Genomic DNA, 72,089 nt, shown 5'->3' with positions numbered 1-72,089 from the left:
CCTTCCTACTTTTTTCCTTTGCATATTTGTCACACTTGTATAGGTGGAATTTCACCTAAACACTTTATGAGGAAAAGACAAATTGGCCTTTTTGATTAAAAACAATGCAATTTATGCTATCATAAGGAAAATATCAATTTCTTTCATTTCAAGGATTAAAAACAGTAACAATGTCAACTTTAGAATCTAGAATCCAAAAGATAAAATTTGCACAAATTTAAAAAGATTCAAGAGGTTTTTAAAGTGTGGAGAGGTCCATTACAGTTCCTCTGAATGTATAGTTGAGAACAGCTGATTCACACTTGGGGAGAATGAATAATTTGCATTTGAATGTTGTCTAGCATTGTAAAGCACACACACTAAAAGAACAACAACCCAGGATTAATAGGAATAGGAGGCACTAAAGAGGAGGATTTTATTTATAAAAAAAAAATAACTTGCGTCTATTTTTAGGCGTGCCAGGTGCCACTTTTTAGTTAGAAGTTTTCAGTACAAATCTTATAATGCCCACATGACATCAAACATTCGCCTTGTTAATATTTTAACTATTACCATCCGTGCGAAATTCCGCGGCCCCGCTGCCCCGCATATCTAAAGGGGAGGCCGCCTAACTAGTGAGCGAGGAGGGATATTGATTTGGGCGCACGCCGTGACAGGCTGAAAAAACTATTGTCCTCAAAAATGTAACAGATAAGGACTCAGATTAATGTACAAAAACTATATAATAAAACTATATAAGACTACATGCCTTTATAAGACTCAACTTTTATTTAAGTGCACTCACAATAACGAAAAAACGTTGTGATTTTGTAAATGTTTGAAAGCAAATAAGGTGCGCTGCTCTGTATTGTTTTTGGTGAACTTGAGCGCGTCAGAAAATGAACGCAAACGTTTTTTTAAATGGTCAGAGTCAGTCTGCTTGCTGTTTTTCCGACGCGTTCATAATCATTAGTCTGCCGGTGCTCTCTGAAAAACTTTATGCTCTGATTAAAACTATGGAGTAAGTCCTGAGCCCAAACCTTATTTAAATTAAATATATTATTATATTTTAATTATATTAAATAAATATATAAATATTATAAGTAAAAAAAAAACAATAGCCCATGTTTAGAAACCGTTTATAAATCCTTTTGACATGAGTTGGCCCGGTGTTATGCGCAGAGCGCCGGGAGATTTCCTGAAGCTCCGAAATCACTGGGGCATTTTTCTAAATAGATGCTATCTTTAATAACTGATGGAGGTTTTGAGCTGTATACACACGCATTTTTGAGGGGTTTAAAAAGATTTAGTTCGAGCAGACCTACATGAAAGGTGAGAAGTGAGTAACTGCGCGCGCTGTCGCGGTGTATATACTGTACAACACACGTTTATCAACCTTTTAATAAAAACGCTGCCTTTTGTAAAGTGAAAGTACTTTACAAAAGACAAACAGCTTTATTTCAGTCATGAATTCACAATCACATCACATTCCAGCTATTATTTCCAGCCGTGGTTAAATAATGGATAAAATAATTATTCAATGCTGGACACAAAACAGCAAATATGATGATTATTATAAAAAACCAGAAGAACTTCGTGTTCATAAAATAATATTTACTTACTATGATAATATATATATTATTTATTCATGTCTTCTGATGATGTCGACACATTTTTCGTTTTAAATAAGATGTGTTGGCATATTCACGAATCAGGACATTCGCAGTTAACACTATCAGATAGCCTACTATCAGGAAATTAAATTAATTTCAACACCATTTAAACCAAGGCATTGCCATGTCTTTCACTGTTTTGTCTCTGTTAAGACATTACAAAAACTATATAAGAAACTTTTAAAGCACGAATTTGGGCATCTCATTTCATCATTGTGAAAATAATATGAAGCACATTTACACACATTCATCATGAAAGATCTGTTGTAAAACAAAATAAAATTCATGTTTTCTTCAGCATTGGGAACAATATTGTTTTAGACTAAGTAATTATATACAATTCTTTGTTGTATAGTACTTGGTCTGGCTTTTAGATAAAGTCCTTCCATGTGCCATCTGGCGGATATTCAGTGAAGCACAACACATTTATTTAAATTCCCGAATGTTGCTTACGGCAAGTCGCGGCACGCCGCGCGCTAAATTGCGGCATCTCGCAGGAAAACACACGCAGTCTTAATGGCCACATCTGTATATATTTTTACGTTTCTCCCCCACCACACCACTCCTCCGCTCCCTGCACTGGCTTCCTGTAGCTGCCCGCATCAAATTCAAAACACTGATGCTTGCCTACAAAGCTAAAAATGGCCTAGCACCCACTTACCTCCCTGCGCTAATTACACCATGCACTGCACCACGTTCCCTCCGATCCTCCAGCACTGCTCGCCTCATCCCACCATCTCTCAGGGATCAAGGGCGGCATTCATCCAGGCTCTTTTCTGTTCTGGCACCTAGGTTGTGGAATGAACTTCCTCTAGATGTCCGTACAGCAGAGACTTTGACTTTCTTTAAACGGCGACTCAAGACGCATCTGTTTTTCCAGTACCTGGAGCCCCCCCCTCAAAAAACAAAACAAAAACCACAACCTCTTACGTGTTGTGTTGGACTAATGGCACTTAGTTATTAACCTAGTTAACCCAGTGTTAGTATGTATCCAATGATGTAAACCTTAAAGCACTTTTTGTAAGTCGCTCTGGATAAGAGCGTCTGCCGAATGCCTAAATGTAAATGTAAAGTGCATAAACACAAGGATGATGTTCTTTGACTTCTCCAGTGCCTTCAACACCATCCAACCGGCAGTACTGGGGGAGAAACTAATGAACATAAACATTGACACCCGCTTGGTTTCCTGGATCATGGACTATCTGACCTGCCGTCCCCAGTATGTCCGACTACAGAACTGTGTGTCCGAGACTTTGATCTGCAGCACTGGAGCTCCCCAGGGGACTGTACTGTCTCCGTTTCCTTTCACCCTATATACATCTGACTTTAGATATAACTCAGAGTCATGCCACCTGCAGAAGTTCTCTGACGACCCTGTGGTTGTTGGGTGTGTAAAGGAGGGTGACTCCTCTGAGTACCAGTCTGTGGTGGATGACTTCGTTTCCTGGTGTGAGCGTAACCACCTACGACCAAACATTAGGAAAACAACGGAGATGGTTATAGACTTTAGGAGAAGCAAGACCCCTGTGACTCCTATATCTGTAAAGGGAGAGATAGTGGACATGGTCTCTGAATACAAATATCTCGGAGTCCATCTGGACAACAAACTTGACTTGTCACTCAACACAACGGCACTCTACAAGAAAGGACAGAGTCGGTTGTATTTTCTTCGAAGGCTCAGGTCTTTTAACGTCTGTAACACCATTCTGCGGATGTTCTATGAAAATGTTGTGGCGAGTGTCATTTTTTTATGCTGTGGTCTGTTGGGGGTGGTAACATTAAGGTGTCTGATAAGAACAAACTGGAAAAGTCAATTAAAAAGGCCGGATCTGTGCTAGGCATGGAGCTTGACTCTGTGGATGTAGTATTTGTGTATCAAGTATTCCACAGAGCGCCACAGAAGATCCTTTCTCCCAACGGCCATAAAAATTTACAACTCTTCCCTGTAACTCATACACACATGTATGTGGATTTTTCACTAATTGTTACACAACAGGACATTATCACCTACCATATTTATAATATAATTACTGCAATACTACTTCCCAATAAAATATGTAATATATGATTACATACAATAATACAATACTACATAAACAATACTAGATTACTGTGCAATACTTACAAGTGGCCCTGAGTCATATTCTTATGGTACTTACTGTTTTAGGAACTTTTTTTTTTTTCTTTTTAAGATTATTATTATTATTATTATTATTATTCTTTATTACCTTTCTTAGTTAACAACTGTGAGCACCTGTAACCGAGCATAAGCAATTTCCCTCTGGGATTAATAAAGTTATTTGAATCTTGAATCTTGAATCACTGGCAGCTCAGGAGCGACATGTATAGCTCGACAAAGACAAGGAGAGTTAAAAAGAGAGAAGGAGAGAAAGAGAGGGAGAGAGAGAGAGAGCAGAAGAAAATGAGAGATAACAGTTAGAAATCATCAGGGTCACACAATGTACAGTATAAGGCAAATATATATTTAGTGCAGAGTGCAAGCAGGGACTCCTCGGCAGGACTAACTATGACAGCATAACTAAAAGCGAGAGCCAGAAGAAAACACAGACATGAGGGCTCCCTGAGATGCAAATTGACCAATCACCTCACCGTTAATAAACCTGAGTGATCAATGAGAGTGGGAACGACAGCATCTAAACACACTAGTTCACATAATACTCTACGTCCATGAGTCCCCCAGATCTCCTAAGGCAAATCTATTTACAAAAATGCTTGGCTAAATAAATAGGTTTTTAGCCTGGACTTAAACACTGAGACTGTGTCTGAGTACCAAACATTAATTGGAACTCTGTTCCATAACTTGGGGGCTCTGTAAGTAAAAGCTCTGCCACCTGCCGTAATTTTCATAATACGTGGTACTGACAAGCAGCCTGCATCCTTTAACACTAGAAGTCCCAGAGAGCAGCCATTTGGCTTATCTACCTATAAAACCCGCCGGACAGCCGATGGGCTGGAAGGCTTTTAGCTAATATCCTTAATCACCTGTGAACAGATGCTTTTGTTATGTAAACAAGGTGTGGCCATGCTGAGCCACTTCAAGGAAACTTGTGTTTCACTTTGCCATCTTAGGGAGAAATCAGCACACATGGGTTTTTTTCCTTTGTTGCTGAGATTTATTGATTAAAAACAGTGCAAAATAAAATAAAAAACAAACCAACCATTTCTTCACATATTTACAAATAATAATAAAAAGTGAGTGAGTAAATTTAAGCAGTCACTCACAATCCAAAAATCACAATCACTTTTCAAAAAGATGGCGCCGAAGATAACTTCTTAGTATTATTTATTTGTTCGTTTACATCTCAACTTCCTGGAAGATCACCTTGGCCCCATCTGTTGTATCAGCTTGAACGGAGATGATGCTCTGTGGGTTTGATGGTATAAACAAGGCCTTCTTTAGAGTGATCCTGACGCATTTCCCTTCCACGTCCAGCAGTAGCACCTCTGCGTCGCCCCGCTTTAATGCCACGTTGTTCATCCTGGCTCCATCCGCTAGCTCCATATAGTGTGATTTTGGGTCGAAACTCTCGTCAAAATTTCGTGAAATCGTTCTTCTCTGTTAAGATGTGGGATGTTGCTCCACAGTCTACCATTAGTCCATTTTTTGTAATATTGTCTGGAAGAAATGTTTGACTGACTTTGAACACAAATGTTTGTTCTTTCTCATGCTCCTCTTGTTTTTCTGCAGCCTGTTTTGCTTCATCTTTGTGTCCGTCCTTTCTCCGGCGGCATGTCTCATAACTATGTGTTGAACTTCTATGGTAGTTGCACCACTTAGGTACGCCTTTTTGGTGGCAATCGCGCGCAATATGACCGCGGTTTCCACATCCGTAGCAGGTCACGGATGCTATGTGCACTTTCATCACATTGTCAGATTTGGGTTTATCATCAAATTTTTCTGTCTCTTCATAGCTTCTTAGTTTGCTTTTGAACTGGGTAAAAGTCAATTCTTCACTACTCTGTGTAGTATGGATAGCGAAAGGTTTGTAGGAATCTGGCAGGCCCTTTAGGATCATAGCTATTATCAGACCGTCACTTATTACTTCTTTTGCGTTTCTTAGCGAAGTCACCGCTTTCTCAGCTCGGATAATGTAGTCTGTTATCGTCTCGTCAGATTCCTTCTTTAACGAAGTTAGTTCAGTGTATAGGGCGATAATTCTAGGCTTACCCTGACTAGCGTAGTGATTTCGAAGTATTTGCAGAGCTTTTCTGCCGTCATCAGTCGCCTCTCGCATCACCAGTGACAAGCTTTTATCATCGAGAAATTGAATTAGTTCAGCGTAGCACTCCTCATTTGTTTCCTCGTCTATGTCCCCGGTAGACAGTATTGTTTCTTTTAAACCCATTATTCTCAGATGGCCAAGAAATTTTACTTCCCATAGTTCGTAGTTGTTTTCGTCTCCGTCGAAAACTAGCCTCTGCCATCTTCCTCCTGTAGCATTGGCGCGCCTGGGCCCATAACCTGTTAAAGTTTCATTTCTATCCGTCATGTCTATGTGCAATATGTTGTTGTCATCCATCCATTTAATAATAATCCAGATATAACTTCTTAGTATTATTTATTTGTTCGTTTACATCTCAACTGGTATAACATCAGAGCTCGAGGAAGAAGCAATCACACACAAAAAACGAAGTACACAGCACTAAGTTCAACATTCACAACTAGAGTCTAAATAAAAGTCCCGTTTGTTAACACTTGCGCACAACGAACTCTCGCACATTTTTTGGCATACAACAGTCAGTAGTATAATCTAAAAAAAAATAAATACATAAAACATAATGTAGCGTTTTTACGCCGGGAAGAATGCTGGAGAGACGAGTGAGCTTATTTGCTGCCCAATGCAATGGCTGGGAGTACTTTATTTAGCACACAGCAGGTATGGCATGAGCAGCACCTTCACTCAGGAGCCTACATCCAATTCAGCACTAGCTTGAACTGGAGCACATTTCACACGTCACACCCCCCTCACACACAACAGGGCCAAAGCCACTGACCAAAACACCTTTCCCCAACATGGTGAACACACCGACATCCCCGCAAGGCATGCTGGTCGTCAGCCGCCGCCCCGCCCACGCCACAATAAATTTATATGATTAATGAGAACATATAACTCAACAAGTACATTAGTTATGATAAAGACACTCTTGTTTCTATTGGTACACAATGTACTCACATTAGACGTTTTTAACTCCGGATCCGAGCTGGCCGAGTGAGATCCTGAGGGAGAACAATGGACGCGACGCGAAGCGGCGGCCTCGAGGGAAACGAGCCGGCGTCAGGAACAGGCTGAGAGCCCGTGCACACCGCACACCTCTGCCTAGCATCCTGCTCACCAACGTCCAGTCACTGGAGAACAAGCTCGATGACCTCGGGGCCAGGATAAAGTTTCAGAGAGACATTCGGGACTGCAATCTCCTCTGCTTCACCGAGACATGGCTGAACCCAGCGGTGCCGGATCACGCCATCCAGCAGTTGTGCACTCGATCTACAGCAAGCGGTGCTTGACCAAGGCCAGGAAGATCGTGAAGGACCTCAGCCACCCCAACAATGGACTGTTTACTCTGTTGCGGTCTAGGAATCGATTCCGCTCCCTGAAGGCCAACATAGAGAGACTGAGGAGGAGCTTCTTCCCGCAGGCGATAAGGTCTCTTAACCACTCCACTATGCAGAACTAACAATTTTTTCACAATCGATCAACCAATCAATCTTTTTACATCCATTGACACTATGGACAATTCCACGCACACCTACCTTCATATCTACACTACATGTCTACGTTTACATCCTGGACCATTGCACAAAGACACTTTAATAACTTTGCACACTTACCTTCACATCTACACTACATGTTTACGTTTACATTCTGGACTATTGCACAAAGACACTTTAATAACCTTTGCACAAAGACACTTTGTTCTATGCATATTTGCACACCATCTTTCTTACAAAATATCAACATTTCTCAATTTCTTAAATGTTCTTGTACAGTACAGTATATTTCAATTTGTACAGTATATTTCTATTTTTATGTACAGCATATTTCTATTTTTAGTTCTATTTTTCCTAGTTCAATTTAATTTTTCTATCGTATTTCTTTTATTCATATTTATTTCTTATTATAAGCTTTAATTCTCTTTTAAGGTCACTGGCAGTCGTATAAGCATTTCACTACATTTCGTACTGTGTATGACTGTGTATGTGACAAATAAAATTTGAATTTGAATTTGGTGCATGCTTGATACAGCACATGTGCATTCATTGCTTCCATGTCGGTCATGATGTAAAACACGGCAACTGGCCAGCACCGTGTTCCTGTGCGGACAGTGTACTCCTCCATCTGGTCTATCACATCCACGCCACACTTTGTGGTGTTGTAAAGGATGACAGTGTTTGGCTTCCTTTTGGTGGTATTATCAGTCTGAACCACGCTGTGCATGCTGCTAAGAATATAAACGGTCTTCTTCTTTCGTTTGGCCGCATATGCCGTCAGCGTGGCAGCAGTGGTTGAAAACACCTAAGAAATAAGATAAATTATTTTCATAGAACTTTTACACACAGTGACACACTTGGAGGTGTTGATTCTAAAAATTTGAAACACAAACATAGAACCACAAAAGACCTGCAACATACCAGAGTGGTGAATTCATTGCGATCTGTGTGTCTAGCAGATTGAGGAATTTCCCGGCGAATCTTGTTGACTGTGCCGAGGATGGTGGTTTTCCGTCTAAGAAGTTTTTGCGCAAGTGACAGCGATGTAAAGCAATTATCCATGGTAAACATTTCTGCCCTTGTCTAGGAATGGTTCCATCAGCCTCATCACTACATTTTCAGACAGTCTCTCCCCACTGGGACGATTGGGGTCCTTGCCAAGATATTGGAGGACATTGCAAATGTACTTGGATTTTATTTTGCAAGCCACCCAAAACTTGATCCCAAACTTGTCAGGTTTAGTTGCAATATACTGCAGGAAACAGCACGCGGGTGGACCTGTCATCAAAGCGTAGGTGTCGCATGATTTCTTGGAAGCGGTTTCGTGGCATAGTTCCAATGATCTGTGGGTTTCCCATGTTTGCTGACCAGCAGTCACGTAGTGATGGAACCTTAGTAAGCCCCCGCAAGATGACAATTGCAATAAATGCCATTAGTTCAGGGAGGTCTATAAACCAATGAACATGCTCCGTTTGCTGTGCATGTTGAATATTCCAGTCTTAAATGCTATGAAGCTATGAAGTGATGAAACACAGGAAGCTCTGAAGGCGACTCGAGATACTTTTCCTGGCCTTTGACTCTCCATCTGCAGCGTACACTTCTATTGGAGAGAAAGGGAGACGGGTTTAAATGAAATCACAAATGCATGCATAGATACTACTTATAATTCCAGTATCTCCTTCTCTGTTTTGGAATAATGTCTAAAATATCTTACTTACTATATCCACTTACTTGTTTAAAATGAAATAGGAAATAATATGAAATAACATATCTTCCTAAATAAAATTTATACAATTAGGGTTAGGGTTACTAGCTAACTCTAACCCTGCACACACAAAAAGTGGAAACTGTAAAAAAGGTAGAGTAGATATTTCTGTCACTCTGCTCTGCTTTTTTAGTATTTTCCACTTACTTGTTTGAAATGAAATAGGAACTAATATGAAATGAAACGTCTCGGGTTACTCTGCTGTAACCCTGTTCCCTGAAAAGGCGGGAACGAGATGCTGCGTGAAAACGCTATGGAAACATCTTTTTGTGTTGCCGGTTGTGAAGCATGTGTGTGCCAAACACGCCAAATTTTTGGCATATATAACCTCGGTCAGGTGACGTCATCTGATGAAGCGCACCTGCAGGTTATAAATAGGAGTGAACCGGAAACATTCCTCAGATCAATTTTGTCTGAAAAGGACGTCCAGTCACGCAGGCAGTGCGGCATTGGAGCGCAGCATCTCGTTCCCACCTTTTCAGGGAACAGGGTTACAGCAAAGTAACCCGAGACGTTCCCTTTCAAAGGCTACACTCGATGCTGCGTGAAAACGCTATGGAAACGAGAATACCAATGCCGCCGCACTGCAAGTGTCTGGACCCCAAGGTTGTGGAGCGTGTGGTCTCAGAACGATCTCTGGGAGGCTAACTCAAGAACCTGTGAGCCCGGAGTAGCATGAACATCCAGACTATAGAATCTCACAAATGTGTGCATAAAGGACCAACCTGCCGCAGGAAAAACCCTCTAGCCAGCGCAATAGATGAGGCAATCCCCTGATTGGATGAGCCCTGATTCCTCGAGGCGAAAGTGAGACCACGTGCCTCGTAGGCTAGGGCAATAGCATCTTTTCCTGATGTGATGAAAAAAGGCTGCTTTGACTTACACCACTAGCTAGTGCGGTGGACGTAAATCTGAAGAGTGCATACTGAAAATCGTAGGTGAAACCTATCCTGCTCCGGAGCTGTAAAGGCGGAGGACAAAAGGCTTCGAGGAAACTGGGTGCATTGTCAAGAATAAAAATAGTTCGGGTGAGGATGCTGAATAGCTCTGACTAGCCCAGGGGCAAAGTCTAGGTAGGAAGGAAAGCCTGCAGATCTCCCAAAGTGATTATAAGAAAAACCATCTTGAGGGTCAGAAGCCAGACAGGCGCTGACTCTAGTGGTTTGGGAGGGGTGTCAGCCAGTCTCCATCCGTCAGAACATGACAAGCCGAAATAGCGGCTACGTACATTCCGAGGGTACTAGGGCATAAGCCCGAGTAACTTCTTGCAGAACTCCAGCACTGAAACAATTCGGCAGTGGACTGGGTCTACATGTTACGCCATGCACCACTTTCCAATACCCTCTCCTTGAGGACATACGTTCTTCTAGTGCGTTGAAGGTACCAGGGCTCCCAACTCCATACTGTATGCCCTGAACCGCCTTGAGGGCCAGAAACTCATCCTGTGCCCAAAGCAGAAACTGGTGCGCTAGCTTATTGAAGCAGCGCAGCACAGTGCGCTTTGGCGATCATGGGCCAAAATGTACATCACCTTGAGGGACAGGGACCCGCCCTGTGCCCAAAGCAGAACTGGTGCGCTAGCTTATTCAAGCGGCACGAGCACAGTTTGCCCCGTTGATTATGTACGAGACTACCCTAGTGTCGTCCACTCGCACTAGGGCATGATAGCCTTTTAACTGCTGGAGGAGGTGTTTCAGGGCCAAAATAAAGCCATCAGTTCGGGGCAATTGATGTGCCACGCGAGAAGATGGCCTCTCCAGCTCCCTTGGGCTGGACGGCCATCTAAGACCGCACCCCAGCCCGTGAGGGAAGCGTCTGTCGTTAGCATCTGCGACAACAAAAGGACGCACGTAGAGTGGGACCCAAAGTCAGAAACCGGGGTCTGAACCACATAGAAAGGGTATGAAGCGACCTGGTGCTTAACCCATATTTGTCTCCGGGGATTGGCCCTTGAGTAATCCCCTGGCTTTTAGCTATAATGTACATTGCCCTGCGGGACAGGCACTTGTCCTGTGCCCCCAAGGGGAACCTGGTGAGCTAGCTATTCAAGCGACGCTAGCACAGTCCGCCCTGGCGATTATGTACGAGACTACCGTAGTGTTGTCCACCCGCACTAGGACATGGTAGCCTCAACTGCTGGAGGAGGTGTTTCAGGGCCCTTGACTCCGCAGAGTGTTCCGAATGGTGAAGTTTTGTCGAGGGAAGTTTCCTTCATCGACATTCACTGCAAATGGAGCAGGAAGTACTGAGCACCCAGTGAAGTACACTTTGGAATGGAACCCAGCTCAGGGCTCGAAAAGCTCAATAAATCACATGTCGGCGGGTGTCGCACAATGGCGGTTGTGATGTATATTTTGAGTGACCAAAAACTTATGTTACTTATGTCTTATTTTAATGTTACCAGATCACTATAATCTTTACATTTTAAATTACAGCTAATTAACTAAAATAAAATACATTTAAATTAAATACTCATTATTTTTCAATGTCACAGGAAGTAGGGAGATGAAAGAGCCACATGCGGCTCTGGAACCACACGCTGCCGATCTCTGGCTTGGAAAAATGCTGCCTGTCACCTGCTTTAGCACACGCCCCACTGTCTCTATCTGCTCCGTGCCACCTGGTCAGCACCGCTTGTCTTACCTGCTCCTGGTACCACCTGTGTGGTACTGATGACCTTGCATCTACTGAGCTTCGACCCACAGAATCATGAAACAAGTAATTTCAATAAGACTGCATTCTTTCTATTTGACTGCTTAAGAAGTGCATATTAATGTACAGTATATACCTGTTGTTGCAACTTTGAAGGCATCACAAGCTTCCCATGTGTTCTGTCTGTGTGCCAGACCTGTTACAACGTTGTTGCAAACAGTGCAGTTAGTAAAATTGCAGCCCAAAAAAGTTCAGGACACATGGCGATAGTGATAGTCATTTATGGCGGTGAGGTAGGATATCTGCCTTTAATAGAGGATTACAAAGTTCTGTGAACAGATGACTAGACAGTGATACCCTGAAACAACTAACCTAAGTCAATAAAAGAATCCCAGACCCCAAAAAGAAAGTCAAGAAGGCAATTTCATGTGTGAGGATGATTTCTCTTGCTTCATTTACGATTGTTTCACACTTTAAGTCCTAGAATATGGCCATGCCATTAGGACAGAAAAAAGCATACTCTGTAAATGTCATAATTTGGTAATTCAATACATTTAGGTAGGCGCCTGACTCCATTTTATTATCACATAATGTTGCTGAGCCTAGACTTGACCAACTGAAACACCCTAGATCATAACACTGCCTCCAAAGGTTTGTACAGTGGCCACTATGCATGATGGGTGCTTCTTGCATTTCACTTTTTACACTGACGTGCCCATCATTCTGAAATAGTTTCAATATGAGACATTTTTTTTGCATTTCTTTAAAATTTAATCTTTATGCTCCTTACATCTATATACTTTGTTGTCACATATTGTCAAACAAATCTGGCATTTCAAAATTTAAAATGTATATAAAAGAAATGAAAAATTAAATGACTGGTTATACTGTCATTCATCTCCTCCTACTCCTCCTAGACCTATTCAAATCTGCCTTAGTTTGTACCTCCTCTCAAACACAGTACATATACCAACAGGTGGCTATATTGACTCAGAGAGAGATAGCTCTGCTGAACGATACAGAGATATTTCCTGGACAATTTCTGACTCAATCTCTCTTTGCTATGCTACTGAATTAATATTTCAGGATTTAGACACACATAATCCAAATCAGGTAGGTTCAGTCTCAAACTTTAAGTTTTAGTCTGTGTATTTACAAATCTCAGTTCCACACAATTTCATGTTTCCTTTTTTTCTACTTATTTTATGTTTCTCTTTTATGTTTGTCACAAAATATTTCATTTTTGATCACTGTAGCAAATAATTAAATTACTATAAAAAAATGTAAACAACAGATTTCAAATATGAAAAATGTTCCTGTTAATGCAGAATTGTTGGGCCACCCTGTAAGGGAGAGCCAAGATTGGATTATATGGTACTGTAGATAGCTGTTTTAAAAGGTCTAAAAATGAATAACCACTAAGATGAGCCAATTTCTATTGTACAAAGATTATGAAAAAGGAACATTTTTATGTGTGGTCCCACTTTGTGTTCATGTGTGTGTGTTGTGTTCACTTGATTTTAGTTTTAGTTTGTGTCTAAATAGTCTTGTTTTCAGTGTAGATGTGCGTAGCATTGAGCTCTCTCCTTTTTATTTCCTTAACACACACCGCTTGTAACTTCCTGTTTGTTTCTTTTTTATCTACCCACAAATGCCCTGGGACCTTATATATCACTTATTGTAAACAGCTAGTAAGGGGCGACAAACAATATATATATATATATATATATATATATATATATATATATATATATATATATATATATATATATAAACATGCCTAGGTTTAATATATAATAATATATAATATATTAATAGTTAAAACTGAATTAGCAATAATAGGTTTAACAGTTGCAGGTTTTTAAAAACAGTTTTAACAGTTAACATTGATATATAACATTGTTATAATATTTAATTATATAGATTTTTTTTTCTTAACAGACAAATGAAACAGAGCTTGGGGATAAAGTCAGAGAGACCAGGTTGAGGTGGTTTGGACATGTTTAGAGGAGAGATTGTTAATATATCGGTAGAAGGATGCTGAGGTTGGAACTGCCAGGCAGGAGGTCTAGAGGAAGACCAAAGAGGAGATTTATGGATGCAGTGAGAGAGGACATGAAGTTAGTTGGTGTAAGAGAAGAGGATGCAGAGGATAGGGTTAGATGGAAGCAGATGATTCGCTGTGGCGACCCCTGAAAGGGAACAGCCGAAAGACAAAGAAGAAGAAGAAGAAATGAAATAGAGCTATTGAAATATAAGTTATGAGCTTATGTAGTGTAGTCATTGTATAGGGAATTGGGATTCCATACCCTTCCTGAGCAGGTGACGACCACGGGTGCTTTGTGCACCTGTTCTGTTTGCGGCTGCTCAACATTTTGCTGGGGCTCTGGTAGAGGTTCATTGTTGGTGTTGAGTGTGACCTGTGCCGTTGCAGGGGTGTATTGCTCAGGTGTATGTTGGAGATGGCACCTGTTCCTCACATACGTGGCATCTCCAGCCTGAACCTGGTAGCTGTTTGGCTGTGGTGCTCTTCCTATTATCGTTGCCAATCTAACATATCCCCTGTCCGTCTGTATTCTCACTTTCTGCCCTGCATGCAATGGGGCCAGGGGCCTGGCGGACCTGTCATAATGTGTCTTTCCTCTCTGTCTGTTCTGTGTTATAGCCACCTGGACCTGTGTTTCCACCTTTGGCACATACATGGCTTTGATCATGGAAATAAAAGTCTTGGTGCGCCAAGAAAACAGGCCCTGGGCTGGTGAAGGCAGCCCATCTCTTGGTGGTATATATATATATTTACTGGGGCAAAGCAAGCGTGTTTGCGGACGGCCTAAACCCGCCTTCAACATCCGCACTGTTGCTGGGGGCTACGTGAAGGTATGGGCGTGTCGCACGGTGCGAGTCCAGGTGGGTGGTCGGACTTATGCACACGAGTTCGTAGTCGGGAGTGTCGAGGAGGACTGCATTTTGGGGTTGGACATTTTGGAGAGATGGGGTGCGGTGCTCAATTTGGCTAACGGGACTCTGCGTGGTAACTTCGGGGTAGCCAGGTTGCTAGGACCCAAACCACAGCCGGACAGGTTAGTAGCACGCACCCGGGGAGGCGGAACTTCCGGAAGCAGACCGAGGGGGAAACCTACGCGCTAACGCCGGTGCTTTACCTCGCCGGCCGGGCAGCAAAGCGCGTGGTCGGTACTGCGAGCGAGTTGAGCGCTGTGGCGATGTAGAACCCTCGACGCCGAACATTCTCCCCATGCAGTCCTCCAGGCTCTGCGGCGGTGATCAGCCGTCCAAGCCAGCGTGCGGCCGAGTTAGTGCATTACCCAGAGCGTCACCTGCAGTCGCTTCGCCAGCGCCGATCGCCTCCACGCCTCCAAAACAAAGTTCGTCATGGTGACCAGGGACGCTACAATATGTTAAAATTGACCAGATAGTCCCTGCAGGATGAGGTCACATCTACAAGTAGATATGTTTAATAGTCAAAGTAAGGGCATTGTGGTTTGTGAAAAAGTGGTTAAACACTGAAAAATAATCAACACTGCTGTGTATGCATGTAATAAAGGCAATAAAATTTGTTTAGCGCTTTTACCAATTATCATTGTTGCAAAGCAGCTTTACATAATCAAAAGAATTATTTAGGTCCGTATGGAATGTGAATGTGTATAAATCAAAATGGTCACACTGATGAGCAAGCCGAGGGCAAGGAAAAACTCCCTGAGATGGCAATAGGAAGAAACTTTGAGAGGAACCAGACTCAACAGGGAACCCATCCTCATTTGGGTGAAGCAGAAAGCAGGAATTGATTTGCATTTATACTGTGTGTTAAGTGGCAGGCAGTTCTGCATCAGCGTTGATGTTAATTGATGTTAATATGGAGTCCAGGTAGTTATTGAAGGCTTAGGTAGACTTGTAGAAAATTCCAGTCCTGAAAGTCAAGTCAAGTCCTCAGAGAAACATCAGTCGAGGCCAGAACCGTCTTAATGGTAGAGTAAAATCATCCCCAGACACCAGACGCATCCCAAAGAGACACACGGAGCATCCATGTGACTAGACCTCCAACCAGAAGTGGGGCACCAGGATGAGTCAGACAGGTTAATTAATTGGCAGTGTTCTTTAAAAATATGTTGTCTATCATTGATAATATACAACCAGGGTTCCAGGGTGTGTAAAACGTGCAAATGTATGTTAATATGTAGTGTATAATGTTCATCATAATGAGTATTGAGATTGTTATTGTGTGCAATGCAGATGAGAGTGTTTAGTCATATGTAGTGTTATGACTGACAGCTTGTATAGCCCGCAGCTCTTCAGTCCCTTTCATGGCCTTTAGAAGGGGGAATCGCTTTCCTGACCACTACTGAAAAAACAGACCATTGCTGGGGTGGCTGAGGTCCTTCACAATGTTCCTGGTCCAGAACCATTTGCTGTAAATTAAATGCATGTCAGGGAGCTTGATGCGGATGATGCACTGAGCTGATCACACCACCCTCTGTAGAGCTCGTCTGGCCTGCATGGTGCTGTTCCTGAACCAGGTGGTAATGTTTCGTGTCAGGATGCTCTCGATTGGGCAGGAGTAAAAGTTCCTAGGCTCATTGGCAGACAGTCTGTAGTCTCACAAGCATCTCGGTTGGTACAGACTCTGCCGGGCCTTTTTCACCACAGTGTTGATGTGACAGAACGATGACAGGTCCTGCATGATGTAAACACAGAGGTATCTGAAGCTGTCCACTCTTTCTATTGGGCTTCTGTTGATGACAGGTCGGGTAGTTCTTCTTCTGCGTTGTACTGAAGCCTATTTTACTTTAGTATTAGTATTTTGACTAAAATGCACATGTTCTAAATAACTCCTGGAGGGTGCTTTGCACCTGTGGACTATTGTGTATGTGGACTTTGGCTAGGACTTCCCAGGGTGCAATTGTGTCACATGGTTGTTTAGCCATAGTCATATAAATAGACTTTGGGTTTAGTTTTGTCTTACATCTAATATCTAATAATACTAATATTGTTACCTAGGTATTGTTAACTTTTTTTTGTTACATTTATTTTCATTTTGATATACAGTGAAACTTTGGATTACAATTAACACGGGTTGCAATTGTTCCGCAAGACGAGCAAAGATTTTTAATAAATTTTGATTTGGAAAATGAGCAAGTCTTTGTTTTATGAGCATCGAGTATCACGTATCACGCATGCGCTTCTTGGTTTGATGCCGAGCGTCACGTGATCACAACTGAGCCAACGGTTTTTCTCTCTCTTGCGCTGATGAATTGTGGTTAAATCGTGTCCACTGCTGGGTCTTAGTGCCCGTCTCCTACTGGTATGATCAACATCCATGCACATATGTACTGTTTACTATAATACTGTGACCATGTGTGTGTGTAAAACATACTTTATTTTGTGTTTGTAAGCGCGTGTGTACAGCGCGCATGCACTGTTTTTTTTATAACACACGTGTGTGTGCGCGTGTAAAGCAAAAGAAAATCTCATTAGAGGTTAAAAATCCATTTTCTTTCTCCCTCTCTGTTTTAGCCTATGTGTGTGTACGCGCGCGTAATTTGACACTGGGTCGGGGGGGTGGGGGGGGTTCACACACACTTTTTCTCTCTGCTTTTCACAGAAACACTGCTCTGTCACTGCTCTGCTCTTTTCAAAGGTAAAGTGCAGGTTCATTAGTTTGTTTGTTTTACTTTACAGCGATGATTTTGTTAGTATGCGCTCACACAAGTGTCTTTAGCAATGTTCCCTACAAATTTTTCCGACAAAACAGTCTTTCCGTTAATGTGTGTTTATGTGAAATTTATAGTCTCATTGGAAGGTTAAAAATCCATTTTCTCCCTCAGCCTGTCTTATGTGTGTGCGCTTGCGCATAATTTAACACTGTGGCGGTTCATACACTCTCTGTTGAGGGGCTTTACATACACACACACACACACACACACACACAGCGTGAAACACTTCAAAGGAAACACTACGCCCGCTTCCGGTAACAGCACTGACAAGGGGTGGTTCCAGACCATTTTCAGTATGTGTGTGTGTGTGTGTGTGTCATTCATTTTTTTTTCTCCTTTTATATGTCACCAGAACATGGTCAACAAAGAATACAATTAGTCAAGGCTTTTTTGATACTCCAAATCACAGATCATAAAAAGAAAATATAAAACATATTTCAAGGTTTTATTAAAAGTTTCCCCTAAAAAAGGGGCACATAAATTCATCTCTGACATATAAATTATGCTCAGAAATAGCATTTACAGTGTGAAAACCTCAAAACACATTACTAAACAAAGAGAAAATAAATATTTATTTTTGCTCTTTTACTTTTACAGTAAGTGAACTGATGGACGAGCAGTGCAAGAAACATTGACAACAGAAATGATGAAGGTAAGATTAAAATACTCATTTAAGGAACAGTATGAAGCCAACAGGGCTGAACCATGTAGCATGGGGTGTAAAGACTGCATTACCCATCAAAACATGTTGTGCTTTTACATACTAGTGGTATGTATTGTTTATCTTATCCAATGATCAACCACAACATTAAAATGCAGCTTCTAATATAGTCTAGGTCCCACTTGTGCCACCGAATCAGACCTGACCCACTAAGGCAGTGGTTCTCAAAGTGTGGGGCGCGCCCCACTAGTGGGGAATACAGATATGACAGGTGGGGCGCAATAAACGGTATGGGAATTAGTGGAAAATAATACGAAAGTATGATTTTCTTCATTGATTTATTTAATCTTTATTTTCTTTATCGGACACTCGAAACTAAATAATGACACAGAAAGAAATGGATCATTAATTGTTAGGTTTTAAATGAAGATGTAGTGTGTCCGAGCTAAGTTTTAAGCTAAGAGAAGAAGAGTTTTAGCTTGTTGTGTCCGCTGCACCTTGATACACTTACCGGTCTGGGCCCGATCGACCGGGAGAGACAAACACACACACACGCAGGCATGATGTCTGAAGATCTCTGTTTATTCTCAGCAAAGAGAGCACATTTAAAAGGTGCTACGTCCCGAACATCAAAAGAACCATCATTAACATGTCAGTCATAGAGGAATCCGGAGACAGACAGGTGAGAGGAGATACATTTACATTCTTCTGATTAAACAAAAGGATTCTAGCAGACAGGAGCCATTTGGATGTCTCCTCGTCTGGATACAGGATATAGAAGGTGTTACCACAGAAGACATGAGGAAACACAGTGAGGGGTCTGTTCTCAGAGCACAGGAATCTTCTCATTAGATTACATTGTCTTACTACTTTATAAAACCTTACATTAATACAAGTAAATTAAAATAACATCAGAGAAAAAGTGGAACCATAGTGCAACAATAACGGTTTAACGTCGGCATGTTGATTGCAGAGAAACAATATATAAGGAAACATTCGGTATTATATATGTAATTTCATTTATTCCAATGTGTATGCTGATGTTTTGTATTTTTGTTAAAAATTAATATTTTATCAGGCACTACTAGTCTGGCATTTCTAGTTTCCAGTGTGGCAACAAAGTTGCTTTTTGATCCTTCAGGCGCTGAACAGAAGGGAAGATCAATATCGTTCTACGCTTTTTGTTGGTGTGCGGCATTTTGTGATGATCCCTAAATCATTCGTTGCGCCGTAGAGAATAATGGTGTTTATGCTTTTAAACATGTATAATTAAAGGCAGATGTAGCTTAAAGACAATGTAGAGAGGAAATATATCTGTGTATCTTATTCGCGGGTTTATTTACGCAGCTATTGAATTCGGAGATGCGAATATAAAACTAACTTTACCGCGGACACAAACACGTGTTATGCGCTAAAGTGCCCCCCTGCCACTGATTGCCCAAACCCCCCCCCCCTCCCCCAACACATACACACGTAATCTCTATCAAATATTATATAAGGACATACATTCAAAGGTTTATTATTATCGAATATATTATTACTATTATAATTCACCCTAGGCACGTGACAGCCGTCGAGACGGTTAATACAAAGCCCCCAAAGTGATTATTTTATGGCACATTTATTTTGCAGGGGTTTGTCAATGTACAAATAACAAATTATTTATCACAAATTACACTAAATAAATATTGTTTGTGAAAAATTATAGGAAACGATTTTTATTATAAAATAAGCAATATAAAAATATACATGTGGTATATATATTAAAAAAAAAAAAAAAAAAAAAAAAATATATATATATATATATATATATATATTATTTTTTTTTCCCCTATACAACCTTTTTTTTTTAAATATATTGCATAATAACATTAATGGATACATGGACCACAAATAAGCAGGTGATTCAGCCCTATCAGCCTAATCAACCAAAAATCCAGCCGAAAGGAAAACATGATGAAGCCTATGTTGCGCTTGGATTCATGGTGGGGATGGGGGCAGAGGAGAGACCTCTGTGTGTTTTGTGTCTTAAACCGCTGGCAGCAGACAGCATGAGACAAAGCAGGAAGACACTTATCGACAACACACCCCACCTTAATAAGCCACTTAACTTCTTTGAAAGAAAGCTCTAGATAAGTGACAAAGTAAGCCTGTTATAACAATTGCACGTGTATTTTATCTGTTTTGAACTTTGTGTTATTTGATCTTACTGGTTTAGAAATAGATTTTTCAATAAATAGTACACTTGGCGGTTTTCGTTATCATTTTGTTGACAAGTGGGGCTTGAAAATTCGCCTACCACCTTAAGTGGGGAATGACAGAAAATGTTTGAGAACCACTGCACTAAGGCATGCACTCCACAAGATCTCTGAAGATATGCTGTGTATATGGCACCAGGATGTGTGCGGATTTTTTAAATAATGAGTTGTAAGTGGTGCCTTCATAGATCCGAGATTGATATCTGTGAAATTCTGAAGTCAAGTGAACACCTTGAACTCTTTGTCTTGCTCCTCAAACTATTCCTGAACATTGTTTTGCTGTGGGGCAGGACACATTATACACTGGAAACTTGGATTGCGAGTAACTTGTTTTGCGAGCGTTTTGCAAGACCAGCAATTTAAAAAAAATAAATTTTAACTTGATAAACAAGCGAGGTCCTGAAATACAAGTACTGTAGTACGTATATGTTTATCTGCCGAGCGTCACATGATCACAACTAAGCCAATGGTTCTTCTTTCACTTGTGCTGTGGGATTTTGAGTCCGTGTGCGCGTCTTTAGTTAAGCCTTTAATATTTGTCACATATAAGCACAGTGAAATTCTTTCTTCGTATATCCCAGCATAACTGGGGTCAGAGGGCATGGTACAGCACGTCTGGAGCATATAAAATTATTGAGTTAAACGCCTTGCTCAGTGTAAACCTGTTGGAACTGGGGATCGGACCAGCAATCTTCTGATCAGTAACTCAGTGCCTTAGCCCTCTAAGCTACCACCAATATTGTGACCGTGTGTGTGTGTGTGTGTGCATAGAATTTTTAATATTTTCTGTCCAAATGTAGTGACTGTTCTTTAGTAACTGTACTGCAACAAGGGCCCCCGTTAAAAATAAATAAATTAAAAGCCTGTAGCAGACAATGCAATATCACATTTCTGTGAAGTAGAGAGGTTCCTTGTTAAAGATTCAATTTTGCCTACAGAGACTCCCTGCAGTGAGCCGAGATTAAGTTAGTGTGCATGCGTGTGTGTAAAAAAAGTCATCCTATACAGTAGTCCCCCTCCTTCTCTGGTCCCACACAAGTCACTATTCTTTTCAAAGGTAAAGCGCAGATTAATTTTTTTTCTTTTTATTTCATATTTTTCATTGATCATTATATATTATTATTGGCTTGTGGAACATCTGAGTTTCCATTATTTCTTAAGGGGAAATTTGCTTTGGATTACAAGCATGCTTCCAAAACACATTATGCTCACAATCCCCTGTCATTAAAGAATATTGCTGCAATAAAGGACTGTAATGCACTGTGTGTTCTGACTCCTTCCCATCCCAGCCAGCATTAACTTTTGCAGCAATTTCTGGTATAACATCTATCTTGTGGGATTGGACCAGACAGTCTAGCTCACTATGCACATCAACGAGCCTTGAGCCCCAAAGACCCTGTTGATTGTTCAGCAGTTGTCCCTCCTTGGACCCCTTTTGGTTCTAACCACTGTTTACTGGGAATAGCCCTGAAGAATGGCTGTTTTGGAAATGCTCTCATCAAGTTGTCCAGCTTTCAAAATTTTGCTCATATCAAAGTTGTTCAGATCCTTACACCTGCCCATTTTTACAGCTTCCAACATCTGAATTTCAAGAACTGACTGTTTACTTTCTGCCTTATACATTCTACTCATTGACAAATGCCACTGTAAAGAGCTAATCAATGTTCTTCACCTCATCTGTCAGTAGTTTTATGTAAAGGCTGATCAATGTACATCATTAAAATATTCTATTGTAAATAAGATAAATAATAAATTGAAACTACATGTTCCATGAGGAACTACATCAAGAATTTCACTGAACATTAGTACATTTGTAACAGTAACACATGAACTGAGATTTGGTATTAGACAATAATTATTGAATAATGAGCTTAAAATTGTTATCGTAGTCACATGTACACTTTATAACTATGAACTTTGTTAAAGGCTAAATTAAAAAATCATTTTATTCTATTAATGTTTTCAGACCAAATTTCCTGGAAGTATTAGATGTCGTTGTTCTCTTCTTCAAGTTGGCTTCCTCACACTTCTTACATCGGCTGTGTTACTTTTGTACTACGTAAAATTAATAGAAGTATCAAAAATTTGGTCTGAGATGGATCGGATAATGAAGAAAACTACATTCACCACAGAGACAGCAGCTTTAAATGGCTACCTCGGCGCATCAGGTCTACAATGGACACCTTCTGCGTTACCAGGTAAACCATGTCAACCTGAAACTACATACCTCGTGGCATATCCCTGTAAATATCATTACATTTTAAATGAATTAGAGAGGTGTCAGAATGAGAAGCCCTTCTTGGTCTTGATGGTACCTGTGACACCAAACAACAGGGAAGCTCGGGATGCCGTCCGTACCACCTGGGGATCTGAGAAGATGGTTATGGACAAAGTGGTGAGCCTTTTCTTTCTGCTTGGACAGCCTGGACATGAAGGGAGAGAGGAGATGCAGCAGAAGATCTTGCAGGAGAGTGAGGAACACCATGACATCATTCAAAGTGATTTCCTGGACAGTTATAAAAATCTTACCATCAAGACTATGGTGATTATGGAATGGCTGGCAACTTACTGCCAAAATGCCACCTATGCCATGAAGATCGACTCTGATATGTTCCTAAATGTGAACAGTTTAATAAACATGCTTCTTCAGGCACCAAGGAAGAACTTTATCACGGGGCTTGTGGCCATAGGGGCTGCTGTTTCCAGAGACCCCAGCTCTAAATGGTATCTGCCAAAAGATGTGTTTCCTGCTGATTTTTATCCACCTTACGCACTGGGATTGGGCTATGTGATCTCCCTGGACCTTCCAAACAAACTGATTGAAGGAGCAAAGCATGTCAAAGCTGTCTATATTGAAGATGTATTTTTAGGACTGTGCATGTGGTATCTTAGAATACCTTTGACCAACCAGACTGATCAGAGCCTCTTCAACTACTTCACTGTTCCTTACAACCGGTGTCGCTACTCAAAACTCATTGCTACAACCACACACAGCCTACAGGATCAAGTTAACTTTTGGAAAGAACTTAAGAAACCAGGACCACATTGTCAACCTTGAATGAGTGCCAAAAATTAGAGTCTGGTACATACAAATTAAGGATGAATTATACAATGAAACCTGTGTGCCGAACAGCCACCTTAATCTAAAGTAGATACAAGCAACATCTTAAGGGTTTGTGCCAGAAAGGAAGTAAGTGATGCTTTTGCCACCAGACTTTCATTGTAGATTGACCTTCTAAATTCTGCAATTCACAAAGAAATTATAACCTCATACTTTTGCACGCATGTGAGAATAAAAATGATGCAGAGAAATGAATATGCAAAGTTTTATTATGTTTATTGTTGTGTTTGCTGAGTGTTAATTGGCACATGCAAAAAATAAATGCCTTTACAATGAAGAAAGCCAATATATGTACTGTAAAACAGTGGTTGTTACAAAAGATCTGCGATAAAGAGGACTTTTTTTAAAAACTTGACTGCTGACCATTAGACTGCAGTTGATGCTTTTAGTTATATTATTTTCGGCTACATGCTGGGACTTATCTATAATCGGGTCCATAAATCTTGAAACAAAGGTACATTCTTGGTCTTGTACACCACACATTGAGCAATGTCAGCTTTAATTCAAGGTGTTCGAAAAAAAAAGTGGCTTACCCATTCAGGAATTACAGCCATTTTTGTATCCACACATTTTTATTAATTAATTAATATATATTTAAAGGGGATCTTAAAGAACATATGTACTGTAAGCAACAACAACAACACACAAATGGCCATTGTTTATCTAATTAATTTCTTTTATCTAATCTGACTCAGAAATAAAGTTTTTTCAACTCCAACTAACTAGTCCCAACAACAAACTTCTTCCTTGGTTGTCTTAACAACCATAACAGCATAAAGGTTTTTTTTTGTTGTAAACAAAACAGTGAACATGTGCATTACAGTATCTGCTGGGTTTATAAGGATAAGCCACATGAGCAGGGAATGTGGACGATAGTTACTAACAAAAATATGGTGATTATGGATTGGCTGACAACCCACTGTCAAAATTCCATCTATAGCATGAAGATTGACTTTGATACATTTTTAAATGTGAACACTTTAATGAATATGCTTCTCCAGGAACCAAGGGAGAACTATATGACAGGGCTTTTAGTCAAAGGGGCTACATTCTCACTTTGGACCTTCCAAACAAACTGATAAAAGGAGCAAAGCATGTAAAAGCTTTCTATATTGAAGACGTATTTTTAGGACTGTGCATGTTGTACAGTATCTTAAAATACCTTTCACCAGTTACGCTGATCAGAGCCTCTTTAACAGCTTCCCTGTTCCTTGCAAACGATTTTGCTACTCAAAAGTTATTGCTACAACAACATATAGACTACAAGATCAAGTTAATGTTTGAAAAGACCTTAAGAAACTACGACCACCTTCTTAACATTGATTGAGTATACAAATTTATTTGGCTGTACAAATTAAGGATGGATTGTACAGAGATGGATGTGTGCAGAACAGCCACCTCTATCTAAAGCAAAGAAAAGAAATAAGTGATGCCTTTGCCACCAGACTTTTGTTGTCCTTAGTGTCTCCAAATTCTTCAATTTGCCGTTATCACCTCACACTTTTGAGACTGGTCATACAAGCACCCACATTTTGGGCACTCATAAATGATGTAACACATGGCTGACAAGCAGTTGCATGACCAGGTGTGGTCTGTTCCCTCAATACTCCATAACTTATCCAGAGGATAAAAGGCCTGAATGTGGGTCTGAGTGTTATAATTACATTTGGTTGGTTTACTTGAACTCTTAACATGAGCTCCATGAAGATGTACAGTGGGAACTTGGATTGCAAGCATAATTTGTTACGGAAATGTGCTTGTATATTAAAACACTCCTGTTAATGCACAATCCTATAGTCCTCTTGTAATACAGCGGCCGGCAAGAAAATCTTCTTACTCGTCACAAGATCCGTAACCAAGTGTGAGTTTAATAACATTACAAAAAAAACAATTACAAACAAAATCCAGATGGTCCTTATGTCCTTTGATATACAGTTATTAACCCTTTAACTTGTATTTCCTTTAAACGCTTAAACACAAGTTTTCCTTAAAGACAGAAAGACGGTAAGAAAACTGTTTCTCTTTACTTCTCCGGCCGTGTCAATTCAACCTAATGTCTCAGCATGACGTGGTCGTTAAAGAGACAGCGCCAAAGTACACATCAGAAATAATAGTGTTATTAAAGCATACATAAAAATATCAATATTGCTTTTACTAAACAGAAATAACATTATGAGCAACATAATACAAATTACTGACATATAAGAAATTGGCTCCTACACACCAGCCCTTAATTGTATTTGTGTTACACAAAACAATTATCAACCTATTTACATCAAAGAGCCAAACAAATTTCTTAAAGATAATGTATTTTCTACAAATGAAACGCAAGAAATACAACAAAACCCAATCTTTCAATGATTTCAGTTTAAATTTAGGTAATAAAACTGTAACCTTTCACTAGGACTGTGAAAAGAAACTATAAGTCAGCCTCTAAGAGTAGACAGAGTTTGGTAACAGGCTGCAAGTGAAACATCCTTGCCAACTCAGCCCGGGAGGGTAAGATCTGGGTCACCGGATTACTGAGCCGCTCCTTTGTCTCCCCCTAGTGTGTCTGTGTGTATATGTCGCCCTGGTTTGTGATGAGCACCAAATTATGATTACCTGTCCATCCTTACGTGTCTCTATTTATAGCCCAGCCGAACTCTCTTCACGTTGTCTGTTCACTGACGTGCACCTCTGTCTGTCGTGGTTAAATATCTTATGTGTGTATGTGTTTTCCCAGGACTGAGCGAAGTCTGCAGGGAGGGGTCAAGGCCGAGGTTTTCTAGCTGCCGCCGTCACGGTCAAGGTCAAGGCTGAGTGACTCTCAGTACGCCGGGGTTTTTGGCCTCGCCACTGCGGCTTGATTTGTTTGTTATGTTTTTTGTTCGTTTCTACTTTCAACCCGACCCACCTGCAGACCCCCAGTTTTCCAAGTTGCCGTTGTTGCGATTCTTGTTTTGCATATAGTGTACTGAGTAATAATCTCAGAGAAAAAAAAAGAAGAATAAAACTTGTCACGAACTAATCCTGCTTTTTGCGTCCACTTACTTCACCAGAAGACATGACAGATGAACAGACCCTCCCGGACGCAGCAGGAATACCGCTGCCGGATGAGACCGCCCCAGCACTCGACTACATAATCCGGCAGCAGGGACAAATTAACGGCTTGGCACGAGCCGTCAATGATATGGCCACCAGCCTAGAAAGGCTGGCGTTTAAATGGGCCCAATCCCCACCTCCTAGGCCCCGCTCTGCACACTCACCCCCACGAGCCGCCCCACCAGAACGCTATGCGGGGAATCCTGAGGGCTGCAAAAGGTTTCTTCTGGCCTGTGAGCTGTACCTGGCGGAATATCCTGAACTGACGGATGCCAAGAAAGTCAGCTTCATAACGCAGCAGCTCACGGGTCCTGCTATGGACTGGGCGGCGGCGGTGTGGAGCAACGACGGGACAGTGACGACCGACTATGACATCTTTCTCAGAGACTTTCGCGCGGTGTTCGACCACCCAGATCACGGGAAATCGGGGGAACAACAGCTGCTGAGGCTAAAACAGGGGAGTCAGACCGTCTCGGAGTACGCGGTGAAATTCCGCATTCTAGCCGCGGAGAGTGGCTGGTGCGATAAAAGCTTGCTGGCCAGGTTCCGTGACGGCCTCCAACCCGAACTACAACTCGAACTAGCATGTCGTGATGCCGGGCTGTCACTGGACGACAGTATCAACCTGGCCATCAAGTTGGATCAGCACCTCCGCGGCCAGCGCCGGCACCACCCACCTCGAAGCGCAGCAGGAAGGTCCGAGCAAAGCCACCGCTATAGCCTCAGCAAACCCCCCACCGAACCGCGAGAAAGCAATCAACCTGAGCCGATGGAGATCGGCACGTCCCACCTTTCGGCCCAGGAGCGCCGACGACGCCTAACGGCGGGGTTATGTTTGTACTGTGGGGGGGGATCCCATCGAGTAAACACCTGTCCGCTGTTAAAAGTAACCACTTACACCCCACCTCGTACTCATCACTCTTTTTGTTTACAGGCTACTTTGTCTTACAATAATCACACTGTGTCTGTCTTTCCCCTTATAGATTCGGGTTCGGCTGGGAATTTTGTCTCCTCTACTCTTCTTTCCAAGCTCCGAGCTCCCGTGTCGAAGCTTCCCTACCCGATCCCAGTAAAGGCTCTAGATGGTCAACATCTAAAACAATCGCCCCTTGAACATCTTTCCGTGCCACTTCGATTAACTTTCCCAGGTCACACCGAGGAGCTAAACTTCTTTGTGCTCCCGCAGGCGGATCAGTCGGTCGTGCTAGGTCTCCCATGGCTTAGCTATTACAACCCGAATTTTAATTGGGCACAGTCTCGTATCATATCCTGGGCCCCAAGATGCGCGAAATTTTGTAAACCATCCTCATTGATGGTCCAAACCACAACCATTGAAAGTCCTCGCGCCCAACTATCAACCACTGTGCCATCTGAGTACCGAGCATTTCAAGATGTGTTTAGTGTTAAGGCTGCCGCACGACTTCCCCCCCATCGTCCGTGGGACTGCGCGATTGAGCTCCTGCCGGGGAAAACACCGCCTTGCGCGCGCATTTATCCATTGTCTGTGGTGGAAACACAGGCCATGGAGGAATACGTGAGTGAGGCTCTCCAGCAGGGGCTCATCAGCAGGTCCACGTCCCCAGCGTCGGCGGGATTTTTTTTTATTGAAAAAAAAGGCGGGGGTCTTAGACTATCGTAGATTATCGTGGTCTAAACGCTATTACAGTAAAGTATAAGCACCCACTGCCCCTGGTGCCGGCCGCGATCGACCAACTCCAAGGCGCTTCTATCTTTACTAAACTCGATCTCCGTAGCGCATACAATCTGGTACGTGTTCGCGAGGGCGATGAATGGAAAACGGCGTTTAGCACCACATCCGGACATTACCAGTATAACGTGATGGCGTATGGGCTGGTAAACGCACCTGCGGTGTTTCAGGGGTTCATGAACGACGTGTTTCGACATATGTTAAACCGTTATGTTATAGTATACTTAGATGATATTCTGGTGTACTCGCGGTCATATGCGGAACACGTCGTGCATGTAACCGGAGTCTTTCGTCGTCTACGCGAGCATGGACTCTATGCGAAGGCAGAGAAATGCAACTTTCATCAAAAGGAAATAGCATTTCTCTGTTATCGCATAGGACCCCAGGGAGTCGAGATGGAAGCGACCAAGGTCGAGGCGGTACAACAATGGCCGGAACCCAAGTCAGTTAAGGCGCTACAGAGCTTCCTTGGGTTTGGCAATTTCTATAGGCGATTTATTCGGGGCTTCAGTACAGTGGCGGCACCGCTCACAAGTTTATTAAGGGGCAAACCACAGCGCCTGCGCGAGTTCTCGCTGGAAGCGCGCGCAGCTTTCCAGCGACTCAAACATGCTTTCACTTCTGCGCCCATTCTTAAACTGCCGGACCCGGAGAAGCCATTCATAGTTGAGGTCGATGCGTCGGAAGTGGGGCGGGGGCGGTGCTGTCACAACGCCATGGCAACCCAGCGAAACTCCACCCTTGTGCTTTCTTTTCACGAAAACTAAGTCCTGCCGAACGCAACTATGATATTGGTAATAGAGAACTGCTAGCAGTAAAAGCGGCGTTAGAGGAGTGGCGACACTGGCTGGAGGGAGCTAAACATCCTTTTACTGTACTCACCGACCATCGGAATCTTGAGTACATCCAACAAGCAAAAAGATTGAACTCTCGCCAAGCCCGATGGGCGCTGTTCTTCACGCGTTTCCATTTTATTATCACGTATCGACCGGGCTCTCGCAATAAAAAAGCAGACGCGCTATCTCGATTTTATCCGGCGCCGGATCACAACAACGATCCGAAATCCATCTTGCCATCGTCACTCGTGGTGGCTCCGATCGTGTGGGACATCGATTTGGAGATAGCCCAGCTGGCGCGGTCCCACCCCGCGCCCAAGGGCTGTCCTCCGAATCGAACGTACGTTCCGGAGCCTCTACGCGAACGAGTGACGATCGCGGCGCATACAAGCCTCGCATCAGGTCACCCCGGCGTGTCACGAACCATCCACCTATTAGAACCTAAGTTCTGGTGGCCAAAATTGCGGGAAACCGTGAGAACAGTCGTTTTATCTTGTGCAACATGTGCCGCAACCAAAAACCCCCGTAGGTTGCCAGTTGGTAAATTAATGCCCCTACCTACACCTAACAGACCGTGGTCCCATATCGCCGTGGACTTTGTCACGGATCTGCCGGTGTCAAAGGGGTACACAACTATTCTTGTGGTGGTGGATCGATTCTCGAAGGGAAGTCGTTTCCTTCCGTTTAGTTCTCTCCCGTCAGCCTTCCAGGTAGCAGAAAGCTTATTCGATTCCGTGTTTCGTTACTACGGTATCCTGGAGGATATTGTTTCGGATCGTGGTCCCCAATTCATCGCACGGGTCTGGAAAGCTTTTTTCCAGAAATTGGGAACCACAGTTAGCCTGACGTCAGGCTACCACCCTGAGTCAAATGGACAAGCAGAGCGGACTGTCCAAGAACTCGGAAGGTTCCTCCGATCATATTGTAGTAGTCGACAACATGAATGGGCAGACTGTTTAATCTGGGCGGAATATGCGCAGAATTCGTTACGTCACTCCTCGACCGGCATGACACCGTTTCAGTGTGTGCTAGGGCATCAACCACCGCTCTGTCCCTGGGATGCCACTCCCACCAATATCCCTATGGTGGATCAGTGGTTTCAACGAGCGGAAAAAGTATGGGAGGAAGCACACACCAAGATCTCCCAAGCAGTTCATAGATTTAAAAGAAATGCTGATAGACGGCGGAGGGAAAGTCCGCCGCTCCAGGTAGGGGATCGAGTATGGCTCTCCACACGGGACCTCCACCTGCACCTCCCATGTCGAAAACTCACTCCCAGATACATCGGTCCATTTCCCATCCTTGCACAAGTAAACCCGGTCACCTTTAAGTTACAGCTACCTCACCACATGAGAATTCACCCTGTGTTTCACATTTCTCTTCTCAGGCCAGTGATTCCGGGACCCCTAGACGGAGGCGTCGCAGAGCCTTCGATCCCCGGGGCTGTGGAAATAGCGGGCGCCCCGGCGTATCGAGTAAAAGAGTTGTTGGACTCTCGGAGGAGAGGGGGCTCCCTTCAGTATTTGGTGGATTGGGAGGGGTACGGCCCGGAGGAAAGGAGCTGGGTCCCGGCCCGGGACATTATGAGTAGAGAACTCATAACCGATTTCCATCAAGCCCGGCCGGATCGCCCAGCACCACGACCCCCGGGTCGACCCGCCCGCCGGCAATTCCATCAGGCCGGTAGGTCCTCACTCCCTCCGATCACACGGAAAGGGCGCTCGCACCCCCCTGGGAATGCCGGTCCTAAGGGGGGGGGTACTGTAACATCCTTGCCAACTCAGCCCGGGAGGGTAAGATCTGGGTCACCGGATTACTGAGCCGCTCCTTTGTCTCCCCCTAGTGTGTCTGTGTGTATATGTCGCCCTGGTTTGTGATGAGCACCAAATTATGATTACCTGTCCATCCTTACGTGTCTCTATTTATAGCCCAGCCGAACTCTCTTCACGTTGTCTGTTCACTGACGTGCACCTCTGTCTGTCGTGGTTAAATATCTTATGTGTGTATGTGTTTTCCCAGGACTGAGCGAAGTCTGCAGGGAGGGGTCAAGGCCGAGGTTTTCTAGCTGCCGCCGTCACGGTCAAGGTCAAGGCTGAGTGACTCTCAGTACGCCGGGGTTTTTGGCCTCGCCACTGCGGCTTGATTTGTTTGTTATGTTTTTTGTTCGTTTCTACTTTCAACCCGACCCACCTGCAGACCCCCAGTTTTCCAAGTTGCCGTTGTTGCGATTCTTGTTTTGCATATAGTGTACTGAGTAATAATCTCAGAGAAAAGAAAAGAAGAATAAAACTTGTCACGAACTAATCCTGCTTTTTGCGTCCACTTACTTCACCAGAAGACATGACAGCAAGAGTGTATTTGTTTTGGTTTTCACTTGGGCTTGCCTCACAAGACCTTTGTTGTCTGTGAATGTTTGTAGCACTCGTCCCATTACCCAAGAGTTTCGTGGCGCAGAATCATCAGCAATCAACACAATGTCCCCAGGCTTTAGATTTTTCACTAGGGTTTGCCATTTTTGTCTCTCTTGCAAGTCAGGTAGGTACTCTTTGACCCAACGCTTCCAAAATAGGTCAGCTATATACTGAACTTGGCGCCACCTACGTCTGGAATATAGATCTGCTTTATCAAAAACTCCAGGAGGCACAGACGGTTTTACTTTAAGCAGCAGCAAGTGATTCGGAGTGAGGGCCTCTAAGTCGTTTGGGTCATTTGACACTTTAGTGATGGGACGACTATTAATTATTGCCTCCAATTCACATAAGAGCGTTTGAAGACTTTCTTCATCAAGAGACTGCTGCTTTACAGTGGAGTTGAGAATTTTTCGGATGGTCCGTATTTGCCGTTCCCAGACTCCTTCGTGGTGGGATGCAGTTGGGGGGTTGAAAATCCACTTGTACACCCTTTGCAAGTAATGTGGTTTGAATCTGGTCATTATCCAAACCTTGTATGGCTCTTTGCAACTCCCTTTCTGCCCCAATGAAATTTGTTCCATTGTCTGACCTGATTGTTTGGACTTGGCCTCTCCTAGATATGAATCTCCTTAGCGCATTGATGCACGAGTCAGTATCTAAAGAGCTAGCAATCTCAACGTGGACAGCTCTTAATGTCAGGCAAGTAAAGATAACCCCATATCTTTTGATCAATGATCTCCCTCTTTTTATATCAAATGGACCAAAATAATCAATGCCCACATTCGTGAATGGGGGTTCATCAGGCAAAAGTCTGTCACGGGGAAGGTCGGCCATGAATTGTTTACTTGTAATGCTGCACTGGCGTTTACAAACGGTGCACTGAGACAGAATTTTTCTGATGGCGGTTTGAGCTTTTGGAATCCAGTATTTCTCTCTCAACTTTGACAACATATGATTACGGCCACCATGACCTACATCTACATGAATTGATCGTAAGATCAGATGCGAAACATGGTGGTCCTTTGCCAAAATTGCAGGATGCTTGGATTCCTCAGGCATTGCAGATTTGCTTAGTCTGCCACCTACTTTTAGGATTTTATCTTGTAAAACTGGAGACAACCTGTAGAGAGAGCTACTGCGTTTCACAGTTTTATGCTGTTGGAGGGCTTTGATTTCCACTGGAAACATGATTGTTTGGCTGTAGCGAATTATCTCTTTCCCAGCATTTTCAATGTCACTTACTGATAATGTAACACCTGACAGTGAAACTTTGAAGTTTTCCATTTCTTTTTCAAGTTCAGAATGCACTGTAGTGTATCCTAAAGTGTGGCACAGCTCCTTCCTTTTTTCCATCAGTGTCTTCAAAATGTTTTTTAATTTTAGGAACCATGCAATTGCTCTTCTCAAACGGTACCAATCTGAATAGTGTGAAAAGAGCTGAGAAGTATAGTCACTAATTTCAGCGCCCACTGCATTAATTGAGACTTCCTTTACTTCAAGATCATTGTCAGATATCTTAAGAGTGTGACTTGGTATTTTTGGCCACTCTGATTCTGGCTTTGTCAGAAAGAATGGACCTGTGAGCCATGAATTTGCTTTAAGGAAAGCATCCACAGTAAGCCCTCTTGAGGCAATGTCAGCTGGGTTGGAAGAAGAAGTGACATACCTCTATTGTGACGCCTTTGAGAGCTCTCTGATCGTAGTTACCCTGTTGGCCACAAATGTACGGAAGCGTGCGCTTTCATTGTTAAGATACTTCAGAACTGAAGTACTGTCTGTCCAAAACACAGATTCCTGCAGAATCAGGTCCAATTCAGATTTCAGCATGTTGTCCATTCTTGCAGCCATTGTAGCTGCAGTGAGCTCAAGACGTGGCACAGTAACTGTTTTAACTGGAGCAACCCTTGCTTTACCCATAACAAAGGCACAATGTTGGTTACCTCTGTTGTTCTCCATGAGCAAGTACGATACTGTGCCATAACCCAGCTCACTGGCATCTGCAAAATGATGCAGCTGTGCAAAAGTGACTTCACCAAAGTTAAGTGGCTTCATGCATCTCTTAACCTGAAAGTCATTTAAGTTCTGAAGACTATGAAACCACAAGTTCCACTGATGTCTGAGAGTTTCTGGAATACTGTCATCCCACTCATATTTTGTTCTACAAAGCTCTTGCAGTATTTGTTTTGCAGGGAGAATGACCGGAGAAAGTATTCCAAGTGGATTATAAATGGAGCTGACCATGGACAAAATACCTCTCCTTGTAAGAGGCCTTTCCTGCAGGGTTACTTTGAACTGCAAAGTATCAGTCTCTATACACCACTGAACTCCCTAAATTAGAAAGAATTTCCTAAGTACCGTTTGAATCACCTCTGATCTGTGATGTGCAGTTTTATCCTTTGCACAGCTTTGCAGCGCATAGATTGCACAACTTGGAGAGGATGTGGCACCAAATAAGTGAACAGTCATTCCATACTCCTCCATGTCTTGGGCAGTGTCCCCTTTAGGCCACCAAAGGAATCTTAACAGATCTTTGTCTTTAGCAGGAACTCTGACCTGATGAAACATCCCTTCTACATCCGCTGCAAGGGCTATAGGCTTGTGTCTGAATCTCATTAGCACACCAATGAGAGAATTATTCAAGTTGGGTCCTTGTAACAATTGAGAGTTGAGTGATTTCCCTTGGTAGGTAGCTGCGCAGTCGAACACTACTCGTAGTTTGTGTTTCTGTGGATGATACACCCTGTGATGTGGGATGTACCAAATTCTATCAGGGTTTCCTTTGATTTCCCTTGCAGGGATTTTTTCAGCATGACCTTTGAGTAACATATCCTCCATAAAACTACAGTAGTCCTTGTGGAAATCCAAATTTCTTTTGAATTTTCTTTTCAGAAATTGAGCACGCAAAGATGCTACAACATAGTTGTTGGGAAATGTTGCATCCTTTTTCTTTAATGGAAGGTCAATGTAGTAATGTCCATCAACAAGCTTTATGGACTGTGATACTGACTCCATAAACTGCTTATCCTCTCTGGACATTTCCAAATTTTCAGCTTGCTTACACTCAGGAAAATCATAACTAGTTTGTTGTTGAATTAGGTTTTCCAGGCTTACTACTGAAATCCTGTTTGCAATTACCTGTGGCCATTCTGCATCATTGTTAGCTTGGATGTTGTCTCTCTCCAAAGGTCCATTTACAATCCAACCCAGGATGGTCTTGACAGCAAAAGGTCCATCTCCTCTACTGTTGATGACTTTCCAAGGTTCAAGGATTTTTGGTACATTTGTACCTATGAGTAAGCCAATACCTGCATCAATCTAAGGAAGACGCACTTCATCAAGGTACTTCCATTTCTTAACATCCTTCTGTTGAGGAATATTTTCCCTTTTAACAGGAATCTCCTTTTGCGAGAACACCTGAGGGAGGTCCACAAAATTGTTTTCATTCAGTCCACTTATTTCAAGCTCTGTGAAAACGTGCGTAGTAACAGGTCTTTCCTGTCCCATAGTACGCAGCAGGATGTTTGTTTTCCTACCTGTTAGACTTAATTCTGTCATTAGTTGTTCCGTGCAAAATGTCGCAGAACTACCCGGGTCTAGGAATGCATAGGTCATGACCTCATGATTGCTTTTTTTGGATTTAACTCTGACTGGTAAAATGGCCAATGAGCACACCAAATTACCAGCCCCAGTACAGCCACAAGTTTCGCTGTTTACAGAACATGACTCAGTAACAGTTGTGGAGCTTTCACCATCCAGAGATGGAAGTACTGGCTTCTTTTCTGGGAGATGAAGGATGGTTGGATGCTTTAGTGAGCATTTCTGACAAGTCAATCGTTGCATACAACCTTTACTCATGTGACCTGGTAACAAGCAACCATAACAGAAGCGCTTGGATTTTAGAAATTCAAGTTTTTCTTTGTGTGGCTTGTGCTTCAGAACATCACAAACATCCAATCCATGGTCTTTATTACAGCATAAGCAGAGGGTTCCTTTGTTTGCTTTTGCTCCATCCTTTTCCTTTGCTCTTTGAATTTTGGATTGTGGAACAGGTGTCACGCTTGTAACAAATGTGGTTTTCTTTTCTTTCATTTGAAAATTACCTGATTTGTTTGGTTTGAATTTCTGATAGTCTTTTGTTATTCTGTTATCTTGTATATTACCAAACAGTGGATGTGAAACAATCTTTGCCTGTTTGTCTACAAAACTAACCAAGTCAGAGAATCTTGCTCTCAAGCCAGTCCTTTCTTGTAGCTCACAGGCAACTCCTCTCCATTTCTCCCTCATTTTGAAAGGAAGCTTGGACACAATAGCGCGCATGTTGCTTGGACTGTCCATCTCTGCAACATATTCCACACTGGCAACTGTGTTGCGACAACCAGTAAGAAAAAGGGCAAAATCTGTTAAGGCTTTATTATCCTCAGGCTTTAAAGCTGGCCAGTTCAATGCCTTTTCTGTATAGGCAGTGGCAATAGTGTACTCATTGCCAAAATGTTGGTAGAGCAGTCTTTTAGACTCATTGTAGCCCCTTTCAGATGGCATGTGTTGACAGCTGCGTACAAGTATCTTTGGTTGTCCTGTGGTGAACTGCTCTAAAAAGTACAATCTGTCTTTGTTGCTTGTTGTCTTATTCTCTACTCCGTGTTCAAATGCTCGAATAAAGAATGTGAATTCAAGCGGGTCTCCACTAAAGACTGGTATATCCATAGGGGGAAGAGAAAATAATGACTGCTGTCTTGCAAAAATCTCTGCAATGTCATTTTGACGTTGCATGATGTTGAACAAACTTCCTGTATACGTATGCTCAGGCATATCTGACCTAGGTGGCTGTAACCTATCATCATTGCCAGGTAATAACGAATGAAAATGTGATTTTGGCCGTACCACTCTTTCAGATGTGGCTTTAAGATTTTCTGCAGTTGTGGCAGCCTTTGCTGCACCACCAGATGCAACAGAAATACTCCGAGCTGGTTCATACATGGACAAAATTTTAAGTTTGGCTTCAGCCGCAGCAATTGCTGTTTGGAGCTCTAAATTTCCTTCCTTGCTTTAAGCTCAGCTTCTTCCATTTCAAGCTCTTGTTTCTGTTTCAAAGCATTTGCTCGTGCCAACAACTCTGCCTTTTTAGTTTCAATTCTCAGCCTGGATGAAGCTGTAGATGACACGCTTGAAGCCACATAACTACCAGATTTTTTCATCAAGAGGGTTTGTGAAGAAGAAATAACCATTGAGGCGCTGTCTGAGCATTTAACCTCTGCATCACATTGCTCTGCCTCTTTAGATTGGAGTTTTACTCTTTCAATCCATTCATTGACCTTGTCAACAAAACTCTTAAATGCTTGAGACTTAGGTTCAAACCAGTATAGCTGATCTAAATATGTCTCATCATCTGACATAAGTTCTCTGGTTGCATTTTTTATGTCTTGGAATGCAAGGAAAGACTGTGCAAACTCACCATTTATGCATTGATACACAGTGTCAATGTTACCATAGTCCTCAAGCAAAGTTTCAATTTCTCTCATTTGCCTTGTCAAATGTCCTAACTTGGCTTTTCTAGACCCCATCAACTAGTTAAGCCGTTCCTCTTGGGCTTTAGCAGTCATCTTAGGCACTCTTTTAGAGGCCGCACTCTTTTCCTCAGTTTCCATATTGATCAATGTTCGTATTCAAAGCGCGCGTTGCGTTCATTACGAAAGCAGATGAGATCGCCCTCTTGCGATGTTGTGTAAAGGCGCAAATACGGCGGGTCCATGACGCAGCAAAATATAACAATATCCAAAGCTTTATAATATCCCCAAAATATCCAAAAGACGGAAATGTTCACCATAGTCACATCAGATAAATCCTTAGAGTGTAATCCAAACGCCATCGCATAATTCTAGTTACGGTAGTCCATTATAATCCAAATATCGTGCCTGAAGGCGCGTGAATCACTCAACGATCCTCTCATAAAACAAAACCAAAAACATTGCACGTTTTGGACAAAAGGAGAAGTTTTCTTACTAATGTTAATGCACAATCCTATAGTCCTCTTGTAATACAGCGGCCGGCAAGAAAATCTTCTTACTCGTCACAAGATCCGTAACCAAGTTTGAGTTTAATAACATTACAAAAAAAACAATTACAAACAAAATCCAGATGGTCCTTATGTCCTTTGATATACAGTTATTAACCCTTTAACTTGTATTTCCTTTAAACGCTTAAACACAAGTTTTCCTTAAAGACAGAAAGACGGTAAGAAAACTGTTTCTCTTTACTTCTCCGGCCGTGTCAATTCAACCTAATGTCTCAGCATGACGTGGTCGTTAAAGAGACAGCGCCAAAGTACACATCAGAAATAATAGTGTTATTAAAGCATACATAAAAATATCAATATTGCTTTTACTAAACAGAAATAACATTATGAGCAACATAATACAAATTATAAGAAATTGGCTCCTACAACTCCTATGTCAAAGCGAAATTCCCCCATAATAATGGAAACTCAGACAATTCGTTCCATAACCCCAAAATATTCATAGAAAAATAACTAATACAAAATCTAAAGTAAAAAACAAAAACAAATTAACTGTACTTTACGTGGCTGTAGTGATTGAGATCAGAGAAAAGATAGGAGGAAGGTGGGGAGGGGGGCTGCTGTGTAGGACAAATTTAACACACACACGCACACACCAGTTTACCTATAGAGACTAGTGTTGAAAAGTTTTAATTATTTTAGTGACTCAGTTATTTGAATCTAGTTCATCAAAATGAACAGATCTTTTTTTTAGTCATTTAGTTAATTTCGTTCTTTTGATTAGAAATTAAATAAAATGTTACATTATTAATAAACAGACCCCCAACATGCCTTCATACAAAAACTTTGGCTATAGTTCCAATAATGAAAATATTACAATGCAGCTAAGGACATATTATGATAAACAGAATAAGGAGCTCACCTCTCATATCTTCTGGTCTGAGTTGTTTATTCTTTTGAATCTGTTGCACTGCATAGCGTCTATGGGAGTCACGTGACAAAAGAACAAACAACTAGGAGTAGAAGACTTATTAGAAGAACCATTCAATTCTGTTTTCTGTGTACTGTATGGCATATTGTCTATAGGAGTCACGAAACAAAAGAACGAATGGTTCAGACCAAACACTCAAAGGTGGTTGATTCAAGATGGCGGTATGACTAGGTGTATTTACATGGCTGCGTGAAATTAACTTTGGGTATATCTTTCTTATGTTGATATAGGAAATAAGTCACACTTATGTGCTACTTATTCTAGCATAAATTTGCGTTGTTTTAATGCAAGGTCTGCGGTTTATTTAATTCTACAGAACAACATAAGTTAACTTGTTATGGAGTTGACAGTTCCTGAAGTGATGGACGTGGAGGTCTGAAAGATGGCAGAAAAAATTATTATTGATAACACACTCCTACACTTGACGAAGCAAAAAGGTGGGTGAATGTGACTCCTTTCCTAACACACTGTCCAAAACTCACCCACCGAAGAAGCTTGCAATAGGAGATGCATCAGACGACTTGACCTTAAGTCAGGTACATAAGAGCATTATTTAATTAATCAAACAGTCCTCAGAGGAAATAAAAGTAATGGTGAAGAAAAGTTGACTTTCAACCTCTTGAAAGAAGCACTAAAAGTTGTACATTCGGAAATATTTGACATTCGTAAAGGTAATGAAGATTTGAAAAACAAAAATAAAGAGATTGTAAAGCGGGTCTCTGAATTGGAGGACAAACTGAATGATCAAGATCGATACTGTCGGAGATGGAATCATCGTTTGGAGGGGCTGACTGAATGCGCCGAGGATAATGTCAAGTCTCAGGTAATTGAGATCTGTAAAGCGGTGGTTGTCAAGGAGGAACGTAACGTGCAAGGGAAAGAAACCGAGGCCAGTAATAATTTTGCTTTCAGAACGGCTCGGGACCTTACATAGAAAGAAAATGTAAGAAAAGAAAAGGATATTATAAGAAGACTTTACGATCAAGGATAGAGTTATGTGGAATCTTCTTTGGCCTAATATTGAGCAAGCACGTAAAGAAGGCAAGAGAGCGTTCTATGTGGGAGTCATGGGAAATCAAATGGTAAATTATGCTTCCATGTCATTGGTCAAGAATCATAGTACAATCTGTTATAGTGGCATCTGCTTGTTGCAGTATACATATTTAGGATATATATATATATATATATATATATATATATATATATATATATATATATATATATTATTTTCTATTTCCAAATATGTAACATAAAGCTTACAGATGTTATTTATTGCTTATGTAACATTAGATCTAGGTAAAGATGTTATTTGAATTTGTTCTTGTGATATTTGGACTATATAACAATTCAATTCAATTCAATTTTATTTGTATAGCGCTTTTAACAATTGTCATTGTCGCAAAGCAGCTTTAAACACTCAAAATAATTATTTAAGTTTGTATGAAATGTGAATGTATATGAACCAAGCCGATCAGATAGTCCCTGATCTACGGTGGCCCAGAAGGGCAAATCATCTTTCCTGTATATATGTATGTTTTTTCCCTTATAAATGTGCTTTCTCCCTTATAAATGTGTTTTTTTCCACTTGAAAATGTCTTTTTCCCCCTTGTAAATGTGTGCTTTTTCCCGTTTGTGCGCAACTGCTTTTTCCTGTGTGAGAACTGTCTTTCTCCCGTATTTTGCAAGCTAAATGCTAATGCGCCCCCCCGCGCATTGTCCCCCTACATAATCTCTATCAAATATTATATTAGAACATAAATTCGTAGGTTTATGATTTACAAATCACAAATTACACCGAACGAATTTCCCCCTTGTAGTGTATTATTTTTCCCGTGTACAGTAACTACAGTATATTATTTTTCTCTTGTAAATGTATGCTTTTTCCCATGTACTTATATTGTTTTTCCTTTGAAAATGTGTACTTTTTCCCGTGTACGTATATTAGTTTTCCCGTGTAAGTATATTACTTTTCCCTAGAAAATGTATATTACGTATATTAGTTTTCGTATGTCACTTAATTCATTTTTGTTGCACTTAAGCAAACAAGATCTCAATATTTAAATTTGAAGTGGGACTGGTGTATAGAAAGTTGGAAATAAGAGTACCCTTTATACTCTCTCAACACTTACATTATACTGTATTCTATTTATTGTTCAATTGAGTGTTCTAATAGGGTTTTTCTATTTTTTTTATTTTTCTTTCAAGTTCTTGTCAATAAGTATTTTCTCAGTTAATGCCAGGGGTCCACGAAACATGTTTAAAAAAAACCTTGTTTTTGTTTTGCATTGCTGATTTTTGGTTCATTCAAGAAACTCATGCCTGCAAAGGTGATATGCTTTTTTGGAAGAATCAATGGGGTTCTAACATTTGTTTTTTTTTTGGTGCCTCAAATAGAACAGCAGGTGTCACCATTTTAGAAGACAAACCAAGGTAAAACTATTATAATAAATATATATGCCACCAGTAATAAAAAAACAAATTAGTTAATCTTTTATAATATTGAAGGCCATATTAATCATTTACATTCAAACTTTCCCGCTGCTGAGGTGATTTGGGGTGGTGACTTCATACAGATACTTTGATACTAAAACTAGATCGATGGCCTCCTAGAACTGACAATATGGCACGCAAATTAAAAATTGTTTGCTTACGACTGAACATGACATTAGGGCTACGTTTACACTGCAGGTCTCGATGCCCAATTCTGATTTGTTGCCTATATCAGATTTTTTTTGACCGTCTGTTTACACGTTCTTTCAACTATGACTCATATCCGATACACGTGTTTACACTTGCCATGCTATCTGAAACATCGCGCATACTTAAAGGGAGGTTCTTGCGCAACACACTAGCCAAGATAGACGGAGATGAAGTATGCTTGACACTAGCTCTGCGATATATGCAAAGTTCGCGAAACGTCACCATGCTTTTAAAACGGAGGAGGAGGGAAAAAAACAGCATAATTGCAGCCTGCGCATATGCTTCATTCACCAAATACTGATTTCTTAATGTTATTTAGCCCTAATAAGCATTAAAAAAGTGGGGTGTTGGGTGCTTTTCCTTTTTAATGTCACCTGCGATGTTATAATTCCACACGTGCTTCCACCGGAGAATAACATTACGTCATTAAACCGTGAAGAAGCCTATTTATAACCTCCAGGTGCACCTAATCGAGTGACATCACCTGACCGAGGGTATATATGTCAAAAATTTTGGCGTGTTTGACACACATGTGCTTCACAACCAGTTACGACGAAACGTTTTCCATAGCGCTTACGCGCATCTCGTTCGTGCTTTTTCAGGGAACAGGGTTACAGCAAAGTAACCAGAGACATTTCCAATGCTGAAGCAAACATGAATTTTATTTAGTTCAACAAACAGATCTTTCATGATGAATGTGTGTATATGTGCCCTTATATTATTTTCATAATGATGAAAGGAAAGGTCCAAAATTGGGCTTTGAAATTTAGAGTAAGTTACTGATTCATGAATATGCCAACATGTCTTATTTAAAATATAAAAATGTGTCATCATCAGAAGACATGAATATCTATCTATCTATCTATCTATCTATCTATCTATATATATATATATATATATATATATATATAAAGAAACGTCCCTTTTTCAGGACTGTGTATTTCAACAATAATGTTGTAAAAATCCAAATAACTTTACAGATCTTCATTTTAAAGGGTTTAAACAATGTTGTCCATGCATGTTCAATTAACCATAATCAATTAATTAACATGCACCTGTGGAATGGTCGTTAAGACCTCAACAGCTTACAGAAAGTAGGCATTTAAGGTCACAGTTTTAAAAACACAGGACACTAAAGGACACTTGTTTACCGACTGTGAAAAACACCCAAAGAAAGATGCCCAGGGTCCCTGCTCATCTGCGTGAACGTGCATTAGGCATGCTGCAGGGAGGCATGAGGACTGCTGATGTGGCTGGGGCGATAAATCGCCATGTCCGCACCGTGAGACGCCTAAGACGGCGCTACAGGGAGACAGGAAGGGCAGCTGATCATCCTCGCAGTGGAAGACCACGTGTAACAACACCCGCACAGGATCGGTACATCCGAATATCACACCTGCGTGACAGGTACAGGATGGCCACAACAACTGCCCGAGTCACACCAGGAACACACAATCCCTCCATCAGTGCTCAGACTGTCCGCAATAGGCAGTCCATGAGGAGGAGATGCACTGCAGGACTTCAAGCAGCTGGTGGCCACACCAGATACTGACTGGTACTTTTGAATTTGAGCCTCCCTTCATTCAGGGACACATTGTGAAACATTTTTAGTTTATGTCTTATGGTGTTGACTCTTTGTGTTCATACAAATATTTATGCATTAAGTTTACTGAAAGTAAAAACAGTTGAAAGTCAGAGGACGTTTCTTTTTTTGCTGAGTATGTGTATATATATATAATCATATTAAGTAAATATTCTTTTATGAACACAAAGTGCTTCTGGCTTTTTATAATAATAATCATCTTTTTTTTGTGTCCAGCATTGAATAATTATTTCATCCATTATTTAACCACATGGAAATAATAGCTGGAATGTGACTGTGAATTTATGATTGAAATAAAGCTGTTTGTCGGCGTGCGGAAACCTGCGGCTCGTACTTTCACTTTACAAAAGGCAGCATTTTTATCAAAAAGCTAATAAACGCGACAGCGCACTCAGTTACTGTAATCCCTCTTCTCATCTTTCATGTAGGTCTGCTTGGTCTTGTTAATTTATTTTAAACCCCTCAATTCTGCAAATTCCCTCATCAGCGAAACCGGTTCGATAACTTCACACCTAGCGTGAATAAAAGGTGAGAAGAGGGACGGGCATCACACGCACGGGCATCTGAACAAAAAATAATAGTGGGCTGGTAGGCACGTTTTTTTTTCATATAACTTAAACGGCTAAATTAAGTTAAATATACACAAAAAATTTATAACTGCGTTTGCTTTACATTTGAGCACTCGTGTTTAAATAGCTTTTTTATTGTATATACTACCATATCATATCTTTATGTCTAATACTGTTTTATTTATATTTTACATTACATGCAGTTGTAATTAACTTACGATTGTACTTTTAAAATGTAACCTACGTTTCTACAGTATAAGCATATTTAACTACTTCAGCAGTGAATGAGAAATTTGGCTTTTAGATAAGTCCTTTTTTGATATAATTTTATTATTTATTTAATTATCTTAATATAAATATGATTCTTATTTTATGTATTCTGGTTGAATATAGTCCTTAAGAGCAAGCATTGTGTCAGAGGGTTCTGCGGAATCTCTTCTCACCTTTCATTCACGATGGGTGTAAATTTATCAAACTATGTAAGCTGTGTAAAATAAAGTTCTCCCAGCCATTGCATTGAGCAGCAATCAAGACAACTCGTCTCTCCAACATCCTTTCCGGCAGTAAAACGCTACAATATTATTTCTCTATATATATTCTCTTATTATGACTTGAACAAATCTGCTTACATCGGAGCCGCTAGCATGTTGGAAAAGCCAGCTTTTTTTAGCAAGTAGCCTTTATATTTGTGTTTGTTTTGTTTTTAGGGGTGTGTGGGGGTGGGGCGGGGTATGTCTGCATGTCTGGATGTATCATCCTATTGATCAAAATGCTGCCTACCTTGTATCCCTTCCCTAGTGTGAATGTCTGCAACAATTACTAACCATTGAAATGTTAAGAATTTAATTGAATACAAATATATGAAATTAGATTTTCATTATACATAATATTTTTATTATATATATATATATATATATATATATATATATATATATATATATATATATATTACAGTGGTGTGAAAAAATATTTGCCCTCTTCCTGATTTCTTATTCTTTTGCATGTTTGTCACACTAAAATGTTTCTGCTCATCAAAAACCGTTAACTATTAGTCAAAGATAACATAATTGAACACAAAATGCAGTTTTTAAATGAAGGTTTACGTTATTAAGGGAGAAAAAAAAAACTCCAAATCTACATGGCCCTGTGTGAAAAAGTGATTGCCCCCCTTGTTAAAAAATAACTTAACTGTGGTTTATCACACCTGAGTTCAATTTCTGTAGTCACCCCCAGGCCTGATTACTGCCACACCTGTTTCAACCAAGAAATCACTTAAATAGGAGCTACCTGACACAGAGAAGTAGACCAAAAGCACCTCAAAAGCTAGACATCATGCCAAGATCCAAAGAAATTCAGGAACAAATGAGAACAAAAGTAATTGAGATCTATCTGGTTGTCTGGTAAAGGTTATAAAGCCATTTCTAAAGCTTTGGGACTCCAGCGAACCACAGCGAGAGCCATTATCCACAAATGGCAAAAACATGGAACAGTGGTGAACCTTCCCAGGAGTGGCCGGCCGACCAAAATTACCCCAAGAGCGCAGAGACAACTCATCCGAGAGGCCACAAAAGACCCCAGGACAACATCTAAAGAACTGCAGGCCTCACTTGCCTCAATTAAGGTCAGTGTTCACGACTCCACCATAAGAAAGAAACTGGGCAAAAACGGCCTGCATGGCAGATTTCCAAGGCACAAACCACTTTTAAGCAAAAAGAACATTAAGGCTCGTCTCAATTTAGCTAAAAAACATCTCAATGATTGCCAAGACTTTTGGGAAAATACCTTGTGGACCGACGAGACAAAAGTTGAACTTTTTGGAAGGTGCGTGTCCCGTTACATCTGGCGTAAAAGTAACACAGCATTTCAGAAAAAGAACATCATACCAACAGTAAAATATGGTGGTGGTAGTGTGATGGTCTGGGGTTGTTTTGCTGCTTCAGGACCTGGAAGGCTTGCTGTGATAGATGGAACCATGAATTCTACCGTCTACCAAAAAAATCCTGAAGGAGAATGTCCGGCCATCTGTTCGTCAACTCAAGCTGAAGCGATCTTGGGTGCTGCAGCAGGACAATGACCCAAAACACACCAGCAAATCCACCTCTGAATGGCTGAAGAAAAACAAAATGAAGACTTTGGAGTGGCCTAGTCAAAGTCCTGACCTGAATCCTATTGAGATGTTGTGGCATGACCTTAAAAAGGCGGTTCATGCTAGAAAACCCTCAAATAAAGCTGAATTACAACAATTCTGCAAAGATGAGTGGGCCAAAATTCCTCCAGAGCTCTGTAAAAGACTCGTTGCAAGTTATCGCAAACGCTTGATTGCAGTTATTGCTGCTAAGGGTGCCCCAACCAGTTATTAGGTTCAGGGGGCAATTACTTTTTCACACAGGGCCATGTAGGTTTGGATTTTTTTTCTCCCTAAATAATAAAAACCTTCATTTAAAAACTGCATTTTGTGTTCAATTATGTTATCTTTGACTAATAGTTAAATGTGTTTGATGATCAGAAACATTTTGTGTGACAAACATGCAAAAAGAATAAGAAATCAGGAAGGGGGCAAATAGTTTTTCACACCACTGTATATACTTACAGTATGTTAGCGTACTTTTACTACGCTGAAGTACCATTTAAAACTATTTATTCATTTATCTTTTATTTGGTTACTTACTTACTTAATAACTAGCGAATGCTTCAGTAAAAGGCTCTACAGCAATGGCAATATAAATGACAATGGAATATTAAACCAACATGACATGTTGTTTTTACATATTCTTTTACAATTTATTACAAATAATCTTTTATTTTTGTATTATTTTATTTTTATTTATTTTATTATTATTATATTTTTTTTTTTATTATTATTATTATTATTATTCATTATTTTATTAGATTACAATGTTATTTTATTATTTATGTGAAGCACTTTGGGGCATTCATGTTGTTAAAGTGCTATACAAATAAAGATGAGTTGAGTTGAGTTGAATATTACAGAATCTGCAAGTTGACGCCCTTGCACTAATCACTAACCATTAAAATGATGGATTTGAAATAAAATGCCACATATTCATGTTTAATTAAACTCTTAAATCATTGTGTTCCATATGTGTTTACTGCATAAACAACGGACCATAAGGTCTAGGTGGCAAACAGAGACATTTCTTTTCCGTTTTTTGCATTAAGTTTAATCATGCAGCATTTTTAGTATTCATAGCAAAAGCAACCCAACAGTGTGATTAAAGTACACGAAATAACACAGATTTTTAACCCTGCATAAACAACCCAACGATGTGTTTACAGATACCTACTAGTAGTACTACTACTAATAAATGGAGAAAGCGCAGTCAAAGCCCGGGGATTATGCGTGCTGTTGCGATGTATTCAGCAAGTAGCATATATTTTTGTGTTTGTTGCATTTCATGTCTGTAGTTTTATTGATAAATCTGCTCATATCTGTGCACGTGTTTATCAGCTTTTTGATCAAAAAGCAGCACGCGAAACTCACTTTCACTTTGCAAAAGGCAGTGTTTATTGTTGTGTATATTTAAAAGGCATAAACACAAAACAATATTGTTTTTGTTTTCTTTGTTGTACTTCGTCTTTTTGCGTTACTATAATAATAAGAATAATAACAATAATTATAATAATAAATTCAGAGTACAACTACTACTACTACTACTACTACTACTACTGATAAAATTGAATAGAGAAAGCGCAGTCAAAGAAGTATCATCACTGAAGGAGAGAAGAAAATAAAGAATAAATACAGATCAGTATTTACAGTTGAGCTCGAGACGTTTATGAGCTCTGTCTCTTGCTGTCAATGGACGCCTAAAAAAGATAACACATTTTCGGCTTCAGTAGACACACAATATTTCAGATTGAAACACGACTGCCCCCTACAGGTAATGAAGGGCATTTTCACAGCTTGCTGCTTGCAGTCGCGGCAAGTCGCGGGATTCCTTTTCTCGAAACATGCATTCTTAATGGCCAGTTCTGAAAACGTTTTGTGAAGTTTGGGTTTCAGCAAGTTAAATGCCTACAAGTAGCAATGCAACCTCGTTTTCCCCCCTTTATTTGTGTGCAACTTTGTCAAATACGTACAGTCATTAAAATGTACGAATAAAATTAATAGAAAGACTATCAAAATACAGTATACTGTATTCAAGGATTCAAGGATTCAAGGAGCTTTATTGTCATAACAGCACACTTTCATGTTCTGGTACGAAATTAGGACCCAGGTCCCGTTTAAGCCACAGAGATAGCATAGTAATATAAATATGAGGGTGTAAATATGTATATACATGAATATAAATAAGAGCAGTCAGATATATCATGCAGGAAATTAGACATAAACTATGCATAGTGTATTTTACATTTTCAGAGGCTGTATTGCACACATTGTATATTCGACTTATAGGGTTATATATATATTGCACCGTAGAGTTATATATAACACTATACTCATTTTTCTCAATCCCTATTCTGTTATTGCCTCCTCCCATATCTTCTTTTAGCTCCTTATTGTCATTGCTGCTGTTTTGCTTTATGTTATTTAATTATTAGTGTTGATGTTGTTGCTGTAATAATAATAATAATAATAATAATAATAATAATTTATTCATCTCAGTCTAAATTCAGCTGCAGTATTTAAGTTCTCTATTTTGCCTTGTAAATTTGTCTTTTGTGCCTTTAAAAAAGAAACAAAGAAAAAAAAATACAAATTTTGAGGATTTCACCAAATTTCAAACAAAACCCAAACAACTGTGAGTAGTTTTTTTTTTTTTTTTGGTTTTTCCAAGATGCATAATAATCTTATTCTTATTTTTCTAATTTCCTATTCCTTTTCCAACAGTCATGTCTCATCTGTCCTCAGATGCTCAAAGTTATTGAAATATTAATTAATGTTTATTATACTCCTTTTATGATCTCAAGATTACATGTCATATAATGATGAATTATTGAAGTTAATTATGGTTAGGATCAATATGATTAATTTTTTTCTAAGCTTGATTACATTAGATTATATTATTTTAATTATTATTGTTACTGATTATTGATCCCTTTGTTTCTTATAGCTTTAAAAAAAGAGAAGTCTGGCCATCTGAGCTCTGTGTCTGGGGAAAAACCGGAACTGAAAGTTATTTTCAGTTGCTTAACCCAGATAAGACAGAAGTTCCAGTAATAGGACCGCATACAGCTAAAAGTAAGATTCTAGATCACTCTGTAACTTTAGATGGCCTTTCTGTTCCATCAAGTGCAACAGTAAAAGACCTCGGTGTGATTATAGATTCAAGTCTTTCATTTGAAGCACATGTAGATAATATTACCAGGATAGCATTCTTTCACCTCAGAAATATTGCCAAGATAAGAAATATATTGTCGCTAAATGATGCAGAAAAACTTTTATCACCTCTGGGTTGGACTATTGTAATGCCTTACTGTCTGGTTGTTCAACTAGGTGCATAAATAAGCTTCAGCTAGTCCAGAATGCAGCAGCGAGAGTCCTCACTAGAACCAGAAGATATGAGCACATCACCCCTATCTTATCTTCACTCCATTGGCTCCCTGTGAAATTTCGCATTGATTTTAAAATACTACTTTTGACATATAAAGTATTAAATGGTCTTGCGCCGCAGTACCTGAGCGAACTGCTAGTGTCTTACGATCCGTCACGCCTACTTCGATCAGATTTGCCTTAGTTAAAGGAGCAGATCTGGGGGACTCAGAGTATTATGGACGTAGAGTATTATGTGAACTGGTATGTTTAGATGCTGTCTTCCCCATTCTCATTGATCACTCAGGTTTGCTGACGGTGAGGTTCTTCAGGAAGCCCTCATGTCTGTGTTTCCTTCTGGCTCTCCCTTTTAGTTATCCTGTTGTAGTTAGTCCTGCCGGAGTCTCTGCTTGCACTCTACAGTAAATATACATTCACATTATACATTATTTGACTGTGACCATACCTAACTGTTATCTCTCCTCTTCTGCTCTCTCTCCCGTTCCTTCTCTTCCCTTTCTCCCCCTCTCTCCTTTTCCCTCTCTCTGTCGAGCTACACATGTCGTTCCTGAGCTGCCAGTGATCCAGACTCCTTCTGCCCTCCGGACCTGTCTGACCCATCCTGGTGCCCCGCTTCTGGTTGGAGATCTCGTTGCATGGATGCCCCGTGTGTCTCTTTGGCATGCGTCTCGTGTCTGGGGATGGTTCTTGCTACCTAGAAGACGGTTCTGGCCTCGACTTACACATGAAACAGAAAGGTGTGATTAGAAAGTTGTTCTAGCTGCATGTGGTCTGAGTTCTTCTGTCTCGTCAGAATAAAGCAGAATTAATCAGCCTAACAGTGGAAACTAATATCATGCTTACTAATAATGTTTCCCAGAGAAAGCATATAGAGAGAAGATAGCAGTGGGCCTAAAACCAAACCATTTAGAAAACCAAACATTACTTTAGTACATGTACTGTACAATGGGCACCTTAAATCTACAAATTGATATTAATCAATGAGCCAGGAAAGTGCAGTTCCTTCAATTTCTATTAAATCTTTTTATATATCAAGGAGAATACTATGATCAATAGTGTCAAAAGCTTCACTAAGGTCAAGTAAGAGGCACAACCCTGATCAGAGGACAGTAGGAGATCATTTACCACTTTAACCAGCGCTGTCTCTGTGCTATGATGAGGCCTAAATCCTGATGGATACATTTCAAGATTGGTTTCCGTATGTAAATATTCAATTAAATTCACTTACTCTCTTACTCATCATCTATACTGCTTTATCCTGTATTCAGTGTCGTGGGGAACTGGAGCCTACCCCAGGAGACTAAGGGCACAATGCAGGATACACCATGGACAGGGTGCCAATCCATCATAGGGCACACACATAAACACACTTACATACTCATTTACACACTATGGGCAATTTGGGAGATCTCCAACCAGAAGCGGAACACCAGGACTAGTTAGACAGGTCCAGAGGGCAGAAGGGGTCTGGATCACTGGCAGCTCAGGAGCGACATGTATAGCTCGACAAAGACAAGAAGAGTTAAAAAGAGAGAAGGAGAGAAAAAGAGAGAGAGCAGAAGAAAATGAGAGATAACAGTTAGAAATGGTCAGAGTCACACAATGTATAAGGCGAATGTATATTTAGTGCAGAGTGCAAGCAGGGACTCCTCGGCAGGACTAACTATGACAGCATAACTAAAAGGGAGAGCCAGAAGAAAACACAGACATGAGGGCTCCTTGAGATGCAAAATGACCAATCACCTCACCGTTAACAAACCTGAGTGATCAATGAGAGTGGAGACGACAGCATCTAAACACACTAGTTCACCTAATACTCTACGTCCACGAGTCCCCCAGATCTGCTCCTTTACCTAAGGCTAATCTATTTACAAAAATGCTTGGCTAAATAAATAGGTTTTTAGCCTGGACTTAAACACTGAGACTGTGTCTAAGTCCCAAACATTAATTGGAAGACTATTCCATAACTTTGGGGCTCTGTAAGTAAAAGCTCTGCCCCCTGCCGTAATTTTCATAATATGTGGTACTGACAAGCAGCCTGCATCCTTTAATCAAATTAGGGGTGGCAGATCATAATGCTTTATATGCCAAAAGTAGTATTTTAAAATTAATGCGAAATTTTACTGGGAGCCAATGCAGTTAGGATAAGATATTAAACATTATTTGCAGCAAACCAAAAATGCTGTCTGCTTCTCAATGCCGTCATCTTTTCATCGTGTGTACTGGAGCATGCAGTCAGCTGTTAACCAAAAAAAAAAATATTATTATTATTGTCATCATATCAATATGACACTATAACTTAAACTTTAAGTCAAGAAATTGTTAATATTATATAGGCTAGCAATCTGTAAAAAAAAAAATCTTGGTACATCTTTAATCAATTATTATTATTAATAATACAGACAAAGTGACGTCAGCTCGAAAAGTTCAATAAATCACATGTCGGCGGGTGTCGCACAATGGTGGTTGTGATGTATATTTTGTGCGACCAAAAATTAAACATGTCTTATTTTAATGTTACTAGATCACCATAATCTTTACATTTTAAATTACAGCTAATGAACTTAAATAAAATACATTTAAATTAAATACTCATTATTTTTCAATGTCACAGGGAGCCAAAGCAGGGAGATGAAAGAGCCACATGCGGCTCTGGAGCCACACGCTGCCTGTCACCTGCTTTAGCACACGCCCCACTGTCTCTATCTGCTCCGTGCCACCTGCTCAGCACCGCTTGTCTTACCTGCTCCTGGTACCACCTGTGTGGTACTGATGACCTTGCATCTACTGAGCTTCGACCCACAGAATCATGAAACAAGTAATTTCGATAAGACTGCATTCTTTCTATTTGACTGCTTAAGAAGTGCATATTAATGTACAGTATATACCTGTTGTTGCAACTTTGAAGGCATCACAAGCTTCCCGTGTGTTCTGTCTGTGTGCCAGACCCGTTACAACGTTGTTGCAAACAGTGCAGTTAGTAAAATTGCAGCCCAAAAAAGTTCAGGACACTAAGCTGGACTAATAAAGAGAAAGAGAGAGAGAGAGAGAGAGAATGTAAATGGCGATATTAAAGTGATAAGTCATTTATGGCGGTGAGGTAGGATATCCGCCTTTAATAGAGGATTACAAAGTTCTGAGTCAATATAAGAATCCTAAGCCCCAAAAAGAAAGTCCCCCCCACCCAAACAAAAACAAAAACAAAAACACTAGTTATCCCTGACACAACATTTATTATATTGCAGTATAATTATTTTTCTCACTCTACGCACAGGAGTACTTTGTACTAGTCAGCTCTGTACTTTCCTTAACTGTATTGTCTTGCACTGTTTTCACATGCTCAGGCCTGTGCACTTTTTTTTAGGTTAGGGTTTCCTTGGTTTAATTCCTTTTTAGATACAGTATCTAAACACACTAGTTCACCATAATACTCTACGTCCACGAGTAGTGTGTAGTCTCGTGTACTTTTGGTTTGTTTTATGTAGGACCATGCTCCTGGAGGAACGCTTTCTTGTTTCACTATGAACTGTCCCCACTTCATATGGTCAAGATTACAATAGAAGTCACTATAATTTTTTACTTTAAAATATTCGTCTGCATGTTTGTCGCTTTCAAAAATTGCACATGTTCACCTCTTCCTGTTTTCTGTTCTGTGGTGACGTCTGTGGTCTAGTCTGTCTCACAGTTTTGTAAATGTTACATGAGATATATAAATAATGTGACTCCCTCACATAAAATAATAAAGTATACCAAATATATTAGAGTCTGAATAAGAAGTACAGTTAACTAAGATAATGATTCTAATTGTTTTTAAACAGGTAAAATATGAAATAAGGAGTAAACAAGGACAAGTCGTGTGACAGGCCAATACACAAATACAGTACAAGGTTAAGTACTGGTATTTGTCAGGAGACAGGAAGTCAGCAGCAAAGTGACCTACATGCCATAAGCCAAGACACTGCATCATTCACAACACTTTTACATACTGTATATACAGTATGATTACAGTGTGCAATGTGATGGCAATTTCATGTGTGAGGATGATTTCTCTTGCTTCATTTACCATTGATTTACACTTTATGTCCTGGAATATGGCCATGCCATTAGGACAGAAAAAAGCATACTCTGTAAATGTTATAATTTGGTAATTCAATACATTCAGGTAGGCGCCTGACTCCATTTTATTATCACATAATGTTGCCTAGATCATAACACCGCCTCCAGGTTTGTACAGGGACCACTATGCATGATGGGTGCTTCTTGCATTTCCCTTTTTACACTGACGTGCCCATCGTTCTGAATTAGTTTCAATATGAGACATCAGAACACAAGACTTTTTTTGTTGCATTTCTTTAAAAATCTTTATGCTCCTTACATCCATATACTTTGATGTCATATATTGTCATACAAATCTGGCATTTGGAAATTTAAAATGTATATAAAAGAAATGAAAAATTAAATGATTGGTTATACTGTCATTCATCTCCTCCTACTCCTCCTAGACCTATTCAAATCTGCCCCAGTTTGTACCTCCTCTCAAACACAGTACATATACCAACAGGTGGCTATATTGACTCAGAGAGAGATAGCTCTGCTGAACGATACAGAGATATTTCCTGGACAATTTCTGACACATAAATCTCTTTGCTATGCTACTGAATTAATATTTCAGGAATTTAGACACACGTAATCCAAATCAGGTAGGTTCAGTCTCAAACTTTAAGGTGTGTGTTTGTGGGGTATGTTTAAGTTTTAGTCTGTGGATTTACAAATCTCAGTTGCACACAATGTCATGTTTCTTTTTTTTCTACTTATTTTATGGATGACAAGACGTTTTTATGCTGGAGTTACGCAGAGGAAATCCAGTAGATTCTCAAACAGCATAACTGGGCACAAACTCTGTGAATTGAGCAGTACTACGTATAGCCACAAGGTTCTAAAGGCTTCACAAGGACCTCAGATCCTCACCACTCATCTACCATACAAACTACTAATTCCTGCACTCCAAGACTCCAAAGCAAAGGTAACCAAAGCCTTCCTTATGTTAGCTAGTTATTTTTTTTCTCACTGTTTTTTCTGGTCTGGCAAACCTGAAGACAAAATCTGTTTTATGTATGTCACAAAATATTTTATTTTATTTAATGTTTGTTAATGCAGAACTGTTGGGCCACCCTGTAAGGGAGAGGCAAGATTGGATTATATGGTACTGTAGATAGCTGTTTTAAAAGGGGAATTTTATATTAAAAATAAATAAAAACTATGATTAGCCGATTTCTAATGTACAGATTGTGAAAAAAGAAAATTTTTATCTGTGGTCCCACTTTGTGTGTGTGTTGTGTTCACTTGACTCTAGTTTTAGTTTGTGGCTAAATAGTCTTGTTTTCAGTGTAGTGTGTAGTTTACTGTTCTTATCTGTACTGTCACTCTGTCTCCAGATAGTTTTGATTCTGATCCTGTTGTTGTAGTTAAGAACTGTCCAAATCATTATTAAAATGTAGGAAGATAGTGCTGAACTGTTAACTTTGAATAAAAAAACGTATGGTGAGTAAAAAGTCTAGAAGGGGGGTCATGATCAGAATGCATTTAAATTCAATTCCCTTTTATTTGTATAGTGCTTTTAACAATGGTCAATGTCACAAAGCAGCTTTACTGAATCAAATAAAAATTAGGAAAATTTTGTATGAAATGTGTGAGGAAATATACCAACCTAACGGATTATTAGGAACACCTGTTTAATTTCTCATTAATGCAATTATCTAATCAACCAATCACATGGCAGTTGCTTCAATGCATTTAGGGGTGTGGTCCTGGTCAAGACATTCTCCTGAACTCCAAACTGAATGTCAGAATGGAAAAGAAAGGTGATTTAAGCAATTTTGAGCGTGGCATGGTTGTTGGTGCCAGACGGGCCGGTCTGAGTATTTCACAATCTGCTCAGTTACTGGGATTTTCACGCACAATCATTTCTAGGGTTTACAAAAAATGGTGTGAAAAGGGAAAAACATCCAGTATGCGGCAGTCCTGTGGGCAAAAATGCAGGTGGTGGTGTAATGGTGTGGGGGATGTTTTCTTGGCACACTTTAGACCCCTTAGTGCCAATTGGGCATCGTTTAAATGCCACGGGCTACCTGAGCATTGTTTCTGACCATGTCCATCCCTTTATGACCACCATGTACCCATCCTCTGATGGCTACTTCCAGCAGAATAATGCACCATGTCACAAAGCTCGAATCATTTCAAATTGGTTTCTTGAACATGACAATGAGTTCACTGTACTAAAATGGCCCCCACAGTCACCAGATCTCAACCCAATAGAGCATCTTTGGGATGTGGTGGAACGGGAGCTTCGTGCCCTGGATGTGCATCCCACAAATCTCCATCAACTGCAAGATGCTATCCTATTAATATGGGCCAACATTTTTAAAGAATGCTTTCAGCACCTTGTTGAATCAATGCCACGTAGAATTAAGGCAGTTCCGAAGGCGAAAGGGGGTCAAACACTGTATTAGTATGGTGTTCCTAATAATACTTTCAGTAAGTGTATGTCAAAATGATCAGATAGTACCTGCAGGGTGAGGTCACATCTACAAGTACAGATCACAGTTATGTTTAATTTATTTTAGAGGAGATGGAGAGCCGATGCGTGTCGCTCTCTCTCTCTCACTTGCTGGCATTTTGGGGAGACAGAGCCTGGGTCTTTGCCTCTCTCTCTTGTAAGCACAATTGTCTGTCTGTCTGTCTGTCTGTCTGTCTGTCTGTCTGTCTGTCTTTCTTTCTTTGTCATGCTTTGTCTTTGGCCCTGATACCATACTGGTGCTACCTAATTCATCGCACATCGCCTGGCAACCACGTGTCTATAAATCGCTGCACTTTTATCACCTTTATAAATTGCCCACAGGCAGAAGTCAAACACGATGGCTGTCACTTTTCTTCAGCTGGGTGGCGATCCTGACTGGGAAAGAGGCCCAAAGAAGGGGGTTATAACTTTTGAACATGACTGTACTGTAGGTAAAATTATCCCGTAAATAATTTTACCATACCAGATAACGAAGGGAAATAAAGGCATTAATAGAAGGTTTTGTCTTCAAAAATGTCATCAAGGAATATTTTTAGCCATTAACAAAATGTTGCTGCCTGATAAGTAATGAATCCTTTCAAATCACTATATGTATATTTTTTCTCTTTGTCTCTCTCCTTATATATATTATACATCCACTCACAAAAGTGAGTACACCCCTCTAATTTCAGCAACAACAAAAAAAATTCTCAAAAGGACAATTCTACAGTATAATGAAACTTGGATATATTTTACAGTAAACAATGTGCAGCTTGTATAATAGTATAGATTTACTGTTTTCTAAAAACAAAAGTTGGCAGCAAAAGTAAGTACACCCTAAGTGATAACAGCTGTACAACTTTAACCCATGCAAAGCCACATGTCTTATTAATCATGTTCATGTGTTTGTCAGTGGTCAAGTATGTTTTCAGACCTGAACCCTATTGAGCACTTGTGGTGCATCCTCAAAGAAAGGTGGCAAAGCTCTATGTGTCTAACATCCAGCAGCTGGAGGAGTGGGAGTGGATCTCAGCAACATTATGTGCAGCTCTGGTGAATACCATGCACAGAAGGATTAGGGCTGTGCTAGATAAAAATGGTGCTCACACAAAATATTGATAATTTGGACACAGTTTTGACATGGTTACTTAGGGTGTACTAATTTTCATTGCCAGTTATTTAAATCATAAAGTCTGCATGTAATGGACAGTAAACTGTTATACTGAACTATATATCACACTGTATGATGCAGATCAATCCCTGCTATCCGTCTCACCCAAATGAGGATGAGTTCACTGTTGAGACTGGTTTCTCTGAGCCTTTGAGACTGGTTTTCTTACTATTACCATCTCAGGGAGCTTTTCCCTTGCCACTGTTGCCGTCGCATTGATCAGGGACAGTCTTATCATTTTGATTCATAAACATTTACATTCCATACAAATTTAAATAATTCTTTTGAGTGTGTAAAGCTGCTCTGCAACAGTGGCAATTGTTAAAAGCGCTATACAAATAAAATTGAATTTAAATAAATTTATACTGCTACTGTATATAAGTGTCATAAACTAGGTAGTATTGCGGCTGTTGTTGCCGTGGGCAGAAAGGGTAGGCATAGGCCCTATATCGAATATAAGCCAAACTTGGAAAACGAAAGAAACAAACTAATAAACCAAGGGCTCACACTCTCAGCACAAGAATCTAGAGCTTAACTTAGACTCTTAGTATGACACAAGGTTCTTTAGTTTTTTCACATACATAAATAGACTCTCTTTGCTGTACAAAAGGAAACACAGGCTCTATGGCGAGACAAGAGGCTAAGACCTCAAACAAACTACGCGTGAAGCTGAAACAGGACAAGGCAAGACTAGAGACTTAGAGGGACTAGAGACAGGATGGGTTAGTGGTTAGTTGGATTAGTAGCTACACTGGTTATTGTAATGTTGGGTGATGACCTAACCGGGTTAGTATCTAATGGTGTTAATGGCTAACCGGGTTAGTTCCTGACCTACCACGGTAACGGAGACACAAAAGGCTAAGCACACATGAAGCTAATTCCTACTAGAAGTAAACTCCGCTAACGCCTAAACCTCTTAGCAGCTAAGCTCTCACGTGGCTAGACAGATGAATAACTAGACCTATATGAGCCTAAATATACCGGGACCTAAACAAACAAGAAGCTAAACATGCAGTGTCCTAAACATGCAGGAAGCTAAACATGCAAGGGGCTACACTAACACTAGAGAAACACCAAACTGTACTTACAAAAACTCGTGAAACGAACGCAACTCTTCACGATACCGAATCAGCTCCACTAACACAGAAACACACTGAACGTCACATTATTAATTTAAAATACATATTAAATTAAACAAAACAAAACAAAACAAAATGCCTACTAAGTGACTGTAAACATAACCAAACAATGCTCGACCCAGTTTCCCAGAATAAGTAGCTATATATAGAAGATCTAATGAACTACCTCGGTTCTGGTGAACACCCGAACAATCATTAATTAATAAATAAGTAAATAAACAAATATATATACATATAGCCTACTGAAATTTCCCTTGAGATTAATAAAGATGTTTATCTTGTTTGTGAAAAACACCCATGTACAAAAACACATCTTTATCTTTTAACAAATGGAAATTTTCTTTGTACGTTACATATAAATTATAAATATGATGTGCAAATTTACAAGCAGTTGACACACATTCAAGGACCCGCTACTACCTGTATATATTTGTGAGAGATTGCTTTTCCTTTTCCTTTTTCACTACCTTTTGTGTAAGAAACAAAAAAAAAAAGATTTTCTACAAGGTGAGCCAAGAACACTCTTCTTTTCTTAGTGGACCTTGTGCATGGCTTGTACACAGTGGTGTCAACTTTAAGTAGGTGTAAAGTATTCACATTCATTACTTGAGTAGAAGTATAGATACTAGGGTTTAAAAAGAATTCTTTAGAAGTTGAAGTATCAACTCAAGCTTTTTAAGTAAAAGTGTAAAAGTACTGGTTTCAAAACTACTTAAAGTGTAAAAGTAACGTGAGGGGGGAAAAAGCATTAAGGATAAAAGCTTAGGCTGTGCCATGGGCCTATTTACTGCACTAACACCTCATTTAAAAAAAAAAGAAAAATGTTTTTGTTTTTTTGCTGTATTCTTTACCGGCCATAGTGATTTGGGATACTGTACAGTATATGGCAATTGAAAAATAATGCATTTTAGTATAATGCAAATACATTAAAGAACCATGTATGTGTACCACTGAGCATTAACATGTTTCATGGAGAAGAAAATATGATAACTAGTTGCCTATAAGTATTTTAATTGTGCTAAAAGTCAAACTTCAGTAATGTCCTCTGACTTTCAACTGTTTTTACTTTCAGTAAACTTAATGTGTAAATATTTGTATGAACACTAAAAGAGTCAACACCATAAGACATAAACTAAAAATGTTTCACAATGTGTCCCTGAATGAAGGGAGGCTCAAAATTAAAAAGTACCAGTCAGTATCTGGTGTGGCCACCAGCTGCTTGAAGTACTGCAGTGCATCTCCTCCTCATGGACTGCCTATTGCGGACAGTCTGAGCACTGATGGAGGGATTGTGTGTTCCTGGTGTGACTCGGGCAGTTGTTGTGGCCATCCTGTACCTGTCACGCAGGTGTGATATTCGGATGTACCGATCCTGTGCAGGTGTTGTTACACGTGGTCTTCCACTGCGAGGATGATCAGCTGCCCTTCCTGTCTCCCTGTAGCGCCGTCTTAGGCGTCTCACGGTGCGGACATGGCGATTTATTGCCCTAGCCACATCAGCAGTCCTCATGCCTCCCTGCAGCATGCCTAATGCACGTTCACGCAGATGAGCAGGGACCCTGGGCATCTTTTTTTGGGTTTTTTACACAGTCGGTAGACAAGTCTCTTTAGTGTCCTGCGTTTTTAGAACTGTGACCTTAATTACCATAACTGTGACCTTAACGAGCATTCCACAGGTGCATGTTAATTAATTGATTATGGTTTATTGAACATGCATGAAAAACATTGTTTAAACCCTTTACAATGAAGATCCATAAAGGTATTTGGATTTTTACAACATTATTGTTGAAATACACAGTCCTGAAAAAGGGACGTTTCTTTTTTTGCTGAGTGTATATATATATATATATATATATATATATATATATATATATATATATATATATATACAGTATATATATATCATTCCTGTAACCTTCCTGGTGCTGTTACCTTCCTCGCTGGTGCTTGGCTGTGACATTTCGCTCAAATCTTGAGTCTCTATCACGGACATCTTCGTCTACTTATCACAACCTTATCAACCGAAAATGCTATTTTATTCAAACGTCCTTGCTGGAGTGTGTGACGTGACGTCATGTGCAGGTGTGATGGATCGCGTACCACCCAATAGGGTGTCGGAATGGTATGTTTATACTTCTTACCCAACCACAATCTAATTAGCTCCATCCGGTTGTCACGATTTATCCGGATGTTTTTGTTTTTTGTTCTTTGAATGACAAGCTGAAATAAAATCGGAGTAACGAGCCTATTTTTAAAAAGTACAGATAATTGTGTGAAAATGTAAGGAGTAGAAGTAAAAAGTTGGCTGAAAAATAATTAAAAAGTATGGATACCCAAAATTTCTACTTAAGTAAGGTAACGAAGTATTTGTACTTTGTTACTTGACACCTCTGCTTGGACAGAATGTGTACAAAATGGGTATGTGCACAGGAGCATGACTCTGCAATGTGCATAGAACACAGAGAGCAAATGTTTAGTCAAAAATACTGTACATCTGCTTATGTAAAAAAACAATGATAATTTCATATTAGAAAGACATATACATTGTTTGGAGCTCCACTTGGTGGCACTGCTATTTGCAGATATAGAACACCATTTCCTTAATTTTCTGCTGGCTTCTCTTACATGACATTATATTTTACAGTACAGCATTTGGCCTTATCCAGAGCATTTTCTTTTTATTTCATTACACATCTGTGGAGGTGATGGTTGTGGGCATTGCTCAAGGGCCCAACAGGGACAACTTGGTGGTGATGGGGCTTGATCCTGGGACCTTCCATAGTCCAATGCCTTACTCACTAAGCTACCCCTGCTCCACCCTTGCACCAGCCTTCGAATAGTTTATGTATGCATCTTTTGTATTTAAAGCCCATTTCTCATTTCCTGGAGATTTTCTTTTTTTTTTTTTATTCTGTAAAGAACTGAGCAGGTCATTATTAATAGTGTTCATTATTATTGAACACTGTAATGCTGGATGCTGATACTCCAAATCACTGATCATAAAACGAAAATATTAAACATATTTCAAGGTTTTATTAAAAGTGTCCCCTAAAAAAGGGGGGCGCAAATTCATCTCTGATAAATTATGCTATGAAATTGCATTGACAGTGTAAATCTCAAAAGACAGTGCTATACAAAGAGAAAATAAATATTTACTTTTGCTCTTTTACTTTTACAGTAAGCGAACTGATGGATGAGCAGTGCAAGAAACATTGACAACAGAAATGATGAAGGTAAGATAATGAGTTATAAGTGGTGCCTTCATGGATCCGAGTTTGAGATCTGTGAAATTCTGAAGTCAAGTGAACACCTTGAACACTTTGTCTTGCTCCTCAAACAATTCCTGAACATTGTTTTGCTGTGGGGCAGGACACATTATACACTGGAAACTTGGACTGCGAGTAACTTGTTTTGCGAGCATTTTGCAAGACAAGCAAATTTTAAAAAATAATTTGAACTTGATAAACAAGCGAGGTCTTGAAATACGAGTACTGTAGTATCTATAAGCTTTATTTGCCGAGCGTCACATGATCACAACTAAGCCAATGGTTCTTCTTTCACTCGTGCTGTGGATTTGTGGGTAATCATCCCCCATGCTCGTATGGTCAACATCCATGTGCATGTCTTAAGTTAAGTTAAGCCTTTAATATTTGTCACATACAGTATATATTACAGCACAGTGGAATTCTTTCTTTGCATATCCCAGCGTAACTGGGGTAAGCGTGCATGGTACAGCACGTCTGGAGCATATAAAATTATTGAGTTACTGTAATGGCCTTGCTTAGTGGCAACATGGTGGAACTGGGGATCAAACTGCCAATCTTCCAATCAGTACCTTAGTGCCTTAGCCCTCTAAACTACCACCAATATTGTAACCATGTGTGTGTGTGTGGAATTTTTTACATTTTGTGTCCAAACGTAGTGACTGTTCTTTAGTAACCATATTGCAACATAGGCCCCCGTGAAAAAAAAAAGTTAAAAAGGCTGTAGCAGACAATGCAATATCACATTTCTGTGAAATCCTCAAAAGCAGGTAAAAATAGTAGAGAGTGTTCCTTGTTAAAGATTCCATTTTGCCTACAGAGACTTCATGTCACTAAGCAGTGATTCAGTTAGTGTGTGTGTGTGTGTGTGTGTGTGTGTGTGTGTGTGTGAGAGAGAGAGAGAGAGAGAGAGAGAGAGAGAAAGTCATCCTGCACAGTAGCCTTCTTCACTCAGGAGCCTACATCCAATTCACCACTAGCTTGAACTGGAGCACATTTCACACGTCACACACCTCAACACACACACAACAGGGCCGAAGTCACTAACCCAAACACCTTTCCCCATCATGGTGAACACACCGACATTCCCGCAAAGCATGCTGGTCGTCAGCCGCCGCCCCGCCCACGCCACACTGCCCCCACCCGAGCTGTGACCGTCCCTGGTCACCATGAAGAACTTTGTTTCGGAAGCGTGGAGGCGGTCGGCGCTGGCGGTAGGAACGCCGGCGTCCTTTGGCAGGTGAGGGATGAATGCAAACGTAGTCCTGAGGCGGTTCGGCCTCCACAGAGTTCAATGTTTCCCCGGCGTGCGGCTGGCAAGGCGCAAGACGGTCCCGGTGGAGCAAAACTCGTGCCCGCCCCGCCAACCGCACCCGGTAGACGACATCGGAGAGCCGAGCTATTACTGTACAGGGGCCCACCCAGTGAGACACACGCCCGGCCGAGAGCCCCCTCCTTCTCCTTCCGGAGGAACACACCCACACCTGCTCGCCAGCAGCAAAATCTCGCCCCTGGCTGTGAGTGTCCACGCCCATTCGCCCCATAGGTGCCCCCACCCGAAAGTCTTGCAGCGGTGCCCGCGAGCGCTGGGTGGGGCCCTTCTGCCTGGCGATGAGCGGTTCACAGTTCAGCTGTGAGACCGGCGGAGCGACTGCGGGTGACGCTCTGGGAGACGCAGTAAGACGGCTGCACGCTGGCTCGGACGGCTGATCACCACCGGAGAGCCTGGAGGACTGCACGGGGGGAACGTCCTGCGTCGAGGGTTCTACGTCGAGACGGCGCTCCACTTGCTCGCAGTACCGGCCACGCGCTTTGCTGCCCGGCCGGCGAGGTAAAGCGCCGGTGTTAGCGCGCAGATTTCCCGCTCGGTCTGCTACCGGAAGTTCCGCCCCCCGGGTGTGTGCTGCTAACCTGTCCAGCTGTGGTTTGGGTCCGAGCAACCTGGCTACCCCGAAGTTACCACGCAGAGTTCTGCTGGACAAGTTCAGCACCGCACCCCATCTCTCCAAAATGTCCAACCCCAAAACGCAGTCCTCCTCGACATTCCCCACAACGAACCCGTGGGAATAAGTCCGTCCACCCACCTGGACTCGCACTGTGCGACACGCCCTTACCTTCACGTAGCCCCCAGCAACGGTGCAGATGCTGAAGGCAGGATCAGGCCGTCCGCAAACACGCTTGCTTTGCCCCAGTAATCCAGAGCGCAGCAGCGAAACAGTGGAGCCGGTGTCCACGAGCGCCCGCAGTAAGACGCCATCCAGCACACAGTCGATGTAGAGCCCAGCGCGGCTTACCACGCGTCCTCCCGGCGCTAGTCTAGCGGCTGCTGGTGTACGCTGTCCCGTGCCTCGGCCTCGCCGCGAAACGTCGGGGAGTTGCTCGTTGCCTAGCCGCGACGGGTAGCCCTGTCCCCGGCTAGGTTCACGAACGGAGCGCCACTGAGCTGCAGGCGGTCGCTCGGCTCTTCCGCCGTGATGTACCGCCGATATGGGCTCAGCGCGCTCGGCCTCGCGCAGCGGCAGGTCGCTTTGCCGGCTAACGGCGCACGGAGCTGTATGTTGCTCCGGCGCATGCGCAGCGCCAGCCTCCGCCCCGAGATCCAGCGCCGGGATTTTCACCTCGCCGCTCCGCGTTGGTTGCCGTGGTGTGCTCGCTTTAGCGCCGTCGGGAAAGCGCTTCTTCTTCGCGAGTAGTCGCTCCGCTACTCGGCGGCCCGCTTGGATTTTCTGAAGGTCCTCCGTTGTGCGCTCAAACCCGTGACTCTCCATCCCACTTCTGACACCAATGTAGCGTTTTTACGCCGGGAAGAATGCTGGAGAGACGAGTGAGCTTATTTGCTACCCAATGCAATGGCTGGGAGTACTTTATTAGGCACTCAGCATGTATAGCATGAGCAGCACCTTCACTCAGGAGCCTACATCCAATTCACCACTAGCTTGAACTGGAGCACATTTCACACGTCACACACCTCAACACACACACAACAGGGCCGAAGTCACTAACCCAAACACCTTTCCCCATCATGGTGAACACACCGACATTCCCGCAAAGCATGCTGGTCGTCAGCCGCCGCCCCGCCCACGCCACAATATTTTGGGGAAAAAATCTGCATTTCCATTATTTCTTAAAGCGGAAATTTGCTTGGATTATACAAGCATGCTCCCAGAACACATTATGCTTGCAATCCAAGGTTTAATTGTATTACTAAGAAAAAATGCCCCTGTCAATAAAAAATATTGCTGCCATGAAGGGCTGTAACGAACTATGTTCTGACTCCTTTCTATCACAGCCAGCATTAATTGTTGCAATCTATCCTGTGGGATTGGACCAGACAGTCTAGCTCACTATGCACATCAATGAGCCTTGAGCCCCAATGATCCTATCGATTGTTCAGCAGTTGTCCCTCCTTGGAACTCTTTTGGTTCTTACCACTGTGTACTGGGAACAGACCCTAAGACTTATTTTGGAAATGCTCTCATCAAGTTTTCCAGCTGTCACAATTTTGCCCTTATTAAAGTTGTTCAGATCCTTACACCTGCCCATTTTTACTGCTTCCAACATATCAATTTTAACTGTTTACTGTTAAAATTTATATATTTACTTTCTTTACTGTTTACCTTTTGCCTTATTCATTCTACTCATTGACAAGTGCCACTGTAAAGAGCTAACCAATGTTATTCACCTCATCTGTCAGTAGTTTAATGTAATGGCTGATCAATGTACATCATTAAAATAAACCAACTACATGTTCCATGAGGAACTACATCAACAGTTTCATTGAACATCAGTACAGTTGTAACAGTAACACATCAACTAGGGTTTAGCATTAGACCATAATTATTCAATAATGAGCTAGTGTCTGAGATTGTTATCGTAGTCACATGTATACTTTATAACTATGAACTATGTTGAAGGCTTAAATTAAACAATCATTTTAATCTATTAATGTTTTTAGACCAAAGGTCTGCGTCCTCGTCTTCAAGTTGGCTTCCTCACACTTCTAACATCGGCTGTGTTACTCTTGTACTATGTGAACTCAACAGAAGTATCAGAAATTTGGTCTGAAATAGCTCGGATAATAAAGAAAACTACATTCTCCACAGAGACAGCAGCTTCAAATGGCTATTTTATCGCATCTGGTCTAGAATGGTCATCTTCTGCGTTACCAGATAAACAATGTCAACCTGAAACTACATACCTCGTGGCATATCCCTGTAAATACCATTACATTTTAAATGAATCAGAGAGGTGTCAGAATGAGAAGCCCTTCTTGGTCTTGATGGTACCTGTGGCACCAAACAACAGGGAAGCTCGGGATGCCGTCCGTACCACCTGGGGATCTGAAAAGATGGTTATGAACAAAGTGGTGAGCCTTTTCTTTCTGCTTGGTCAGCCTGGACATGAAGAGAGAGAGGAGATGCAGCAGAAGATCTTGCAGGAGAGTGAGGAACACCACGACATCATTCAAAGTGATTTTCTGGACAGTTATAAAAATCTTACTATCAAGACTATGGTGATTATGGAATGGCTGGCAACTTACTGCCAAAATGCAGCCTATGCCATGAAGATCGACTCTGATATGTTCCTAAATGTGAACAGTTTAATAAACATGCTTCTTCAGGCACCAAGAAAGAACTATATGACGGGGCTTGTGGCCATAGGGGCTGCTGTTTCCAGAGACCCCAGCTCTAAATGGTATCTGCCAAAAGATGTGTTTCCTGCTGATTTTTATCCACCTTACGCACTGGGATTGGGCTATGTGATCTCCTCGGACCTTCCAAACAAACTGATTAAAGGAGCAAAGCATGTCAAAGCTGTTTATATTGAAGACGTATTTTTAGGACTGTGCATGTGGTATCTTGGTATACCTTTCACAAGTCAGACTGATCAGAGCCTCTTCAACGGCTTCTTTGTTCCTTACAACTGGTGTCGCTACTCAAAACTCATTGTAACAACCACACACAGCCTACAGGATCAAGTTAACTTTTGGAAAGAACTTAAGAAACCAGGACCACATTGTCAACCTTGAATGAGTGCCATAAATTATTTATTTTACTGTACAGACAATTTAAGGTTGAATTGTACAATAAAACATAGAAACCTGTGTGCCGAACAGCCATCTCAATCTAATCTTAAGGGCTTGTGCCAGAAGGGAAGTAAGTGACGCTTTTGCCACCAGCCTTTGTCTTTTGCTATTCCAAATTCTGCAATTCACAAAGAGATTATAGCCTCATACTTTTAATATATGTGCATGTAAGTTTATTTTTGTGTTAGCTTATACAAGCAAAGAAAAGAAAAAATTGATGCCTTTGTCACAAGATTTTTGTTGTCCTTAGTGTCTCCAAATTCATCAATTAGATACACCCGCATTGCGTCTATGGGGGTCACGTGACAAAAGAACGAACGGCTAGGAGTAGAAGACTCATTAAGAAGAGCCATTTAATTCTGTTTCCTGTGTACTGCATTGCATAGCGTCTATGAAAGTCACGTGATAAAAGAACAAATGATTCGGACCAAAATCTCAAAGTTGGTCGATTTAAGATGGCGGAATTACTAGGTGTATTTACATGGCTGCATAACATAAACTTCAGGTATGGCTGGGCTAATAATCGATATCATATCGAATCACGATTTATTTTATTTTAAAAACGATGATGATAAGTCCTAGACATTTTTTGCTCGATATGGATTAATCTAAGAGCCAATCACACAGCAGAACAATACTTAGAAACATACTAAGGAAAATAATAAGAAACGTGAGATACTTTGCCACTACCACCGACCTATGGTCCAGCCGCTCATCCGAGCCATATTTGAGTCTCACAATTTATTACATTGATGAGGACTGGGGTCTGCAATCAAGATGCTTGCAGACGGCATATTTTCCAGACGACCACGACCAAATGTGCATTACAACAGACAATGGCGCAAACATTGTTAAGGCTGTCTCACTTAAAAACTGGACTTGTCTGCAGTGTTTTGGTCACCGGCTGCATCTAGCCATTGGTAAGTTAAGCATCTACTAGTTAAGTTAAAGTTTATAGTGCTAAAACAGCATATGAGGATTTATAACATATCCTACAATTTTACAGCATTTAAGGCTATTACTTTTGACTGCATAGTTTAGAAAATGCTGTTGTATTCACACTGCCCTAACAAACACCAACTTGCGTGTGGTTGTTCGCTGTAAAGGCAAATATAAATAAATAAAGGATCGTCTAGACCTGCTTGACGTTATTTAATAAATATGCATATATATTAAGCATGTTACATGGTGTTAATGTTTTAAAAAGTGAGTAATGCACCTGTTTTACAATAATAATGTGATAACTCATTTTATTTTTGTTGTCATTGCATGCTTAAGCCGTTATGTTAGTTCATTGGGGCCTTTATTTAACTCCGAATTGTGGGATAAAAAGACAGCCCTAGTGTGTGTGGTCTAAATGTTGTTTTTTTATTATTGTTTAAAAATCTCAAAAAAATTTAATTTATCACAAAATATTAACCCTTTTTTTTATCACTAAGTATTTTTTTATAAAAAAATCTTTGCCTTGTAAAGATTCTGAGCATGTGCCTATACTGTTTTCTTCATCATCAGAGGGGCGTATGAGAGACCAGAGAATCCAAAGAGCCATGGGTGTGTGCAAAAAAGTGGTCAGTGCTTTTTCCTTCTCGTGGAAAAAGAAACGCAAACTAGCGGCCACTCAAGAGGAGCTCAAGCTGCCAAAGCACAAGTTGATCACAGAATCACCGACCAGGTGGGGGTCACGCCATGCAATGATAGCACGAGTGCTAGAGCAGGAGGCCATTGCAAAAGTTTTATCAGCTGATAAAAAAACAAGGCACTTGGCTTCCTCATGGCAGGATATTGAGGTTCTGGAGTCTGTGTGCAAGGCTCTAAACCCAATTTCACTGATGCCCTTTCTGGTGAAAAATATGTGAGTGTGTCATACCTGAAACCAGTACTGCATCTGTTCAATGAGGAGGTCTTGAAACCTGTAGCTGATGACTCAGAGCTCACAAAGACCATCAAGGTTTCTGTCCTCAGTTATCTGAATAAGAAATATGACAATGCTGCCACTGATAACCTTTTGAGCATAGCATCCCTTGTTGATCCTCGTTTTAAGAATTGCTACATCAAAGATGACATGCTTGAGGCAGTAAAATCTAGAGCTGTGGCTCAGATTCTGGATGAATGTCAGAGCACATCGCAAGCTACTGTACTCCTGAATTCCCATCCACTGCACTGAGAGGAGGCAAAGGTGATGGTGCTGCTGCTACACCAGCCAAACTGCAGAAGAAGACACTGGGCAGAAGTCCTATACAAAGTCTGCTGCAACATCTGGTCCCACAGAACAGCAGTCTATTGAACCTGAACTAAACAGTTACCTGCAAGCTTCTGATGCAGACAATGAGACCAACCCCCTGGTATGGTGGAAGATCAATGCAGCGACATTTAGCACAGGTGGTAATATTGTGTGCTGCAACAGGGCAGCTTTAAAGCCAGACACAGTGGACAGCCTAGTCTTTCTGGCAAAAAACCTGTAAACGTTTTACAAATTGAGTGCATTAGCTAATAATTGATTTTTATTTACCTTTTATTTAATGTACCTCTTAAAGTCATTGTTCACAGACTAGTCTTTCTGGCAAAAAAAACCCCAACAACAACAGAGTTTACAAATTGTGTGCACTTGCTAGAAGTTGAATATTTTTGTTTACACATTTAATGTACCTCTTAATGCCAGACACTGTTCACAGACTAGTTTTCCTGGCAAAAAAATTATGAATAAATAAGATAATAATGTGAAAGTTTTACAAATTGTGTTCACTAGCTAGAAGTTGTATAATTTTATGTTTTGCACATTTGACCTACCTCTTAAAGTCAGACACTGTGGTCTAATTGTTTTACAAATTATGCTTTTACAATAATTTTATGTTTACATTTTGTACATTTACTGATTTACCATAATTTGTCACAACTTTTTTTTTTCTTTTGTAAATTGTTTAAATTTTTAAGGCCAAATCTGTCATCTGTTTTTGTTCATAACCTATACTTTAAAATTTAATTTAATGAATCCTTAAATTTTTGTGGCTTCAGTCATTCTTGGAATACTCTTTTAAAGCATATTTTGAAATATACTGTATATCCTTACCATTCAATATGGGGAAAAATTATTGAGATTACATTTTTGCCATATTGCCCAGCCCTAACTTCAGGTATATCTTACTTATGTTGATATAGGAAATAACTCACACTTATGTGTTACTAAAATTCTAGCATAAATTTGCATTGTTTACTGCCAGGTCTGCGGTTTATTTAATTTTACAGCTTAAATTACAGCTTACAACTTAAATTAACTTGTTGTGGAGTTGACAGTTCCCAAAGTGATGGATTTGGAGGTCCGAAAGATGGCGGAAAAAATAATTATTGACGACACACACTCGTACACTTGCCAAAGCAAAAAGGTAGGTGAATGTGACTCCTTTCCTAACAAACTGTCCAAAACTCACCCACCAAAGAAGCTTGCAATAGGAGATGCATCAGATGACTTGACCTTAAGTCAGGTACATAACAGCATCATTCAAATAATCAAACAGTCCTCCGAGGAAATAAAAGTAATGGTGAAAGAAAACTTGACTTTTAACCTCTTAAAAGAAGCACTGGAAGTTGTACATTCGGAAATACTTGACATTCGTAAAGAAAACGAGGATTTGAAAAACAAAAATGAAGAGATTGTAAAGCGGGTCTCTGAATTGGAGGACAAACTGAACGATGAAGATCGATACTGTCGAAGATGAAATCTTCATTTGGAGGGGCTGCCTGAATGTGCCGAGGATAATGTCAAGCCTTCGGTGATTAAGATCTGTAGAGCGGTGGTTGTTGAGGAGGAACGTAACTTTGTGGGAAACAATGTAGACATTGCTCATCATGTTGAAAGACGTAGTGTGGATGGCAGCAAGGGAAAGAAAGCCAGTAATTATAGGATTTGCTTCCAGAATTGCCCGGGACCTTACATAGAAAGGAGCAAAGGGTAATGACTTTCTCAAAAAGAACAAGATGTTCTTTAAAGAAGACTTCACGGTCAAAGATTTATAGTTATACGGAATCTCCTCTGGCCTAAGATTGAGCAAAGCACGTAAAGAAGGCAAGAGAGCCTTCTATGTGGGAGTCAATGCAATAGTGGATGGTAAAGAAATCAAATGTTAAATTCTGCTTCATTATGTCATTGGTCTAGAATCATAGTACAATCTGTTATGGGGGATCTGCTTGTTGCAGTATAAATATTTAGGATTTTTTTTTTTTCGATTTCCTATGTAACGTAAAGCTTATACGGATGTTATTTATTGCTTATGTGACATTAGACCTAGGTAAGGATGTTATTTGACTTTGTTCTTGTGATAATTGGACTATATAACAATGTCACTTAATTCATTTTTGTTGCAATAAAGCAAACAGGATCTCAACATTTAAATTTGAAATGGGACTGGTGTATAAAAAGTTTTAAACAAGAGTACCCTTTATACTTCCTCAACCCTTACAATATATTCAATTCATTGTTTAATTGAGTGTTCTATTAAGGTTTTCTATTTTTCTATTTCTCTTTCAAGTTCATGTCAATAAGTATTTTCACAGTTAATGTCTGTGGTCTACGAAACATGCTAAAAAGAAAAGCTTTGTTTTTGTTTTACAAAGGAAAACAATCTGATTTAAAAAAACTCATGTCTGCAAGGATGATATGCTTTTTTGGAAGAATCAATGGGGTTCTGACATCTGGTGCTCTTTTGGTGCCTCAAATAGAGCAGGTGTTACCATTTTAAAGGACAAGTACCTTCCTACACCGTGCGCTATCTTCACACCATGAAACGGTCCTCTGGTAAGCTGATCTGTGGTGAAAAGGCTTTGGCAGGTGCCTACAGTAACATCACTTTTTTTATCACCAGGTGATAACTCTAATACACTACTATTGTATGTACTATTGATGATCAAGGTCATTGGATCGCTCTACTTATTGATATTAACCAAGTTTAAACTATTATAATAAATATATATGCCACCAGTAATAAAAAAAAAAAGTGAGTTAATCTTTTAAGATATTGAAGGCTATATTAATCATTTACATTCAAAATTTCCCGCTGCTGAGTGATTTAGGGTAGTGACTTTAATACAGATACTTTGATACTAAAACTAGATTGATAGAAAACTGTAAAACTGAAAACTGTTTGCTTACGACTGAACATAATTGAAATATGGAGATGTATAAAATCCACATTCGCTTTTGTATACATGGAGTAATAGGGACAGGTCTCAACAATCACATATTGACTTTTGGCTAATTTCCGAACATATAAAAGAGAAAGTTGAATCTGTTGCTATTTAACCATCAGTTTTAACAGATCACAAAGGCATATTTATTAAAATTAATATATAAGTTTTTCAATCAGATAGAATTAAGAAGGATAATGAAACTTAAATAATATTTTATTAAAACATGAATTGTTTAATTGACGTGAATTGTGACCGAATTAAGAATATAATTAAAAAAAGAATATGAAATCTAAATATTGAGTGAAATAATATCCATCACCTGTAAAAATAACCAAAATATGTCAAGCACTGAATTATTAAAACTTGCTACACTGCAGGATAAGATGGATGATATTTATGAAGAAAAAGCTAGGGGTGCATTTGTTAGCAGGAGAAAAAAATATTAAATATTTCTTTGGGTTAGAAAAAAGAAATAGAGAAACAGCTTTTGTAAACAAATTAATAATAAATGGACTTGCTAATGACAATCCTAAAGATATCGCATTTTGTTAATCAATTTTATAGTAAGTTGTTTAATTTAAATAATCTACTAAATGAGGCAGACTTTTGAGGCAGTGACGCAAAAATGTTTCAGCCACTATTAATAAGATTACTTTAAGAATGCATGTAATAAAGAAATAAATATTTAGGACTA

General features: G+C 40.5%; 2 protein-coding genes across 5 annotated transcripts; both read left to right on the top strand.

Moving 5' to 3' along the window:
• Positions 1 to 12,797: 12,797 nt before the first annotated feature.
• LOC128542894 (beta-1,3-galactosyltransferase 2-like) lies at positions 12,798 to 23,764 on the top strand. Of its 2 annotated transcripts, XM_053513053.1 has the most exons (3): positions 12,798 to 12,913; positions 18,127 to 18,181; positions 22,415 to 23,764. In XM_053513053.1, exons 2-3 carry the CDS (start codon positions 18,173 to 18,175, stop codon positions 23,504 to 23,506), a joined length of 1,101 nt encoding a protein of 366 aa, XP_053369028.1. In that variant the 5' UTR covers positions 12,798 to 12,913; positions 18,127 to 18,172; the 3' UTR covers positions 23,507 to 23,764. The 2 variants fall into 2 exon arrangements, with proteins under 2 accessions (XP_053369028.1, XP_053369029.1); XM_053513054.1 differs by lacking the exons at positions 12,798 to 12,913; positions 18,127 to 18,181 and having other exon boundaries at positions 22,508 to 22,646; positions 22,783 to 23,764.
• A 29,847-nt stretch (positions 23,765 to 53,611) lies between these two features.
• LOC128542655 (beta-1,3-galactosyltransferase 2-like) lies at positions 53,612 to 68,800 on the top strand. Of its 3 annotated transcripts, none has more exons than XR_008365670.1 (5): positions 53,612 to 53,699; positions 53,847 to 54,022; positions 61,044 to 61,098; positions 65,084 to 67,134; positions 67,727 to 68,800. XR_008365670.1 is itself a non-coding variant. In XM_053512606.1 (4 exons), the coding sequence occupies exons 3-4, from the start codon at positions 61,090 to 61,092 to the stop codon at positions 66,155 to 66,157; spliced, it is 1,083 nt and encodes a 360-aa protein (XP_053368581.1). In that variant the 5' UTR covers positions 53,612 to 53,699; positions 53,847 to 54,022; positions 61,044 to 61,089; the 3' UTR covers positions 66,158 to 67,376. The 3 variants fall into 3 exon arrangements, 1 of the variants encoding a protein (XP_053368581.1); XR_008365671.1 differs by having other exon boundaries at positions 53,830 to 54,022; XM_053512606.1 differs by lacking the exon at positions 67,727 to 68,800 and having other exon boundaries at positions 65,084 to 67,376.
• Positions 68,801 to 72,089: the final 3,289 nt, after the last annotated feature.

The sequence above is a fragment of the Clarias gariepinus genome, chromosome 15 (assembly GCF_024256425.1).
Source record: "Clarias gariepinus isolate MV-2021 ecotype Netherlands chromosome 15, CGAR_prim_01v2, whole genome shotgun sequence".
NCBI lineage: Eukaryota > Metazoa > Chordata > Actinopteri > Siluriformes > Clariidae > Clarias > Clarias gariepinus.
Note: the sequence above shows the minus strand (reverse complement) of the source record. Positions and strands in the feature narration are given on the sequence as shown.